This window comes from Anastrepha ludens, chromosome 6, assembly GCF_028408465.1.
Source record: "Anastrepha ludens isolate Willacy chromosome 6, idAnaLude1.1, whole genome shotgun sequence".
Lineage (NCBI taxonomy): Eukaryota > Metazoa > Arthropoda > Insecta > Diptera > Tephritidae > Anastrepha > Anastrepha ludens.
In genome coordinates, this window is record NC_071502.1 from 78,295,210 (window position 1) to 78,367,298 (window position 72,089).

General features: G+C 36.4%; 2 protein-coding genes across 2 annotated transcripts; one reads left to right on the plus strand and one right to left on the minus strand.

The window, feature by feature from the left end:
* Nucleotides 1–364: 364 nt before the first annotated feature.
* LOC128865889 (tubulin beta-3 chain) lies at nt 365–39,137 on the plus strand. Its single transcript, XM_054106281.1, has 4 exons — nt 365–801; nt 35,102–35,210; nt 36,287–36,531; nt 36,596–39,137. The coding sequence occupies exons 1-4, from the start codon at nt 745–747 to the stop codon at nt 37,547–37,549; spliced, it is 1,365 nt and encodes a 454-aa protein (XP_053962256.1). The 5' UTR covers nt 365–744; the 3' UTR covers nt 37,550–39,137.
* Nucleotides 39,138–53,312: 14,175 nt separating this feature from the next.
* On the minus strand, nt 53,313–55,472 carry LOC128865894 (chitinase-like protein Idgf5). The gene is made up of 3 exons (XM_054106288.1): nt 55,332–55,472; nt 54,107–54,664; nt 53,313–54,042 (listed from the first exon to the last, which is right to left on the minus strand). The coding sequence occupies exons 1-3, from the start codon at nt 55,435–55,437 to the stop codon at nt 53,402–53,404; spliced, it is 1,305 nt and encodes a 434-aa protein (XP_053962263.1). The 5' UTR covers nt 55,438–55,472; the 3' UTR covers nt 53,313–53,401.
* Nucleotides 55,473–72,089: the final 16,617 nt, after the last annotated feature.

The following is a 72,089-nucleotide window of genomic DNA, read 5'->3' on the forward strand; positions in this document are numbered from 1 at the left end:
AAATAGTTCTTAAAGCACACACATATTTCTCTCAGTGTTTTCGATCACCTAATGCATTTCGTGCAGTACACTCACTCGTTCGGTTTCTGATTCGCTCGACTTCAATATTTATCTACTGCCTGTGCGGCATATCTCCAACTCTCAACCAAAAACAACACCGCAGTGTGCTCATCTCCACCACCACCCAACCAAAGCATGCATGTAGATAAAAATGTACACACACACACACATTAGTACACACATGCACTCTCGCCCATAATATGACGCATGCGGCGTGCGGCGAACTTCGTCTGCGTGAATGCCGGCAGCCGGCGAATGCTTCTTGCTGGCATAGCGCATTCCCTCCACGATCAGTTCAGTTTCGTTCGCCGAGTTGTCACCAAGTGCTTTGTCCACTTCTGTGCTCTGATCTGTTCCAGCAATTAGCAAAGTATTTCCAATTTTCTGATTTGGGGAAACAAAAAATTCCTTTGTGTGCAGGATATACCCAAGAAACCAAAAAAAAAACAAAAAAGCAACAACAAAAACAATATACACATTATTGAAAATTTTGAATGGTTTTAGTATTTCCTGTGTGATCTTCAAACAAATTCACAACAAAGTTGCACAGAAATTTGCGAATAAAAGCAAAGGATTCTGATTGGCAAACCCTAATTTCAGATTATAACCAAAAAAAAAAAAAACTATTAAGCGCGGATTCGCGAATTTCGTTTAAAAAAATTATATAAAACAACTTATTACAAAATGAGGGAAATCGTGCACTTGCAGGCCGGTCAATGTGGCAATCAAATCGGTGCTAAGGTAAGTGGGAATTTCTTGAAATTCGATCGAGCAACCAATCGATCGACTGATCCAACTTCAACTCAACAATCTCGCAAACGTTTGAGCGAGTTTCCTTTTTTCGCATTGTCAGTGGTGACAAAAACACGAGCAAAAAAATTTAAAAATGCATTGCATTTTAATTTCGGTCAGGCGAAGTTTAGTTATTTCTTTTCGCAAATTTTCGCTGCATTTTAGGCGCATATTGTTACAGCAGTTTTTGCAGCTTGCGATTGTTGTTGCTTTTGATTGTTAATTTATTTTGGTATTGTTTGATTTGCTGCAGGTTTTGTGCGTTTTGTGTTTCTGCAAATGCGAGTTGTAGAATTTTTGAAGCCAACCGCGATTGCGCACATTTTGGTGAATTGGAAAAAATCCAGTTTTGTCAGCGGGTTTCCTTAGCAATTTTCGAAACTGTCAACGAAAAGTGCGTATGGGCATACGTACAAACATATATAGTATAGATGTATATGTAACATACGCGTATAAATGAATGTGTATGTATGTATGTATAGTACGTAAGAAGTTATTCGCTATAAATTTTAACTTTACGCGCGTAGAAACTTGTGCGTAGCAAAACTGATAATGGCGTTGATGATGTCAGGTTCTCTGTTGGAAAATCAATGTCAGGGATCGTCGAACATAATTGAGAAATTAATTTGCAAAATTTTTGAAATATTTAAGCAACTACAGCCCAATTATTAGTAAGTGGAGAACTAATGCTCAATCACGCAGTTACTTGCGAAGCAGCCAAAGAAGGAGTACAAAACACAATACAAAGAGTTGAAGTTTAAAAAGCGGTGGGAAATATTTACATATTTTATATGAGCCTATCCATCTCATATGTTAGGTACACATTTGTAAAGGTTTTCTTGGCTTTTTTTTTATTAGACATAATTCACACTATAACAAAAGCCATGTAATCTAAAGTTTCAAGCTTGGAAAAAATTAAAAAGTCGAAAAATTTTCATAAAAATTTCCTACTCTACTTCTAGTCTGATTAAATAGACTTTTTCGCAAAATTCCAAATTAAATTTTTTTAATTTTATTCTATATTCTGACATTTATATGACTTTTAAATAAAATAATAACGGTTAAAATGTAACCCGGAAATCAAACCGCAGCTTATTTTGTTTCGCTTGTTGAGTGGGAAACACCCACTATATATTTTTGAAATCTAGGATTCAAGATGATTCGATTGGTACCAAATGGGACTGAAAGATGTCTTGTTATTTAGTCGAAAAAATCAAAATTACATTTCAGCATTTATTCTTTGCTCGAGAAAATAATAGTTTATGTTCAGCATTTTTTAAAAGAAGTTAGAAAATTAAGAGTATGCCAGTTTTTTGTTTTTTACAGAGGAGTTCCTGAGGACTTCAACGACATTGACCATTTTTTTCTACAACAATATTTTGTAATTACCATTTTTAATTTTAGAAAAATGTAGGAACTCTACGCTTTCTTATATGGAGCAAATGTTCAAGACCGCCAGCAAAAAAAAAATAGTTGTCAAAAATAAAAGCGATTTTCGGGCCAATTCATACATTTATTGACTAAGAATTTAATAGGCTATGAAACATCATACTCGGAATTTATCTAAAACTGCTGATTAAAAAGCCTGAAATTTTGACTAAAATTGGGTGCATTTATTTCAATTTTATATTTCACGAAGTTTGAGACTTAGAATTTTAATTTTTTTGCAGCATGATCTATATTTTTATAAAAACAAATTGCCAATTCTTTTAGTATGGTGCGTATCTTTTACAATTTAATGCAATATATGTACGTACATACATACTATGTGCAGGGGCATTCCTGAGAGTTTTTTAAAAATAAAAAAATACAAAAATAAAAAATTATAAAAATAAAAATTTTGTTTGAATGTTTTCGGTGTTCTTTTTGGATGTTCTATTGTTTTGAATTCTTTTTTATTTCGTTCTACCTGCTCAAAAGATTTCTGCTGATGGAAACTATTTCCAAGAGGAGATCATATAAAACACTATATGTATGTAGTTGTATATATTTTTTCTTTGGAATATACCCTCTAAATAATTCAAAATACACAATGTGTACAAAATATATAAGATGTCCATATTCATATACATATGTATGTATGCAAGCATGCTTGGTTAATGTTGATCTTCTGCTTAGATCTCACAATTTTAACTTAAGAAATCAAGCAATCACAAAAAAGTAAACAGTTCTTGCCAATTGTAGTATCATATTTACGAGTACGTTGGTCTCAAATTGATTTTAGCTTTTGCATATTTACAATGCGCAACTTCCATAACATCAAATGTATCCGAGACCTTCCATTCAAATACACATCGCATATCGAGAACAAACACAAAAACCGAGCGTTCTTAAATAAAAGAATTGTGTATTTATTTATCCCATATGAGTGAAAGATTTTCGACGTCTGCCTGGAAGTACACACGCTGACACATTTATAAGCATAGCAAGCAACTGCTTATCGCATTACCAAAGTACATATATACATACGTATCTATTTATTTATATATGTATGTATGTATATTATAAATATTTCTTATATGCATGAAAAACATTCTACGAAAACACAAACCACCACCACATGTGCATAATTAATCCACATACATATATAAGTACATACAGATGTATTGAGTATTCATATGCACGTATTTTCCTTTGTATGACTTAATGCGAGTAAACTCTTAATAATCGCTTAATTAAGTAATTACATACCTACATACTCGTACACACACATATTTGTATATTCAGAGTGAGTTCGAAGTGACGAATGTCTGCAAAACTTTTTCTTTGTCAAAGTTTCCTAACTAAATAATTAAAGCAAAAACTATTTACTTAAAAGTGCATTGGGTTAAGTGCACCGACGTCTGATTAGGGGGGCATGAGTCATGTCTTTTGATCTAAGCATACATTTTTTTCAGACTAATTTTTCTGCGAAAATTTAATTTTATTGCATTTATCAAACGAAATAGTTGCTTTAATGACAAAGTCGTGTTGATATCAACTCTTTCTGTGAAATTCAAGTTTTGTTATTGGAGGCTGTTTTTATCTCCAGAGAGAAAGCAGGGAAAAGCAAGAGCTTATCGCATTGATGTGCAAATGTAAGTCATGAATACTTGGAGCAAATCGTATCTCCGCATTCATTTATTATTTTTCTCCTTGAATGATTAGACACATCAGCATATTCTATTTTTTCATTATGTGATTAACACACATGTTCACATTTCTCTATCAAAGAATTGCTATTAAATATGAATATTCCCTGTAGGAATATTCTGTAGTATCTTGTAGTAGTGTTTCTTTATAGCCTGACCTATGTATGTATGCGCTATCAACGTTAATACCATGCCCTCATTTATCGGCTCTGTTTGACGTATTTGTAGACATTTAAATTCACCTTGAATTATTTTGATAAAAATTAACATAAAAATACTAGTATGTATTTGAACATAATGAACAGAATAAAAAGTTATGAGAAATAAAAAATATGAGAAATTAAAATTAAGGAGGTATAGCGTGCCTGCTGATTATTTGTAAATATTCTTACTGTCCCGGCAAATTGAGCATTGCCTGCCGCTATTAGAAAAAACTTATTCTTCTTGTTCTTGGCGTTTCACGGAGACTCGAAACTGCGAACTTCGAATTCCGAATGGTAATCGCGCACCAACCCATTCGTCTAAGGAAGCCGCTAATAAACCTAAAAATTAAAAAAAAATATATGTATATACATATAAAAAGTTGAAAACGAACCGAATATATTTAACTTTAAAAACTTAATACCACATTTTTTATCATTGAATAAGTAAGCATTTTAATGTCATTTAATTTTTTCCAATTAAAGTCGAACCTACAAATAAATCAATATTTAGAAATATGCAGGTTCAGGTTAGCAAGGGACTTCAATGGGGACGTATGGGGCCAAGGCGCAAGCTTCTTCCAGCACCTTTTTCTAACAAAACTCGGGTAGCAGCTTCATCATACCACATACATACGTGCCTCGCTAACAACTAATTTGTTCCCTAGTTCCGATGTTCCCTGCAGAGTATTTATACATATAAATAGCAGTAAACAACTAAATATGTTCTCATATTTTTGTATATTCAAGTGGAATTATTCTAATTTGTTGATAGATTTCCGAAAAACATATTTTGACATTTAGCGACGTAATCGGGAAGGTTTTATGATTAGAGAAACCATATCAAAATGTAAGACTGGCAAAGTGTACGTTCGTATACGGATATATGCATGTAAATATACATATCCATACGAATATTTGTATGCATGTACGTATGTAAATGAGTTTGCTTGGATATCAAATTACTACAGTTTACTACAATGCAGAGCCACTTGAGACTTGAGTTTAGAGTATTTCCAGTTCGAACCTTATCGCCGTATGTTGGTGTAAGTTGTATTTGGGCGTTGAGCGTAGTGAATAAAGAAGAGAAATATCCATATATACAAATAAATATATGTATGTGTATATGTACATGGCTTGTGCAAACTTATATAGCTCCGGCATACACTCATGCCAGCTGGACAGTAGCTTATATGTGTGCGTGTCGGGTGCATGACGCTAATACACTGCTGGACAGCACAAGCATGAGCGTCTGCCGGAGCTAATAGGCAAATGCATACTTATAAAAATGATTCGTATTCGAATGTGCAAAAAATGCAAATTCTTGATGACCTTCTGGAATGACACGCAAAGATAAGAATATTCAGATGGAACAGTAAAAATCAAACAATAATAACAAAAGGCAGTACCTGGGCGTAGAAAGAAATACATACATACGTATGCAAAATGCATCTACTTACTAAACTGCACAAGTAGCAATACTGAGTTGAAGGAACTTATTGAAAAGCCAAAAATGTCAAAATGACTCATCGGCCAAATCGGTGGCATACGGAAGTGCTGCCCACATAGTCAATTGATATTCTTCAATGCACAGGACAAGGAGTAGCGGTAAGGCTCAAATTACAGGAAGTGCATACATACATACATACATAAATTTACGGTCATGTTTATATTTTGATATATACTCGCATATACTTCTTTTTTGCCGCCTACTGAGAAGCATTTGTTAATAGCGGTACGTTTGCTAAACATGAAAACGAATTTCCTTTATTTGTAAAATTGCCTCAAATATGTTTGTATGAGCAAATGATACTTCCACAATTTTCGTTTACGGCGTAGTATTGTTAACCGGAATCTTGTGATCGCATGCATTTTATGGATATCAAACACCAGAAACAGGACGAGGCAGAGTGCAGGAGTTGGCTTAGTTACCAATAGATTTTCAAAATTTAGTTTACTGTACATACCGTGTAAATATCATATTTGTTTTTGATGACATAACACTTCCGACTTTCTTTCGTTTTTTTTTTTAACTAGACGTTTCCAAATCGCTGAAGGAAGCACATTTAATAGAGCAATGAAGTAGTGCATTTTAAATATAAAAGTGTTGTGCCTGTCACTTCCTTTTATCTGAGCTCATTCCCTTATATTATCCGAAGATACAGTATGTTACTGCTGAGGGGTTCTTCTAAAAATTGGTTGCTTTGTAGGCTTGAATACAGGGGTCGTTTGAAAAGTCCGGGCAAAAATAAGAACTACTTAATTGTTTTGGGTAAACTTTTTTTATTTTTCGACATAGTCTCCTTTTTGGCCTTACACTTCGTTCAACGATGTTCTAGTTTGTTGCGCCCTTCCGAATAATAGGTTTGGTTAAGTCTGAAAAATAGACATTCGTTTCTGCAATCACTTCCTCGTTTAAATAAAATCCTTTTCCCGCCAGCCATTTCTTCAAATTCGGGAACAAATAGTAGTGCGAGGGGACCGAGGGAACTAAGTCTGGAGAATAGGAGGGTGTAAAACGAGTTGGAACCCTATTTCCATTAAGTTCATAAAGTAATGCTTAATCACCACACGAAATTCTTTTTCAAATAAATGCCAAACGCAAAGAAATAAACCGATCTGGCTGAAGCTTGGTGTGAGAGATGCTAGTAAACTTAGTAGCTAAATATAACCCCGCAACGCGTCATTAGTGCTATTTCTCTGAATTTTCAGGGGCTTTTCAAAATACCCTCGTATTATAAGAAGAAAACTTTAATAATTTTGGTTAAGAAATTTTTAATATGATTTTTGGTTCTATTATTGTTTTTTTATCTTTTTAACGTTTTTATAATTTTTAGATTAGTCTTTTAGGGTAAAAGATGAATTAAATAAAGTTATAATAACTATATTTTTTATTCCAACTAAAAACAGTTATAATAATTATATTTTTTATTCTAACTTTTTCGGAAATTTTGTTGGTAATTTTTGAACCTATTTGAATATAACTCAAAAAGTTGTGGAGATCCTAATATGCAACTTTGCCGTGATTATGCGTAGCTGTTTAAAAACAAACGACAAAAAATGGGTACCAAAATTTTAAAACAAAAAATTGTTTTCCCAAAAATTTGATTTTACAAAAACGTTTCTTGCATATGAGGACAATAACCTATGGAGTCGATTTTGCAAACGATACGAGAGTGCATATCGCTCATTTGCTGCAAGACGCAAAACAAATATATTTTAGGTATGAATGCAAAAATTACCACCAGCTCTTATTTTATGCAGTTCTATCCTATTTTTGAAGCCGTTTTCTCAATTTATTGTTTACTTTGAGTTCTGACGCTCTTCCAGCAAAAGCCAGTGTTGAGTCAAACACACCTGAAAATGCATACAAATGCCTAAGTAATCTTTTGGATTTGCCGTCATAATCACTCCCAATATCAATCTTATTAAAATACTTCACCCAAAATAAGTTAAAGCTTCGTAAAGCAGTAACTCACTCGACGAATTCGGAAAATATAGAGAGAATACGCCGAAAATTGTATGGAGAACAATTCTCGAAGAAATCAGACCATGCAGTTGTTTTTGTAACATCATAAAATGCTCCCCCCTAATTTTTATGAAATGCTACCGAGTCGTTCCGATAGCGAAGAACCGACTGTCCTGGGAGTCAGGCCATAAGCGACGCTGGTAAAGTTAGATGTGCTACGGCGGTTCAAACTATTGAAAGTAAAAACAGAAGAGTGTGCATTTTTAAATGAAATTATTTATTTATTCAATATAAGTAATCTCCCAGTTGAGGGATGATGTACTTGCACGAAGGTTTTGGTATCAATAAAAGAAAGTGCATGCATTCAGTGGCGGTCAAAATAAAAGCAGCGCGACATATTGAAAGGTTTTGACTATTTTATTCAGTGCATTTTACAACTAAAACCAAATACATAAACCAAAAATTCAAACTTTGCGGAACTTTTTAAAAAATTCGACAAATTTTCATTAAAGTTTTTATTCAGAATTTGTGTATGCAATTTGATAGCCTATTCAGTTTAATAGCCTTAAGTTTAAAGTGACTGAAAATTTTCATTGTTTTTTGATAATTTTTTTGGCAAACGTAGTTGTCCTTTTTTTATATAGGAGAAAATGCGCCCACAAAAAAAAGAAGTAAAATAAAATGCCAAAATGTAGTAGGAATATTTCACCAATTCAATTATAATAAAATTGAATTATTATATTTTTTATTATTATATTATACTTTTATTTAATATTATGATATACATATAATAAGATAATAAAATTGAATTACTATAATTGAATGGGATAGAACATAAGTCTTCTTTAAATTCTGAATAAAAAGTTAAAAATTTGTTAAAAACTAGTTAACTGTTAACACAAACAAAGCCTAACGATTTGAGGGCATGCATCTGGAATGTCCGGTCCCTTAATGGGGAAGGTATCTCTGCCCGGCTGGCTGATGTCGTCGAGAATTTAGGGGCTGACATCACTGCCATTCAAGAGAAGCTATGGACCTTGTGACGTCTACTACAGCTGCTATGTAAAGGAGAGCAAATTCGGTGTTGGATTTATTGTAGGAGAGAGACTTCATCGCCAAGTACTGTCGTTCACTTCGGTGGACGAGCGTCTCGCAACAAACATTGTCATTCCGTTACCCGATCATGTCGAGGTGAGAATAGCGACAACGCGGCTAAAGAACAACAAAGCCGCGGGAGCTGAAGGACTACCGGCTGAGCTATTCAAATATGGGGGTGATACACCTAGGAATTTCACCAGAACGTAATTGAACTAAAAAAAGTTATTCATTTATTTATTTATTTGCCTTTGAATGGATACATTCTTACAAACTATATAACCCTATGAGCTAAGTTTAGTAATTAAAAAAAAAAAATGGCGCGTACACTTCTGTTAGGTGTTTGGCCGAGCTCCTCCTCCTATTTGTGGTGTGCGTCTTGATGTTGTTCCACAAATGGAGGGATCTACAGTTTCAAGCCGACTCCGAACGGCAGATATTTTTATGAGGAGCTTTTTCATAGCAGAAATACACTCGGAGGTTTTCCATTGCCTGCCGATGGGCGACCGCTATTAGAAAAATGTTTTTCTTAATTTTGGTGTTTCACCGAGATTCGAACCTACATATGTTCTTAGTAATTACTGAGAATAAAACGATTTAAGATGGTTGACTAAGATGCCATAAGGTTATGTAAAATCAGCACGGAAAATTGAAAAACAAATTTAAATCTTCAAATGCCCTAGAAATCGGAGCATTTGTCCCGTAATTGGTTCACAAGAAGCCAATGTTCAAGGTTTCGTAAGCTGTATTTCTATGCTGTGATTTGAAATGCTCTTAGAGGAAATGATCAAATGAATTCTTATAATTTAAAAGTGCACGAAGTGCTGATCTTTGAACTTAAATGTGAACCCCTTGTAAACGTTGTTGGCCTGTGCAATGCTTCGGTGATGATCTCTCTGGCTTTTATTGAAGGAAATTTTAACAAAAGCATAAAAAATAAAATAAATAAATGTAATTACAATATTTTAATCTGATTATATGCTATAGGTACTGACAAATGTGTTACATTGTCAATACTATTACCATATCTGATATCAGCGTTATTTAAGTTCTACCTGAGTGAAATAGTTGTAAAAGCAAGACTTCTACACAAAGTCTCCTTATATTTACCTTAGCATGCAAATGTTACAAAAAGGTACATATGTATGTACATCTGTTACGAGTAATAAATATATGCATACCTGGGTTCATCACACGTGTTTAGAGATTATTTTTATTGTCCCTGCCCCAAATCATGTGAATTGTTTCCATTGCAACAGAGTTGAATGGAGTGAATTCGCTGTTGTGCTGAACTTTGCGTGTTTCAAAGGAACTCATTGCCATTGCCGTAAATTACGTCGTTGATGAATGAGAAATGCTTCAATGCATGCCAACAATTATCTGTTAGTGTGTTAATGAATATCTTATTTACTTAAAACATACATACATACAAATCTATATGTATACTCATGCAAATATTTGTGTATGTTCTTAGATACCCTGCTCCATGCTTTCCAATTCTTAATTGCAACAAATTTTATTATATCTCAGCAAAAAAATAGAAAATCCATTAAATTTTTTTATATTTAGGACATGGAATTGGATTTAAGCGCTTTTTAAGCTTTCTTCACCAACAGGGTCGCGTTTCTTCTACGAGCTTAGCATTATTTGGCAGCCTTATTCGTTTATAAATTTGGCGGCCGCTGTAGGCGAATGGGTGGTGCGTGACTACCATTCCGGAATTCACAGAGAGAACGTAGGTACGAATCTCGGTGAAACACCTAAATTAAGAAAAACATTTTTCTAATAGCGGTCGCCCCTCGGTAGGCAATAGCAAACCTCCGAGTGTATTTCTGCCATGAAAAAGCTCCTCATAAAAAATATCTGCCGTTCAGAGTCGGCTTGAAACTGTAGATCCCTCCAATTGTGGAACAACATCAAGACGCACACCACAAATAGGAGGTGGAGCTCGGCCAAGCACCCAAAAAGGGTGTAAGCGCCAATTATATATATACATATATAAACTTCGATCAATAATTTTTTTGCTAAAATTCGTTTTTATTCATCAACATAGTCCCCTTTTAGGGAGATACAATCATTCCAACACTTTTCCAATCTTTCGATACCGCCTTTGTAAAACGATTTTTCTTTGCCTTCAAAATAGGCCTCAGTTTCGGCGATTACTTCATCATTTGAGCCAAATCTCTTACCACGGAGCATCTTTTTGAGGTCTGCGAAGAGCCAGTAGTCGCTGGGGGCCAAATCTGGAGAATACGGTGGATGGGGAAGCAATTCGAAGCCCAATTTGTTCAATTTTGCCATCGTTTTCATTGATTTGTGACACGGTGCATTGTCTTGGTGGAACAACACTTTTTTCTTCGCCATATGAGGCCGTTTCTTTGCGATTTCGTCTTTCAAACACTCCAATAACGCTATATAATGGTCGCTGTTGATGGTCCCCTGGATGCCCCTTCTGGAGATAGTCGATGAATATTATTCCATGCGCATCCCAAAATACAGACGCCATAATCTTGCCAGCCGACTGCTGCGTCTTTGGTCGCTTTGGGCGGCTTTCACCGGTTGCATGCCACTCAGCAGACTGCCGATTTGACTATGGAGTGAAATGGTGGATCCATGTTTCATCCATTGTGATGTACCGGCGCAAAAACTCCGACTTATTGCTGTAAACATGTCCAAACAGCTCTTTGAATCATCGATTCGTTGTTGTTTTTGCTCCGGTGTGAGCAAACGCGGCACCCATTTGGAAAACACCTTTTTCATACCCAAATGTTCGTGTATTATGGTGTGTACACTGCCTGCTGATATCTTTAGAATGTCAGCAATCTCCCTCACTTTCACTTTACGGTCGGACATAATGATTTTCAGTGTTTTTTCAACGTTTTCCGGAATAACAGCGTCATTTGGCCTTCCAGTAGATGGAATGTCATCGGTGTCTGTACGACCACGTTTGAATTCGGCATACCAATAACAAATGCTTCTTTTTGATGGAGCAGAGTCCGAATAATGTTTTTCAAGCCATTCCTGGCATTGAACAGTATTTTTTTTCATTAAAAAACAATGATAAATCAGCACACGGAATTGCTTTGAATTCATATTTTTTTTAACTCAAAAGTAGCGTCACTTAAAGCACTATAACTTGGAAACAAATGGTCGGATTAACATATGATTTTGACAGTAAGCCTAAAAAGGTTGCCAACTTTCGTAAAAAATATTGATTTAGTACTAGTGCCGCCATCTATGTGTCAGTCACACACATTATTGAACGTTCTGGTATGTTCGTTTATAATTCACCCTGAGCAGTGACATACATTTTTAATTCTTATACAAAAATCAAATACGTACTTCTGTGTTCTTATTTACTAAACATGCCTTTGTTCCATGCTTAATATTCTTGAAGTTCCTAAAACAAGATTTGTAACTCGTTTCGCCTAGACTAAAACATAATATTAGGTGAATTAAAAAGATTTGAGCGCTCTCCCTTATTTTGACGAGTATTTTGTTAGTTTTGGTTAGTTTTCTTTTTTTTCTGTAGTGAAATAAGGGAGCCAGCCGTTGATTTTGAAAGTGGTATACTATAAGTCATGCTTTCCTTGTTTCGAGATATTTAGAGCTTTGCATTTTAAAGAATTAGAAATATTTTTGTATAATGGAATATTATTTTTTCGACCGTAAAGTAGTGCCAACAAACAAGTATTTATTATGGTTGTGAAATGTATAACACATTTTAAATGTAAATGTGGTTTTGAAAGGTTGAAATTACTTATAACACTTTCAAAATTAAGTGTAAGCCTTAATAAATGACTTATATCATCAAGGAAACATTTTTATTAGTAATTAAATTTTTATTCAAACTCATTTCATTGTAGCTAAGTAAATTATTTATTAGTATTTAGGGAAATAAAGTGTAAATCCATCGTATCTTTACGTTTTTCTTCTGTTATTGGTCTATGGGTTGTGTATAATGGAAGCAAATCAATATTTTCGTACATTCTAGGTCTTTGTCCTTTAAGTGAGAGGTCTAATACTTTGAATTCGGAATTGTCATCCAAGCAAGTTTTATAAAACATCTTATATGGAGCATATTTTAGAAATCTGATCCATTGTATTTTTAGCCCAGACACAGCTTCTCCATTGGTGTTTTTCTTTCTACTATTTGTTGATTCGTTGTTCCGGCCGCCGTAGCCGAATGGATTGGTGCGTGATTACCGTTCGGAATTCACCAACGACCTCTTGGTTCGAATCTCGGTGAAACAACAAAATTAAGAAAAACATTTTTCTAATAGCTATCGCCCCTCGGCAGGCAATGGCAAACCTCCGAGTGTATTTCTGCCATGAAAAAGCTCCTCATAAAAATATCTGCCGTTCGGAGTCAGCTTGAAACTGTAGGTCCCTCCATTTGTGGAACAACATCAAGACGCACACCACAAATAGGAGTAGGAGCTCGGCCAAACACCTAACAGAAGTGTACGCGCCAATTATTCATTCATTCATTCATTTGTTGATTTTTTTAGTTGTTTTGTCGAAATGAAATCTCTCTGAGCCATTTGTACTACCAAGAATAGGTTTTTCTTTTTACATACTACTTCCATTAAATTATAATAATGCTCAGGTATGAATAAATAATTCGATTTTTTAATTTTCTATCAAACCAAAATCGCGATCATTTGGCAAAAAGAATGGCCGGAAACCATAAATTTATGATCCACTGTTTCAACATTATTATCAGATGACTGAAGAATTTTTAACCAAGTTAAAGATATGTGAACGTTACGATTTTGATCCTCTTGAGGCAATTGTTTTATTCCATGCATACATTTTAGCATTTTCATTGTGGAAATTATGAAACCCTAAATTGGATACATACATATTGCGTTTATAATAAGCTAGCGAAACAGAAAGTTTTGGACAAGAAAGTGCTTTCTGTAGATCAAATGTGAATCCGTAATACTCACTCGGGTTATCTTTTGCTTTTTGTATGGCATCTGTTAAACTTTTTCTAGCCTCTTCGGCACTGTTAAGATGTGAATGATAAATTTCCGTAAGATGCAACTTCTCGTCTTCATTACTAGATGCCTCAATTTTTAGTTTTAGCGAATCACACTTTTGGCATGTGTCTTTACGAGGAGTATGAAAATTTAAGTTGAACTCCGTATTGAATATTTTCCTGTAAGTCCACTCTTTCACACGTCATGTATTATTTTTCTTCATCTGTTTTTCTAGATGATCCAGCCATTTTGCCACGACCAGAAACTTAAAACTACATTTTCTCATATATCCTTCATAATTTTTGGGTCGTCTTTGTTTTGTTGATTGTTTTCGAACCCAACTATACACAAACCAATTTTGTTTTTCGAAACTTGCTAATTTCCAAAAAGTATCAACTTTAGCTTTCCTGTCTTCATATCCGATTTCATTTATAAATTTTGTAGAACAAAAGCAATCTTTACTTTCGAAAAGTTTACCACTCTTCATGCTGCTTTCTTCCATTTATAAGGGTTCCGAATTCATTTTTACGGTATGAACTGATTCATCTGAAGACGATATTAATCTTATTCGGTTCCATTTCTTGGGATCATTACATGTACTTCCTCGCCGTATAATGTCTATAATTAACTGTAAATAGTACGTTTTTACATTAAAAGGATTACTTGATCATACCTGAACCCTTATCTGAAGACATGATAAAATTACTAACTATTTTGCCAAACTTTGTGAACAGACTGACTTATACCACTATCAAAAAAACACTAGCCGTATTTTGTTCACCAACCAAAAAATAAACACATTTTATCAAGTTAATTTTCATGACATACTGCTAAGCTCTTCAGATTATGATATTTTATGAGGATTTGAAATGAAATAGCTGATAAACTAGATTTTTAAAATTTTGGACTTATACCACTTTCAATATTAAGGGCTCAAGTGTTCGTTCACACCTTGATAAGCCTCGATATTTTCTATGATTTCATCGACATTTTTATTTAGTAGCCTTCACAGAAGAGTCTGCTGTTCTTCGACCAGATAGGAATGTTTAGAACCACCGTATTGGGCCTAGAAACAACAGCAATATTTTTGGCCACCTGCTCCATCTTTTCACCTTGGTTCTAGTGTTGATAAAGAATGTGTTCAGCTTTATATTTTCTACCTCTATTTTGGCACAGTATAACTTTTTTTTAAGCGCAGTGGGTAAGGCTCTCTATCAAGAAGAACAACTGTGAAATGCAAAGGTATTTCGAAAATAACGTCAGCCGCGCCACTTTGAATATCAAAGCTGTTTTGTTTTATTAAAGAACTCCGAAACAGTTACACGGATTTTAATAAACATGGCAGACTAATATAGCTTACTATATGTGGACAATTTAAAATACAGTGCACTCGCGATAACTCGAACTAATTAAAACAGGCGCTGTTCGATTTATCGAATTTGTTCGACTTATCAATTGAGTGTGCCATGTTAAAAAAACAGTCATCGATATCGATTTTTCGATCGATTGTTGAAAATGGAAGCCAGTAGAAAATTTCTGTAGTATAGTTTCGTTATACGAATTACATTTTGGTCCATTGGCTGGATCAATGGTGTTACATTCGGCGGCATAAACATAGTTAAAATTAAACCATCTTCGGACTTTAATTCGATTTCGTTGGGATGTGATGGGGCATTATCAATTAGAAGAAGAGCCTTCTCAGGTAGTCCCCCATCTTTCAAATATTTTCTTACCTAAACATTAAAGTCATTTAACTTGGTTAAAAAAATTGTTTTAATGAATCTGGATTTTACCTGCGGCACGAACGAATTATATTATGAAACCAGTCTTTGAAAATCGCCGAAGTCATCCAGGCTGATTTGGAATTTTTGTACTCCACCGGACAGTTAAAATTTTTGAAAACACGAGAATTTCTTGCTTTGTCAATAACGAGAAGTTTAAGCTTATGGTTGCCGGTAGCGTTAGTGCAAGCCATAAATTGCCTTATCTTTCTTTTTTATAAGAGTTATGGTGGACTTGGCTACCCCATATTCCTTCGCTAGAGAAGTAACACTACGTCCACGTTTAATTTTGTTAAGGACTTCAGCCCTCTCTTTTAATGTTAAACACTTCAACCTTTTACGATCCATTACTCACATGCACTGATACACTACAAATGACAAATTTAAAGCAATTTGGTCAATGCAAGATGTTGTTCCCAGAAAACTAACGGGATATTAACGCCGAAATATTCAAATGGACTATACACTAGTATACATATAATTTATATACATATACTATTACATATGTATCTATGTACAAAATGTACATGTTTGAAAAGAATGTGTGTACAAATAAATTTGTTTTTTTGTTCGAGTTATAGCGCTTTTTTATTGTTCGAGTTACAAAGAAGTCAATAGGGGAAAAAATGTGTTCGAGTTAGCACGTCGTTCGACTTAGCGGCTATTCGAGTTACCGCGAGTGCACTGTAATACTAATTCTACTATACTAACTCTAAATTGGCTCAATTTTCATACAATCCATACTTTTTCGAAATTCCAACTGTCAGTACTCGTAAAAACATACCAGACCATTTAAATTAATACCACAATTAAAAAAAAATTTATGGTCCTACAAATGTAAGCTAATTATAGTTGCATTGTCTTTTTAATTTCATCTTAAAAAATTCCTCACTGGCGCGTATTTCCAGCTGAGAGATTTTTGAGGTTAGTTTCAGTCGACTGCGCTACTTCTCCCGTCTGGTATCTGAAATACTCGTGCTTACATACATACATACATACATATATCTTATGCAGCATAAAAGTTGGCAGTATAGAAATTCAAACACACTTATAAATATGTGCAAAAGTGCATTTACGTGTATGAGCGCAATATTTTTGTAAAATACATTGCGCAGTGATTTGGAAATATTTCATGTCGGTGATGGAGGAAAAGAAGGAACTGATACAGATGATAAAGACTGCTTTTGCAATTTTGTAGTGAAAAAGAAGCCGAAGCAGAAGAAGGCTGGAGTAAATAAAAAACTAAAGGGAAAAAATAATAATTAAGACAACTCGCAAGGACTGTGAGGGTATATTCATATGCTGAAGAGAATGCACATACTTGTATGTTAGTAAATACTCAAGTAACTATAGTTTTTATAGATTGGCATCGATTGTATTCATTGCCAGCAGACGGGAACTATCGCCAAAAATAATCTTAAACAAATTCATTAAATAATTCTAGTATTCCTCTTTTGTGGTTTGGCACGTACGTATCTAATCTAATTACGAATTAAGCTTAAATGATAGGGAATATTTACGGGGACTTGTGTTGGCCCATAGCGGTGAGAGCATTGAGCGAGGTGTAATACTTGAAATCAAATACCAGTGAACTCTTTCACCGATGGTTCGGACTCCAAGCTGGATGAAAGGTTTGGAGGGACAATATTTTGCCAAGACCTCAAGAGCCTCAGCTTTGAATTTAGGCCTCCGGAGTATTGAGGTGTATTTTAGGTAGAAAAAACCTTCATTACAAAAGCAAACGATTTATTTTTGACAATTGTGGTACTCCCTAAGGAAAGAAATAATTAGTCTCACAGCCAAGCGGCAATTAAACAAATTTGGTTGACATTGCTCTCAAAGTTAATGAGGAAATGCTTGATTTCCCTTTCATTCGCTTTTAAATGTTTTCTTTTTTACATATTATGAGCTGTAGGTACCAGGTCCATGCGGTGAATTACGGTAGATTCTGCACCCGACGGACTATTAAGGAAGGTCACCTCCGTGCAGATTTCTGCGAGTATAGTGAATTTTAGATTATCTAAGCGACGCGCACTGTTGCTCACCGATGGGAATTCATACTAAAATTGTAAGCCCTTAGAATCGATGGTCTTCGGATAATGGCTGAAGAACATGGCTCTTGGTTTGGTTGGAGCACCCTTGCAGCATGTGGCGATTTGAGAATTTCCTTGGGACTATGTCCTGGTGAAAATTGTGCTTCTATTCGGTGATAATGGCAATAATGATTATGTAGAAGGTAATGTTAATAAGGCTATTAACAGTTGGCATCCCATGCCCATCTCCAAAGAAACGAGAAAGCTCAGATAGGTGATGGTCCACTTTCGATTATTAGTTGTCAGTTGCCGGATACCAATATCAAACATTCAAATTCAAAGTATATTCAAAGTATCGTCACCACGACCGTCGGTTCTACATTACCGCAACGCCCCGGATTTATATCCGGCCAAGGAATAACTCAAGCGGCATTCCCCAAACATGTATGGGGAACGCTTTTACTGCTACAAAAACAACATCAAACAATCATCTTCACCAGGTTTCCTTTCTCCAGCTAAGCTTAAATAATAGCTGTTCATTTTCAGTTTCCTCCTTCCTGTTTCCTGTTTCTTTTCTTCTCCTTTCCCTTTCCTAGTCTGCAGCTGTAAGCATTCAGCGCTTTTCTCGTGACAGCCACCTTAACTTAGCTTATATATATTCGTCGTCCATCTTGAATATTTAAAAAGTGCCACATGACAAATTAAAGTACATGACATAAGCTTTTATTTCGGCATAGGGAAAAAATTTTTTTATAAAAACTGTTCTGGGCAGATGGGGGTGTCCGGTTGGCGAAGAATGCCCCATATATATATATATATAGGTATATATATGATTGGCGCGTACACCCTTTTTGGGTGTTTGGCCGAGCTCCTCCTCCTATTTGTGGTGTGCGTGTTGATGTTGCTCCACAAATGGAGGGACCTACAGTTTCAAGCCTCCTCCTCTAAGTCTCCGAACGGCAGATATTTTTGTGAGGAGCTTTTTCAAGGCAGAAATACACTCGGAGGTTTGCCATTGGCTGCCGAGGGGCGACCGCTATTAGAAAAATGTTGTTCTTAATTTTGGTGTTTCACCGAGATTCGAACCACCGTTCTCTCTGTGAATTCCGAATGGTAGTCAAGCACCAACGCATTCAGCTACGGCGGCCGCCTTAACTTAGCCTAACCCAATTAAAATCGAGCGATTAATCAATCGGGCGTCTCGAATAGATCCAAATTCTCTTAGTACTCAATGTGGCCAGATCAGAGGTGATCTCCTCTGCGTCCAAGAGAAGTGACAGTTTTCAGTGACAGTATAATATAATATGTTTAGAGGAGGTTTAAGTACGCCAAATTGTTTCTTATTTAGATCCCTAGAATATAATTTTAACAGAGCAATGGGCGATTTTTTGCCTCCCCACAAATCGACCCGGCCTAATATATACATATACATATGTATATGTATGTGTATACGTATAACTCCTTGACATTTTCATGGCTGCAACTTACAAACGACGCCACTCAAATTAAAAGAAAACTTTCGAGACGTCTGCCAACGAGTGCTTTCGTTGATTCAAAAAGTGATCTTCATCGAATCAATGTACAATCTGATTACACCCATATATATGTATGTACATATGTATGTGTATATATCAGTCAACTAGTATACATAAATAAGTACGCGTTACAGTTATAAGCATTTATACTGACTAAGCTAAAAATGAAGTGAAACGTTAGTCCTACTTGAATGTTATTTATACTAGTACATAGACTTGTTGCATGCAACACCAGACATTCTTTTTAAACGAGGTATTTAAAAATATATGATAGTAAATGAATGTCTTAATTATTACGCCTAGATTCGCTTCAATAGCACTTCTTGCACTTTCTACTTCTTTCAGTTCCATACACAAATATACGCACATACACATATGATTACTACTAGGGAAGCTACAAAGCTGATATGGCGTCACACTTATCTGTTAACAAATCGTAAACTTTCAGTATTGGCCCGAAAGAATTGATAGAACTGATGCTCTTTCGGTTGTTTCACGTCACTTTCGTGCGATAACGTGCGCCGTTCGCTTTGGGTGGGAAATCACTGCCTTTGCAGTCGCTGTTGTACTGCCAAACAGAACTTGCGCTCTGCGTACGCATTTATACTGCATTCATATCTACACATAAACACAGATATGTATGTATGTATGTATGCTGTTTGTGTACATGTGTGCATATTTTACATTGCACATACATTTTGAGCGAGTATATTGTTTTAGAGCCTTTCTAAAGTACTACGTATGGGCACATTTTCTTCATTTCATGCTTCACTGTTCCCTCTAATTAAAATTAACGCAGCAACTGGTGCTGATAGCGCGGTGGGAGAAGCAACGATTTTGGCGTACGTACACTCACCACATGCAACGGCCAGCAGAAGACGGCCAATGACCGACTGCGGCTAAAAGGTCTTTGTACAATCTATAAGACATACAGTTGCGAATACGAAAATAGCAGTACCAAAAAACTGTTAGATTTTTTCAAAGAAAATGTAATCTACGATGTGATTAGAGAGTTTTTATTATTATTTTGAAATATTATTATATTCTTTAACTGAACACAATTCTATAACAAAGAACAAAATTTTTTATAATAAAACACATAAATTCAGGATTAACATTAAAATGGCGGTGATCATATACATAAGTAACGCATTCTGACTAAGTTTATAAAGAAATTTAATAAAAACGGCATTGCCAAAGTTTGCAGACTAAAATTTAGTTGAATTTCACAATTTTTTTAAGGGGTTACATGGGTTTCGTTGGTTCAAAAAATCGATTTATTTTTATTTTGCTTATTAATTTCGACAATTTCTCAGGAATATTATCCTAAATTTTCAGGTCGATCCGAATAATAAATTCGGAGATACAGCCTTTGGAATGTGTGCGCTCCAAGCCACTTTTATTGTTACTCAAACTTTAAACGCGTTTTTCTCGGAACCGTGTTTTCAAAGTCGGTTGTCAAATGTTCTTGAAAACTACTCAACCAATTTTGATGAAATTTTACACAGGTGTTCGAAATACAATTTACTCGTGCTTGAACGAAGAATTTTTTCTTTTTTTAATTACAACTATTTAAAAAAACAAAATGTCAAGCAAATTTGACCGAAATTTTCATTTTTTTGGAAAAATGTCTGCCAAAATTCCAATTTTTACTTTTTTTCTTTCCTTCGTTCAAGCACGAGTTTATGGTCTTAACTAAAACAATTATTTTAGGTTTTTCATTTTTGATGAGCCTGCCAGGAGTTATGCTGACAGCGCGGACGCACCTTTTTTTCGAGGGATCACCGGAAAGGGCGTCACAATGGAGGAGTTTAAATTTTTTTTTTTTTTTTGAAAATTTCAGAAATGATTCTTTAAATATGTATCTATAAGACAGAAAAAAGTTTGAATTAAATAAATAATTTTTTACATAGAAAAAAAATATTGAAAATAGGCCTTTTTTTACCCGACGAAGCTCATGTACCCCTCAATAAGGCAGCACAACGGTGGGACATCGATTCCATCAATTGCTCACATCGCTGCTTCGGAATTTTTAGCCACGCATCTTTAACAATTTCCCAAAGTTTTTGAGCGTTACTCGAATTGGTATTGTGTTTATAGCTTTTTTTAAGTCCCGACACAGATTTTCTATAGGGCTGAGGTCGGGGAACTGAGCTGGCCATTCCTTATCCTCAATTTTACTTACGCGAAACCAATTATGGGCCTTCCGGTTCGTGAATTTAGAATCACTATCCTGCTGGTAGACCCATTTTATTGGCATTTGCTCTCTGCAATATGGCAACATAGTATTCTGCATTATTTTCACATAATTATTGGTGTCCATAATGCCATCAGTTTTGAGCCCACATGTTTGATGGTTTTCACAGAGTATTGTGGCTGATTTTCGGTGCCAGGTGGACGTCTAGCATATTGCCGTGAACGCGTGAACCCGTGCAGCCCTACAAAGTTATTTTAGACTCTGCTATCCAGCTAACTTATTTTCTTGCAAATTCCAAACGTTTTGCCTTATGTTTTGGTGAAGGAATGGCTTTTTTCCTGGGATGCGAGCTGCTAATCCAGTTCCCCGTAGTCTTCTATGTACGTACAGTCACGTCAGAAACATTTAAGTTCACCTCTCTTTTAATTTGTATGGCTCATGGGATTTTCTTTGGAGTCCCTTACAAATCTGCGATCGTCTGGCGAGGAAGTTTTTCATTTTCTTCCTCTTTTGTCCTGCTTTTCCATAAATTTTAATGTCTTTGAAATCATTTTTGCCAAACATGAGAGAATATTTTGTATTTCTGTGTAAGATCTTCCATCTGCTCTCAATTTCAGAATCTGTGGTGCAGTGTTTCGCTATGTGCAAAATTTTATCAATATTTCTTGTATAACCTTAAAAAACTGTAGGCACTGCTAAAGGCACTAAAAAACGTAACGACGCTAACAAAAACCCGTTATTTACGTAGTTATCGGATTTATTCGTATATTTGGTATTGAAATCTTCTTTTGGGTGATTTATAGGAAAAAAATAAATGACTTCAAATTAATTTTTTAAGGACACTGCTCATTTTATGTTCACAGCTGTACTTCCATCCGTACTTAAAAACACACGTACATGCATGCCCACTTACATGTGAATGTAAATGAAGTAGTGAAAAGCGAAGAAAATCAAAAATTAAAATAAAAACGCTGTAAAAATGTGAGATGAACTAAAAATATAAAACATACTTGCACACATACATACAGAGCGAAGTAATTCTACATACTTGCATATATGTACTTTTCCATACATATACGTACGTATATATTTACATATGTATGTATGTATATTTGTAGGTGTCTTATTTTAGTACCACTGCAAATCTATCGTAAAAATCTCCGCTGTCTGATGGCAAATGGAAATGAGCAAATGCAATCTCTGATTTGCAAAGTGCATTGGTATCTCCCACTAAAGTCAATGAGTGTCTTTGTCGCTGGGAATGCAGAGTAGGTAGTTGAACTTTTCAGCGGACAGTAGACGTCAGAAGCGCATTCGAACTAACAGCCAAAATGCGGCAAATTTCTTTGTATGATATTTGTGAGGTGTCAGGTTTCAAATTATTTGTTTTTACTAAATAGTATTTTTGAGAGGCATAGGATAATAAATATTTATAAAAAAAAGCACAAGTCTTACAATTTTTGGTGATAAGGCTTTCAATGAAAACAGCAAACTCAAATACCGAGCGGCAAACTCGTATATCGACTTAGAAATATCCACCACCCATTGCAGACGACGACGAAGAGCTTCAGCTACCTCGTTCCTACGACAGTCGGTTCTACGTTAGCGGAACGACCCGGATTTATATCCGGCCAAGAACTGTCACTTCAGCAGCGTTTCCCATATATGTATGGGGAATGTTTATGCTGCTACAACAACAGCAACAACAACAGCCTCAGCTACCTCGTTAGACCCACACAACTTTGGCTCAATTACGGCCTGGATCACTTAACAGGTTAAACTCCTACCTATCCAGCCATACTCAATATGCATACACATATTCCCAAACCATATTAAGCCCACTCACCTAACACCCCTCTCTTTCTCTCCGGACCCAACCTGTCGAAACAGAATGCTTTTTGCCTGCCTACCGTTAGATGGGTTAGACGATGACGATAAGGAACTAAACCGAACTGGCAGAGCCCAGTGACCTGCTACAACAACAACAACAACTTGGAAATAGCATAATAACCCGACTAGAAATTTTGGTAAGGCGGTGATTAGGTGCAAATAAGGCAGACCGCATTCCAAATTTGCTCCTCATAAGGCAGCCAAACTAGGCCTAAGTCCAGAAAAGTATCGCCACACATCTGCCTCAGGCGCAGGTTCGAAAAACCAAACTTCGGTAATACTCCGGATGCCCTTCTACAAATCAGTTAGGGATTCCAATTTATGCCTAAGTGAGACATTGCCCCAGATTTTCGTGACCACAACCAAATTTGGTATTGTTCTGGCATGCCAATCTTTGCCTTGCCTAACGTGGGCCTGGTAAGGTAATAGTGAGGCGTGCCTCAGTAAGGCCTGCCTAATTCGGGCCTAACTGTTTCCTCGGCATGCCTCACTGTAATTCTAGTCGGGAATATGCGTGACAAAGATAATAGTTTGGCTATTTTATGAGTTTTTTATAACTTTGTTACGCGATTCCAATTTTTAAATAATTCTTAGTAGTGGGTGTTAACTAATCTCACTTCGCAATTAAAAACTTATATCTCATTATCGAGCATTTCTGATTCTGTAGGAGGCCAATAAGCAAAATACAATTTATAAAATGTCTAAAACTCAATTATTAATAATGAATAATTTAACCCTTAATTAATTTTTATATCCAAGAAAAATTTATTTGGCAAAGAATAAGGTGATTGAGATTTTTAAGTCATAAATAATTTATGAAAGATGTATGATACCCGTGAATTTTTTTGTTTTGCCCATTTTATTTATATAAATACAATATTTTTATTACAGATTTTTTGTTTTAATTATTATGCACTGTTACTTTACATGCATTTACCTCTTATACACGTACATCTGTGGTTGCAACGTTCGCGTAAATTCGCCGGCCACCGATTTTTGTGAGGTTGCTTTTACGAATGCCTTACCATTTGGCGAAAACGCTTATTTTGTTTTTTAAGAAATCGCGTTACCACATATCCACAAATATGGACCAATATCACGTTTTTTGCACATTGCCGTTAAAATGTCTCGCAAACCTGAACTATTCGCGCTTTTATGATCCCGGATTTGATTCAGCACGTCGAAAAGCTTTGGAAAAGTATACTCTGGTAAAATACTTTCGCTTAATTTTGTTGGTCTGTTTACTAATGAATAATATTGGATGTTTGTTCTTATTGTGCTGTAATAGTTTCTTTTAATTACCGTCATAAACACTTTCACTAAAGAAACGCAAAGATAAAAATCTGATAGTCTAAACGTTTTTCATATGATCAGTTAAAACTATATAAATTATTGACTAAATACATAGTCACAAGTTTATGCATTAGCTTTAATGCCACGATGTAAAGAATGCAGAATATTCTATAATTTCAGCTTTAACACGAATTTCACTTCTCCAGCTACACAAAATACACTTATACGTATTTTTATATATGTGTGTGTGTGTACACTATATATATACGCACTTTGTCAGACTTGTGCTTGGGAACAATTTCAACAGCCCAAATACAAAATGCAAGAAAACGTACAAGAAGCAAATAAGGAAAAAAATACCTCTGATTAGTCGTTGAATGGGCGGACGATTGAGTACAAAAATATGCTTTTGGAAGACTGGAAAGCGAATAATAATAATCATATTAATTAAACAGATGAATAAGCTTAAAATTTTTTCGCAATGTTTTTTTCTCAATTACGCGTTTGAATACGTATTCCTAAGAAAGTTGCGAACTCTTTGAATTATCAGAGCCAAGTACACTCCACAATAAAAAAAAACCACACACACCTCGTGATTATAAATTTTGGCATTTTATTTTTAAAATTTAGTTTTGACTGTTTTTCAATAAAAGTACAGCTTATTCTTTAACAAAAGTTATATGTGACCTGGTCTATGAAAAGGTACCTTACGTGTCAGAAAATCATTTTTCACTTTTTTGTTCATTCGAATAGTGTGCGAAAGGCTTTTTTAAATGGTGAAAACCAGAAAGTCATAATTTGTTTAAAAGTTTGTTAAAAGTAAAAAAAAAATGAAAAGTATAAATACGAAAATACAAAAGCTAACTTATTTTTTAAAACGGTTTCTGCGATTTGCATTAACTTTTTCTTATTTATTTATATATATAAAAAATGTTTTTCACTGCTTCTGTGATTTTATTGATACGCGACGTTTTGTAAGAAACGCGACGTTTACCTTCGACACAATGACTGTTATAGGAGGAGGCATTGCGCCGGATGCGTACAAAATAATGGCCATGCCGGTTGACGTGTTCGTCTCTTTTATGACTGTGATCTATGCTGAAGAAAATTGGCCGGATTGAAAAATATTAATATTTAAAAAAGTTACAAGGGTTTTTAGAAGTTTAAACTTTAACTGCTGTTTTCTCGAAAACTTGTTTTCGCACGTAAGGTACCTTTTCGTAGACCAAGTCACATATGAATTAAAGTTCCAAATTTTGTACGAAATTCAGAAAAATTCATTAAATTAACATCGAAATTTTCCAATTTTTAATCAGGATTTTTAGAAAACTTTTTCGTACGCTGTTTAAAGGCTTATTTAATTTTATAGTATAATAAAATGAAGGTTTGAAGTGACTGAAAAATCGTAAAATGAATTTGGTGCAAACTTTGGAATTTTGGTATACTGGGTTTTGTTAAAGAATGAACTATACTTTTATTGAATTTTTCTAAATTTCGTACACAGCTCAGAATTTTAACTTATATGTCGAAGGCCTTGGCTGCTAGCACTCCTGTTAGTTATTAAGTATAATAATTGTATTATTGTACCTAATCATAATAAATAAAATAAAAAAACTTATATGTATATAACTACATATATATATGTATATATGGTATTTTTGTTGAGAATTAAATAAAATTAAATCAAAGAATTTAAATGTCAAAATTTATAATCAGAAGGGGTGTGTGAGTGTTTTGCAGACGGGTGTGCCCAGTTGAACACACATATACATACATATCTTTTTCGGCATATTTGAATAAATACTTTGATATAATTTTGAGAGCCAATTGAGTGGAAAAATACTATTTCCGCAATTAGTATGTGTTTGTACAGATATACAAATTTTCGGGTTTGGCGTCATTCAAAACACAAGAACGATCCCTACATATCCTTATTTGGTATTCAGCGAGGTGCACAAAGGTGTTTCGCAGTTCAAACAAAAACATTTTTTTACAAATCATATCTGGGTTAGGCTAACTTATAAAAGAAATAGTCTGCGATATTTACTATGTGAGTAATCAAACATGATATTTCCTTTCTCAAATTAGTCTTATCTAATTTGTTCTAAAACTAGAACTCATTATCCTCTTGGAATTTTCGCTACCTCGTTCCATTGGAAATCTTTATCATAAATCGGCAATCGTGAATACTTGAATCCCCTAAGCTTTACAAAAAAAAAAAAAAATAACAGAAGTCAGCCAAAAATGTGTAATCAAATCTCAAAAATGTGTAGAATCTCATGCTTTCGAGCAGTTGCAATGCATACAACAACAAAATAACACAAGCATTAGCTGCAAAATCAATCACAATAAATTTATTTTCGAAACTATTAATTGCTGCTTTGTCTATAGTTTTCCAAAAGCAACGGTTCCCTCTTGGGGTGTACAACATTGCTTATCTGTGTGCACATATGCCAGTGTGTATGTATGTAAGTGCGTATCCCACCCAGTTGATAATCTACTGCATTTTACACACTTGCTGCATCATACTTTCTTCAAATTTTTAATTGACACCGGAAATTAACTTGAAAGCGCTATTATCTGCATTAAATGGAGATTTAGATAGAAGAGTCATTTTCCATGATTTTTATTTTCTCTATGTTTCTATAGCTAATTATGTTTTTAAACACCAATTTATGTCTTGAATATTAAAAATAATTGATCTTAATTGGAGAATCGAAATTGGGTCTTGTACGTGTATTGGTCGATTTTTCCACAGTCATGTTCACTAAATCATCTCAACCGAAAGGAGAGTAGTTATGTATATACAGACTACATACGTATGTACATGTATGTATATATATAACAACAAGCATGAATATGTTTGTATGCATTGAAGTGAGAACCATACAACGATTTGGGTAATTAGAACTTTTAGATACTTTTACACAAGTTATGGTAAAAAGCTATAGTAAATTAAATAAAGAATGTGTAACTTCAGTGAATATTTCGGGTAGATGAAAAAAAGCATTTCCAAGGAATTAAAGTTTTATCGATAGATGGCGTGGCTTCGCCTCTTTTATGAATTTTTTCGAGCTTATGCATCCAACAATAGAATAATTCAAGTATACCATAGACAGCCGTATACTTAACCATTAATAAAGATTTTAGCCTATTTTTTCGAGTAATTATTGTTTAATAAACATATTAATCTTATTAGGGTTTGTGAAAGTGAAATAGTTCCAAGTTTTCTGACCCATACACTCTTTGAGCTGCAATTAGTTGTGCCATACCTTAGCCATACCGTAACCATAGGAATCAGCTGATCTGATCAGGCATATGGACATCACTGTAAACGATTATAAGTGCCGAATGGCTGGAATATCATCATAAAACGCACCTTTCATGGCAGTTTTCAATTTAGGGAACAGAAAATAGTCGCATGGTGATAGATCAGGAGAATACGGAGGGTGGTCGATGACACAAATATGTTTTTGCATCAAAAATTCACGAAAAGTTTTGGTTTTGTGACGTGGTGCATTATCATGCAATAGAAACAGCTGTTTCCCCTCGGGATATTCAGGTCTTACACGAACAATTCTTGACCATAAATGTAAAACTTGCAAATAGTATCCTCCAGATGTAAAACTTGTAAATAGTATGCTCCATTAATAGTTTGATCTTCTGTAACAAATTCCTTGTGTACATTACCCTTGGAATCGTAGAACGTGATCAACATTGTTTTGATTCTTGACTTCTGAAAACGCAATTTCTTTGCTTTTGGCTCCCCTTTCGTCTTCCATTCTGCAGATTGACGCTTAGTTTCAGGGTCATATTTGAAGCACCATGTTACGTCACCAGTTATGATCGAATCAAGAAAATCTGGATCGTTTTCAGCTGTTGAAATTAAGTCTTTACAATGCTCTACATGAGCGATTTTTTGATCTTCATTTAATTGGTGTAGAACAAAGCGTGCACAAATTCTTTTACCAAAATCGTCAGTTATAATTTTCCAAATAGTACCAGTAGATGAATTTAATTCTTCAGCCAACATTCTTACAGTGAAATTTCCATCAACAGCAATGATTTCGCGGACTTTTTCCACCAATTCAGCACGATTACTTGCTTCTGGACGACCAGGTTTTTCATCATCATTCAAATCTTCACGACCATTTTTAAATCAGTTAAACCAATTATATACATTTGAGCGAACTAAACAATCATCACCATAAACTTTTTGCATCAATTCGTACGTCACACTAAATGGTTTTCCAAGATTAACACAGAATTTAAAATTTGCTCTTTGCTCCATTGTATTTTTACGACACAAGCACGAAACATGCTGTCAATAAAAGGCGCGTAACTTTTTAACCTGCCAAACGATTTACATGAAGTTGGCTGCGGTTGAAAGCTGACGCTTGTACCTTTTAAATATGATCAAAGTTTAATAGATAGCTCTACGTGTTCCATGAATTAAATAAAAAGTTCTGTTATTTATTGAACATAATGTGTATGTATCTATTCAATTTTGTTTTTCCCCGTAACCATAAGCAGCTGTAAATTTCTGACATTTGATACTTCAATATCAGCTGTTTGTGGTTATGGTATGACTAATCGGCACATTCTGTAATGTGGCGGCTATGGCGTTACGGCTACGGGGCCACTAATTGCAGCTTAAGCCGGCTTTCGTTCATTCCAATTTGGAATATCCTACTTCCCTGTGGCGGCCATAAAAATATAAATAGGATTAAACGGTAACCAAAAAGTTTTCCTTAAATATGTATGTACGCTTTTCGTTCAATGAAAATCTCGCTTGCTCCTGATAAACCTAAAGCCTTTGGAAAAAAGAATACCAGATCTTGCGTTTTATTTTACTTACAATATCCACAGTGTTGACACCGATTGTCCCTTACTTTTGGAAATGTGAACCTTTTTAGTCAGCATCTTTAGACAAATAGGGTAGCCCATTCAATTTTGGTATAATACTGAGTCAACTTAAAATGGTTTGAATTTCGCGTAGATTTTTGACTATATTTTCTTTCATATAACGAATGCTAGATTGTTTTTTTTTTCTTTTGAAACCTCCAGATATTTTGTTAAAATCCTCTTCAAGATAATAAAATTTCATTCTCTCTACGAAGCGTAATTTGGAATTCATTTAGTAATTCGTGGCATCTCCTACTCCTTTTATGACTTCTTCTCATCTTCAATGCATTGAATTAACAAAATTTGCACAAGTGCCGGAGAAGTATGTAGAATGCCAAGGCATTGGAAATTGGTTCCACATTTCTTTTCTATTTTGGTTTTGAAAGCCCTGACTCTCTTCTTTAGTTCTGTCCAAAGATGCTCAATCTGGTTTAACTCAGAAGACTGCACGGCCATACAAAAACGTCAACATTACCTTTTCTAAATCACTCCTTTGCCAACTTTGTTGACTATTCGTTATCCTTCATGAGCTCCTATATTAGTGGTATTTCTTCCCTTGCGCATGTAATAATAATCGTATCCAATATATCCACATATTCCACCGCTAACCTTTTGACTCTTATCGAAAATAATAGGCCTACCGCCACTTTTGTTATTTAGGTCTTCTACAAAGGTTCGCTATACAGTTATTAGCTGAGCTCCTTTAGCAAATGATCCAAAGGCGAATTAAAATATTTCATTCAAAGCAACAGCAACGATTTAAATTTTTATCCCTATACTAATTTTGAGGTTGGCTACACTAACCAATAAATTGTAGACATTAAGTAAAGGCTTTTCAATCAAGGTTTCTAACAGTAAAAGGCATTGAAAAGCATAAAATCACTTAAAAATATTGTCTAAAATATGTACATTAAAGAATGCATAGGTATATATAGATGAACGTGTGCATTTATAATTAAATGACTCATCTGCATCGAATATTAAGAGCAACACAACGTTTCTGAATGTTTCGAAGTTTCTTGTAATCAAATTTTCTAGGCGATGTGTCACTCGCCACACCTTTTCCAATTTCCTTAGCAGCGACTTCTGCTCTTCGTTGCACTCCCAGGCCGCGTTGCATGAGTTGTCTTACAAGAAACGCACTTTTCTTGTGATATTTTTGAAATTATGTATCTACATATCACTTTGCCAGACAAAATTGTTCCCCAGGAGCTTTGTACTCGTATGAGTATTTATTTAGCCTGTTCTATGGATTTCACTCTGTTATAGCAGCATGGCAAACGCTGCTGGTTTAACGATCTAAAGAGGTGACAAATGTACGGATATATGTATGCATTTTACATTTCGAGGTTATTTTTGGAACATATATAATTACACGTATTCATATACATAGGAAAGTTGGCGCGTTCCCGCTTTAACTATATTGGGGAAAGGCGCCGTGTTTAAGTGGCAGGTTGTGGATACTCTACTCGATGCCAACCGGAAAGAATTTTTAGTTGGCAAACGTATACATATACTCCGGTGCGTGTGTATGCATTTACTTTAAATTTAGCTATAAATCAGGGCAGCGCAGAGTTGAGAACATTAATAGAATATGTGGGGTGGAGACTTAGGTGAGCCACACGCACTGGTGTTATGAAAACATGCATGCATACACACATAACACATAGGCATGGTATGCAACCAAATTCTAGAAGTCATTAATCACTGAAAGTTTTGATTTTAGACATTTGATATTTTTATTTAGTTGAGTATATTACGTTTCTTGTTATTGATTCAGCTTCAGCAATTTGTCGCAAACGAGAATTAAAATGTCAAAGATGAGCTAACATATATGTATGTATATATATAGTATGTATATATATATACATACATATATAGTTATAATACATACTATGATTACGATTTTAGAGTGATGTTTGTTTCATTTTAAGACACTTTTGTATTATATTTAACCACGCGAAATACAGCCGAAAGTTGTATTAAAAATTAAGTTAGAGAACAGGCTTGGGAATTTACTACGTAATATCTCCTCGCCATCTAAAGATTTTGAGTTGTTTTGAGGCTCTAAATATACTTATTTAAGTATTTATGAAATCAGAAGCAAAAATGAGCAAAGGAAAGTTATTTAAACTATCTCAAGTGCATCTTAAGGTTGAGCGTAAGTGCCTGAAAATGAGGTCAGCATGTTTAGCTTCATAAAGTGTATATACATATGTACGCATTAGGATAGTCGAAACTCCTAGATTTGTTTTACCAAAAACATGAAACATTTTTTTTTATTATTTATCCAAAGCGCTGGCGGATAGAGATTTAAAAATATTAAAATATAGGTGAGTAGTTATTTTTGTCATAGAAGAAAATCACGGCAAACATCAAGAAAAGGAAACATATTTTTTTGGGGCATCCTAATAATACATATCGATGGTTTTCGAGAAAAGTGACATAATTAAAAAATTCAAAATACTCAGTTGGGTCAGTTTTCTAGATAAGTGACGCGCCAATTCGATCACCTGACAAAACGACACTAACGCCATCTCTCAGAACTACTTCAAGATTCGCTTATGACGCTTTTCCAGATAAAAATATATAAACTATGTAGTTGATTTTTGCTTTTAACGGCAAAACTCCGAATTTGAGTTAATTTTGAGTTGTGTCGCTTTTCTCGAAAACCATCGATATGTATATTTTAAAATTTCTATATCAGTCCAGCGTGTTGTTGTTGTTGTTGTAGCATTTTTCTAAGCCCTGCCAGTGCATTTTAGTCACCGATCGTCATCATCTAACTCATCTAACGGTAGTCCCAGGAAACGTTCTGTTTCGACTGGTTGGGTCTAGTTTGGTTAGTTTCGTGCGGTGTGCCATCGCATACTGGGCATATGTATATAGTACTGAGTGGGTTCGAGAGGATTCTGGATAAATAGGAGTAATTGAACCAAAGTTACGTGGGTATCGCAAGGCAGCTGATGCTTTTTGTTGTTGTTGTTGCTATTGCAGTAGTATAATGTTGCTCTACATTCCCCATACATGTACGGGAAATGTTGCTGGAGTGACAGTCCTTGGCCGCATATAAATCCGGGTCGTTCCAATAACATAGAACCGATAGTCTAGCATCCTCTTGATATTTAAAATTTATCTCACAATTAATCTCAATGTTAATTCTATTCTTATCGAGACTTGTAGTACACAAGTACATTTGCAATACTACTATCTATTTTTTATGAATATCCAATTGTGAGTAAGCAAAAGTAATAAGAATTAAAATAATATTCAAGGAGTCACATACTACGTATGCATTTATTCAATTGAGCGACCACTTATCAATCTTAATTAAATTTTGCTGTTCTGTATTTTTTCGTTTTCTTTTATATCGTACCAAAACAAACAAACCCACTGCACTTTCAAGTGTAGCAACACACAAGGAGTCATTCAGTCTTAGATTTGTCGTATTGGTGCGCCGAATCGGCGAATGTATGTAATTTGTGTCCAAATATGGCTGCAACCTAAAATGCACAACTCCAGGTCGCACAGACAGTAGTGGCAACGAAAATCACTGGCAAACACACATGCATTCATACTTCTGTATGTATTTAAATCAAGCCGCATGCGCACGCGCTGTACCACGACAGCTGCAATCAAAGTAGTCCGGCGAACTGCTGCTTCATTTACTTGTATTTCAAATAAAAACCTAAATATCTATTTTTTTTTTATTCCATCGCTGCTAATTGCGACAATCTCGGCGACATACCAAAATTACAAATTATTTTTATTTGTGAGATGCAAGCTGAGATGCTTAATTCTTTAAAAAGTTGCTACTAAGTAATTTTCTATAGATTTTTTTAGATTTGAATTAAATATTGTTATCTTAAGATTAGATTTTCGAAGCGTCAGGTTTGCCACAAATTTCTTATCAATTAATTCGCCATATACTTTGACATTGGCAAGTTGGTACTTCTGTGAAACTTCTCTTGAAGATCAGGTTTCGAGAATACCACTTACACCTCGATCGATTCGAAACCGTAAGTTGCGAGTGCAAAGGTTTTCAAGTCTATTTGCTTAATTGCCCGTGGCTATTTTTTATAGCCTATTTGTAGTTGTATATGGTAACCAAAGTGCTATTCGCATGTTTAAAAGAATTTTGCTTGAACAAAAATGTGCAAGTGTAAAATCTGTTCCAATTATCATAGGGAATCTTCTTCTTCTATTTCTTCTATTTCGGAATGCATTTAAAATTACTGGAAGTTTAAAGATTTCTTTGACGCTCTTGGTTTTCATTATTTTATTGTTTGGGCTGTTCAGATTTTAGTGTTGGTGGCTGAGTTCCTTTTCTGATTTTGTTGTGTACTTTTTTGCCGCCATTTAAAAACAGGCATAAAAGTCAGAGTAACGCCTCAAGGGGAGAGAGGACGGGCGACGGGGCAGATATAAAGGCAGGACGTAGTTTCGTTCCTCCTACGTTACTGGAACGACCCGGATTTGCTATAGATCCGGCCAAGGACTGTCATTCCTGTAGCACTCTTCGTACATATGTATATAGGGAATAGTTTTGCTACTACAACAACAAAAACAGGGCGTCGTGAACTTATTCACAGATAAGTCGAAGTTGTCGAAGTTGAACGGAAAGGTTGGTGAAGAAATATTTTGCGAGAAGCTCTCTATCAAGCAAAAGTTCAAGCCACTGAGGATGTAAGCATTTATGGGCGCAATTACGACTCTGGACTCGCTGATGGTGCGCGCGAAATAAGTCGAAGAATACCAAACTTCACTTTCAATCTTATCTGCATACTTTGAAATTAAGCTCAAATGGAAACTCGGTCAAAAGAACATTGCAGGATACTGTTGGGTTGATGACGTACCTAGCTAGGTGACTCCTGAAGATGTTTCCCCCCAAATTAAAGAAAGGAAACACCAATCTTTGAATACCTGTGATCTCATCCTAGAAAGGTGGGCCTTAAGTGATCTTAGCGATGACAAGTACACCAACTTGCGAGATACTTCTAGCCATTGATGAATCAGACGCGCTAATGAGAATTTCTTAGGCTAGCATAACACCAGTTCTCGAATTTTGTGGGTGTTATTTTCGTCCGCCGTAGCCGAATGGGTTGGTGCGTGATTACCATTCGGAATTCACAGAGAGGTCGTTGGTTCGAATCTCGGTGAAAGCAAAATTAATAAAAATATTTTTCTAATAGCGGTCGCCCCTCGGCAGGCAATGGCAAACCTCCGAGTGTATTTCTGCCATGAAAAACCTCCTCATAAAAATATCTGCCGTTCGGAGTCGGCTTGAAACTGTAGGTCCCTCCATTTGTGGAACAACATCAAGACGCACACCACAAATAGGAGGGGGAGCTCGGCCAAACACCTAACAGAAGTGTACGCGCCAATTATTTATTTATTTGTTTTTTATTTATTTTCGTAAAAGAACGATTTTGCGGTAACAATCCATTAACGGTTCGGGCGTTTGAGGCGAATACCGAGCAAGCTACTCTCTAGATAAAGCCAAGAACCCTTGAAATACTGTCAGCTTAGGCCATCATGAATGAAATAGTGTTCCAAAAATAATGAAAAATTTTCCCTCTTGAATACTGAAAAATTATTTTTTGCTCATTTCTTTCAATTTGAAGAAAGAATCCACCCTGTATGTTCGTTAATACTTATATATGTAGTACACACAAACATACAAAAAATAACGGCACTCTTATTAACTTTTATCTTATCGCAATTTTCCATTCCAGTTTTGGGAGATCATCTCAGAGGAGCACGGAATCGACAGCAATGGTATTTATATTGGCGACAGTGATCTACAATTGGAGCGTGTCAGTGTTTACTACAATGAAGCTTCTGGTAAGAAAAACGAAATAACGCAAAACTGTAAGCTAACTGTGCAAAAATATAAAATAATATAGACAGAAAGGAAAAAAAAAAAAACGAAATGCGTTGGAATAGCATTTTCTGCACTTCGTAAAGAAATTACTGCAATCTGAAATTGCAACAAAGAGTAGCGGCTGATGTTGCTAGCGTTATTTGTGGCGCAGGTCTATCAGTTGCATTCCCACACGACTGCTTGTACTGAATTTAACGCTAACGTAAATAAACCAATTTCCAATTTTCAACTCATTATCTCACAATTGCCCGGAGGTTTTGCAAAAATAAATTCTAAAACAAATAAAATAAAAATTATTAATGATTGCAAAGTGTAGACGTTACAGCAAAGGCATCTTGAGGATGCATTTAGGCACAAATAGTAGGGTCGGCAAGTTGTTGTTGTTGTTGTAGCAGTAATACTAATAGGGTCGGCATCATCTTTTGTAGTGCAAATGCGCACTGGCCTTTATTTCGACTTGCATTGGCCGAGCTCATTGACTCCTGCCTATCGCGATACTCAAAATGAATGTATCCATATACTGGGTACTTGCCATTGTGAGTGAGAGACATGTAAATTCCGTCGCCGTGCTACCACTCATTCGTCTGATTTGGGCAGCGCTGCGTGCTTATGCTTCCTACTGTTTTAGTGCATGGCACGCATGCGTTGAAAAATGAGATAGTGCGCGTGCCGCGCATTTCGAACACTTCATAATTCTGTCATTGCGGTGATATATCAGGTGTGGGGATATTTATAGCTATAGAAGTAGGCTTGACCAAAAGAGACAAGGAGAGGAAAACCAAATTGTGTTTGCTGGTTTCCATTACATTTGCGATGTTTGTGGGCTCTTTCGAATCTCTGGATATGCGACTTCAGTATGAGTCTATTTAAATGAAAGTTCTTGTCTAAGCGGCTTTCACTTTCTATAAAAATGGTTTGTTTTATCTGTTATTTATTTGTGGCATAAATAATTAACATTCCTCTGTCTTCTTATTCATATCTATCTGTTACTATCTCGACTTGTTTCTAATGCTTTTTCAACGATTTTATTTTGTAGCGGTGACGCGTTCCTCTGGTGGAAAATATGTGCCTCGTGCCATTCTTCTTGATCTCGAGCCCGGTACCATGGAGTCGGTGCGTTCTGGTCCGTACGGACAGCTTTTCCGCCCTGACAATTTCGTATTTGGTCAGTCGGGAGCTGGTAATAATTGGGCTAAGGGCCATTATACCGAAGGTGCCGAATTGGTGGACAATGTTCTGGATGTGGTGCGTAAGGAGTGCGAGAACTGCGACTGCTTGCAGGTAAGTGAATATCTCTATAAAAGGCTGATTATTATTTTTTATGTACAATCCATATCTCCTTCAGGGCTTTCAATTGACGCACTCGCTGGGTGGTGGCACGGGCTCTGGCATGGGCACGTTGCTTATCTCAAAGATACGCGAAGAGTATCCTGATCGCATAATGAACACCTACTCTGTGGTGCCTTCGCCAAAGGTTTCCGACACAGTCGTCGAGCCATATAATGCGACTCTCTCGATCCATCAATTGGTGGAAAACACTGATGAGACATATTGCATTGACAACGAGGCTCTATACGATATTTGTTTCCGTACTTTGAAAGTATCCAATCCCAGTTATGGTGACTTGAATCATCTCGTATCGCTTACCATGTCCGGTGTCACCACTTGCCTGCGCTTTCCTGGCCAACTAAATGCCGATCTACGTAAACTAGCCGTCAACATGGTACCCTTCCCCCGCCTTCACTTCTTTATGCCTGGTTTTGCGCCACTAACATCGCGTGGCTCTCAACAATACCGCGCTCTGACTGTACCCGAGTTAACGCAACAAATGTTTGACGCTAAGAACATGATGGCTGCCTGCGATCCCCGACATGGCCGTTACTTGACCGTCGCTGCCGTTTTTCGTGGCCGTATGTCGATGAAGGAGGTGGACGAACAAATGTTAGCTGTGCAGAATAAGAACAGCTCATACTTCGTGGAATGGATACCGAATAATGTGAAGACAGCGGTATGTGACATCCCACCTAAGGGATTAAAGATGTCCTCGACTTTCATTGGCAATACCACCGCCATTCAAGAACTATTCAAACGTATTTCGGAACAATTCTCGGCGATGTTTAGACGCAAGGCCTTCTTGCATTGGTACACTGGCGAGGGCATGGATGAGATGGAGTTCACCGAGGCGGAGAGCAATATGAACGATCTGGTGTCGGAATATCAGCAATATCAGGAGGCTACCGCAGACGATGAATTCGATCAGGAGGTGAATCAAGAGGAGGTGGAGGGCGATTGTATTTAATGTAGAGACCAGAGGAATGGGGAGCGTGCGTGGTGCGGTGGGAAGGAGAAGAACAACAAATTTTGCGTTAGGAGAACGTTTGTGGCTATCGGGTATGCGTTTTGATTGGAGGGAGAGGTACGACAGCTGTGGCATACTTTAGCGCACCTACGCATAGCAACAACAACCCGACTGTACTGCTTTCCGCCGCATTCATGTTCATAGCTGGAAGCGAGACATTTACTATACAAGACAAAAAGCAAAACAACAAAAAAATTAAATTTAATTTAGTATTTCGCACGTAAAAAGAAATGTTCCATTCTTAATCGAGTTTATTGTATAACGCGTATGTAGTTGAAAATATCGGCACACACATACTCAGGCATGCACACAAATTCATATATTCAAGCATACATTCATACGAGTCATATTCACACACCTGTGTGTGTGTGTTTATAGTCAAAAGTTTCAAATCGTATTCGAACACATTTTTTATACACTTTAAGGGCACGTCTATCGCATTTCTCTGCTAGTTCTATTGAAACTTTTTATGAAAACATTAAAAAGAACTTGTCATTACTTTTCATAAACTCACATCTTTCAACCTAAAACACTATTCATTTTTGATAATAGTTTAACGTTACACTCATACATACATATCATTAAATTCTCCATAATTGTCATCCATAAAAACTTTCCACTATTTCCACTTTCTCTTCGCATTTTCATTCAATTTGAACATCGATTTTAGTAGTTTTAACATTTGATATTTGCATAAATAAAGCCTTAATAAAAACTTCCTTAGATTTAGCATCTTAAGTATTAACTGAATTTTAATACGAATAGTTTGATATTTATTTGTGACATCTAACTCTAAATTTATCATTCAGTTCGTTTCAGAGAGTCACCCCAGTTTTTCTATAAATTGCGTAAAGGCGAGTTTTCATGCAGTTCCACGAGCTGGTCAAATCGAAACGAATTGTTGTTGCTTTCAATACAGATATGATAAAATTGTAAGGTGGAATGATTTAGCTGTCTACGCCGACACGGCGTCTACGTCTACTGAATTAAATCAGACATGCTTCACACGTTGAAAGATTATTTAAACTTCTGCATAAACTGCCAAGCATCACTGAACGGCTATGCAAACTCGCCTTAACCAAAGTAAAATCTTCAACAGCAAATTTAATTTTACTTGTCTCTTTATAAAATATTTAAAATTAAGTTATTGTGGCAATATCCGTACCCAGAGGTATGAAACGAATATTTTGGCTAAATTTTATGAAGTGGAAAAATCAAAGAAAATTCAGAAAAGAAAAAACTATATCAGGAATTAATTTCATAAATAATAATTTCACATGGTATTTTGATTAATATATAAGAATTTTCTTATTTTTAATAAAACTGTGTCTTATTTTTACTGTTCGTAATAAAATCAAAATTTTAAATTTGTTATTTAAATAAAAATTAACGGAAATACCATTGCCTTGCTTTGTTTCTTCGCCCACGATAAAATCGGCAAGTATTTTGTATTGTCTTCCTTGCGGTATATTTAAATATTTTGACCCAAAATGTGGTGGTTTGCTACTAAAATAAAATACCATGTACTCATCAAACGCTAAAAATAAAGGTGTATTGAAAATAAATAAATTATTTCTGCATAATATTGAAGGCGTTTTTAGCATGGTAAGCTAGGTTGCGGTGGCTGCCACTCTCAGTCAGAATGCAGAAGGGTCCATATAAGCCTAGGGGCCCCCCATTGTGATGCCACCTCTTTGCGCACAAATCTGCCCCTCTTAATTCCCGATGAGGTGCAACCATTTTGTCTCTCTGATAAACGATGAAAAAATTTGGTTGGTTTCTATTCCAAGTCTATCAGAGGGTATGTTCAACAATGCATTATAATGCGCAACATACCATTTCAGAGTGAGCAGTGCGTTCAAAAATGCAAATATGGCAGTACTGCAAATGCAACGCGTTCTTAAACGTCATTTTTGTATCAAAAGTCGTTTTTGTATGCCAAAGTCGCGAAGCGCATGGCGATAAGGATTCCAAGATCTGGAAGCACGTTTTATTTGCAGATGCAAGCAAGTTTAACAGATTTAGGTCAGATGGGCAATTATATGTGTGGAGAAGACACATGTGTAGGTCGGTAATGGTATGGAGTTGTATGTCCGCTGCTGGTACTAGAAATTTATGCTTTATTAACGTCAATATGAACTACAAACAATACCTAACAGTTATGAAAAATTCGGTCCAAAGAGCTGAAAATTTGGGAAGTAAGGACAATTTCCAGTACTATCGAGACAACGATAACAAGCATAAGGCACTTGATGCCCGTATGCGGGTTATGCACCTCCACCCTCTCCAGACATCAATGTAATGTGGGCTCATTTGGAAAACCAACTGAAAAAGCATGTTATTAGAAACAAGAAAGACCTAGAAAATGCTATTACAGAAGAGTGGGTGAAAATAGATCCTTTAATATGCAAAAGCGCTGGTCGAATCCATGCCAAGAAGACTGAATGCTGTGAAAATAACGACTATTATTTTTTCTTAAATATTTTTTGCTTAACTGTACTTTATTAGTCCAAGTTCTTTTTTGTCACGCATTTTTTAAGTTTTCTATGAACGAATGAGTTGAAGTTTATTTATGTTTTTTGTAGTTTCGAAAAATACACTTGAAGAAGGAAATTAAATGTGACTATAAACGCATTAGATTTGTATTTTAATATATATTTTTTTATTTAAAACTATATCACTTGGGTTTCCGAGTTCATTGTTGAGCCACTGTATCCTCCGAAGAGTTCCGAAAACTTTTGAGTACCCAGTATTGCCAAGGTGGACAAGCACTAAATCGGATTGCATTGTAATTGACCCGAAATTTGGCATAGATGGGGAGAAGGCCCAGTAGAGTCTATACTGTAATAAGCATGAATGTCATCCTTTGTCCCCTTTCAAATTTGCTCTTTGATGCCATATTTTCCAATGTTAGCCATATTTTCCAGGATAGACCTCACAACCATAGTGTACGGCCTAGAATAATCCCGAGGTACTTTGCCTACATAGACTATTAGTTTCTAAATAGTGCCAATCTTTGCTAAATTCCAGGGAGCACTGGATTTGGCGAATGATTTCGATGGTTTTTTTCTGATTGATCGAAATGTTTACACTGAACACGAATAAGAAAATGATAAAAATCTTTAAAGGTAAAATCTTTGGGTGAGAGATTTGTGGTGCATTCATTTTTGATGTGGAGTTTTCGTTCTTGGTGTGGTGAATTCTAAACAGAGGGTGCTATTATAACTCTACAAATTCTACGTATAGAAATTCAATTTGAGGAGCAAAACGATATAAATGTAATGAAGAACTAAAGAGACGCTTGAAAAAATTTGCAAAAATGACTTAGTAGCTTTTGAACACAGCAGAAACGTCGAGAGTCAGTTTCAAAACTGGCATTGAAAATGAGTAGTCAAATATTCCTTTCACGGTGTCAAATATTTTTTTGTCTCAAATTTTTTATATATTCGCTGATGATTTCTAAAATAAGAAAACGATAAAAATTGTAGGAGGTAAAATCTTGTGGTGAGAGATTTGTGGCGTAGAATCTTCATTCATGGTGTGGTGAATTCACAAAACTTAGTGTGGTTTCTCTGCTGCTACCTGTAAAATCTTGAGGTGAGAGATTTGTGGCATTCATTTTTGGTGTAGAGTGGGGAATTCACAAAACATAGTGTAGTTTCTCTGCTCTACCTATTTGTGAATTATAACAGCGCCCTCTGTTCGGAATCTACAATTGTTTGTAGAATACGAAAGTAAATTTAGCTATGACACAGCATAGCGAACGCAAGCTAGCCGTCAGAGGGCGCTCATGTAAGTAAATTCACACCATGCAGGAAAAACTGTAGCAAGCAAAGACACATATTTAACCAATAATACCACAGAATGACACAGCTTCAAGTCCTGTACACACTTTTATTTGTTTGATATTTTTATTTAATTTTTTGTATTTGGTTTAATTACAATTGATTTAAAATAGTGTATACAGGATTTTCTAATACCTGTTATTTAGAAATTTATTTTCTATATAAAATTATTCATACTGCTTTTGAACTGATTTATATGAAAACATCCATAAAGCCAATGCATATGAATATGCATTCATATATTTAATCTCTTCAGTCAAATCTGAACTACTCACATACACATATTGATGAAAAAATATTCTAATATCCATCCAGAAAGCCAAACGCGCATACACGCATATGTATATATATAAAAAAGGAATATAAACCTTCATCGAACGCAAAATGTATGCATATAAAAAACAACAACTGTGACCGTCTTCTTGTCCGTCAGGGAAAAGATGGGATATGTATACCCTATGAGAAAAAAGTACCGGGAAGCTCATGTTGACAGTTTTATTCGATTGCCAAGGCATAGTGCACCATGAGTACCTTCCATCGGGCCAGACAGTCAATAAAGAATATTATCAGAGAATTTTAACGGAATGAGAAGGAGCAAATTTTACTGTTAACTTTTTTTAATAAAATTGAGATTTGAAAGATTTGTAGTAAGGGATTTTAGAACATCGACTATATAGACACCAGACTGAGTTTTGCCCACACAAAAATTGAAAACACCACACATCTTTCACCTCAACACACAACACATTTCTCACCTCGACATTAAACCAATTAAATTTTTACTATTTTCGTATTTTTGAAATAATAAGCGAATACGTAAAATTTATTATAGGACTATGAATAAGTTCGTGCGGGTTTTTTCGAAATTTGAAACTTTATTGACGTAAAATGGTTACAAATTTAATATTCAAAATATTGTCCATCGCTTACTACTACTTTTTCCCATCTTTCTGGCAATTCACGGATTCCCTTTGTGAAAAATTCGGTCGGTTTTGCCGCAATCCACGAATCGATCCATTTTTTGACTTCATCGTAATTACGGAAGTGCTGGTCAGCCAGGCCATGTTGCATCGATCGGAAGAGATAGTAATCGGATGGCGCAAGGTCTGGACTATACGGCGGGTGGGGTAGGACATCCCATTTGAGCGTTTCTAAGTATGTTTTGACCACTTGTGCAACATGTGGCCGAGCATTGTCATGTTGCAAAATAACTTTGTCGTGTCTATCGGCGTATTGCGGCCGTTTTTCTCGCAGTGCTCGGCTCAAACGCATCAATTGTCGTCGGTAGACATCCCCCGTAATCGTTTCATTCGGTTTCAGTAGCTCATAATACACAACACCCAGCTGGTCCCACCAGATACACAGCATAACCTTCAGGCCATGAATATTCTGCGCCGACGTCGATGTTGAAGCATGGCCAGGGTATCCATACGTTGCCCGACGTTTTGGATTGTCGTAATGGACCCACTTTTCATCGCCAGTCACAATTCGATGCAAAAAACCCTTTCTTTTGTGCCGTTGAAGCAGTTGTTCGCATGCCATAAAACGGCGTTCAACGTCTCTTGGCTTCAATTCATACGGCACCCAATGGCCTACCTTTCGGATCATTCCCATGGCTTTTAAACGTTTGGAAATTGTTGATTGATCAACTCCCAAAGTTTTTGCAACCTCTTCTTGCGTTTGAGCCGGATCTTGATCGAGCAATTCCTCCAATTCGGTATCCATGAACTTTGGCGGCGCACCCTCGCGTTCTTCGTCTTCCAAGCCAAAATCACCACTTTTAAAGCGTGCAAACCACTTCTGGCACGTTCGCTCAAATAGAGCATGCTCACCATAAACTTCCACCAAGATACGATGACTTTCGGCTGCTTTTTTCTTCATATTAAAATAATGAAGAAGAATTCCCCGCAAAAACACATTATTTGGCACGAAATTCGACATTTTCAAGTGTGGTAAAAATATTGTTGTTTACGCTTCAAATAAAAAACTTATACTGACGTTTGTGCCTTACGACAGTAGCTCTCCAATGAATGTTTGGAAATGTGGATCGATGGAATAATAATCAAGTTACGCCATCTGTTGTAAAACCGCACGAACATTAAAAAAACGAATTGAAAAAAAAGAAGTTGCTCAAGCTATACTGGCGTTACAGGCATTAAAAGGGGGGAATTCCATACAATTTTCAGGCGTGAAATTTACTCACTTGCGTTTTATCTGCTTTCGCCACATTGGATACTTGAAAGGTTTCTTGATTTTGTGCAACTCAATACATTTATTTTAAATAAATTAAATTCTACATTAATTCCGGTAATGTTTATAGCCGAGGATTTCAATATAAGTAACGGGTGATTTTTTAGATATTATCTTTATAAACAGTTGGTTTAAACAGCTGACGCGCGTTTCGTGGTTTGTTTTCCTGTCAAACATCTTCAGTTTGGTATATAATTTAACCATGAATCGCCTTACAAACGAACAACGCTTGCAAATCATTGAATTTTATTGTAAAAATGCGTGTTCTGTTAAGAAAGTTTAAGGTCCACTTTTTTATCGAAAAATTGTGTTCAGCGACGAAGCTCATTTTTGGATCAATGGGTACGTAAATAAGCAGAATTGTCGATTTTGGAGTGAAGATCAGCCAGAAGAATTGCAAAAGCTACCAATGTATCCAGAAAAGGTCACAGTTTGGTGCGGTTTATGGGCTGGAGGTATCACTGGACCGCACTTCTTCAAAGATGCTGAAAGATGCCCAAATGCAAGAGCTTGACATGCATGACATGTGGTTTCGGCAAGACGGTGCCACATGCCACACAGCACGCGTAACAATGGACTTGCTGAGAGGCGAGATCGGTGAACATTTTATTTCTCGCTCGGGACCTGTCAATTGGCCACCCAGATCGTGCGATATAACGCCTTTAGATTATTTTTTGTGGGGCTATGTTAAAGCTCATGTATATTCAGACAAGCCTGCTTCAATTAATGCATTGGAAGACAACATTAAAGCATTTATATGTGAGATACCGGCCGAAACATTGGAAAGAGTATACCAAAATTGTACTAAGCGGATGGACCATTTGAAGCGGAGACGCGGTCAACATTTGCATAAAATAATCCCCAAACATTAAATTATATGGACTGTACTATCGATTTAAATAAAAAATTTCAAGCATTTTTCCGAATTTTTCGTGTGTTCTTTGAAAACCTTTCCTATAGACCTTAAAAAATCACCCTTTACCTCCCGCTTATAATCATCGAATATCGTGCATTTTTGATGGTGCTTATATCCGAGAAATACTGATCCCAATAACTGTTCCGGGCATATTTTAAAATTTATGTTTTTCTATCGATAGAAAGGAGCTTTTGACATGCTTTGAAGCACGCAAAACCAACCTTAGTTTTAGGTCCTGTTTTATTAGATTATTCTTGATTTAAACAAGTGACAATAGTCGCCCAAACAAAACATTTTTCCTATTAAAAATAATATTTTATTATTATAAAACCCATAGGTACTTCCAGTTTCCTTTGAACGCTTTTACAATAAAAAAATATCTGTCGGCAATGCTTATTTGGCTACTATCTTCATCATTGTCTACAAAAACCTCAATAAGGTCCTTACTTTTACTACAAAAAAAGGTCCTTTTTGATCTTTCATCAAAAATTATTTCGCAAATACGTTGAACCCCAGACATCTCGCTAACAAATTCTTTTCAAGTTTCTACCAGCTTTCATCAATTTCTGATCTAAAATCAGACAAAAGATTGAAGAAGAAAGATTGATGTGAGAAAAAAAGAGTGTCGAAATAGCGAAAAACAAATAAAAAAAGGTTGTTTGTAAGGGAAACTCTACAATTACGTCAGTTCAACAGCTGATAATGCAGATATATTTTACGTGCAACCTTCTGTATTCTTTCATCCATTTACTTGTACACATACTTATATAATATATATTTTAATATGCCATATACGTTTTGGAATGCGTTATGTGTAACCTATTGATTTAAACAAAGGATTTCTTCACTCCACCTTAACATTAAAATTGTGCGAACCTATATGTCGCTCCATTTGAGGAACAACATCAAGACGCACTCCAAAAATTCCAAAGAAGCTCCAAGCCAAATTTGAAAAATTAATTAAAGTGTTTCCTTCTTTCCTTCATGTTCTTCTTACTCTGACCCATCTATTTCTGAAATGAAATTATACATATAAAACTTGAATATCTTGACTGAAAAATTTAAAAAGAATGCCTCTTACCTCCAAATCACAAAATCTTCACATATAATATTTTGTTAATGAAAAATGCGTAGAATTTGGATTGTTGAAACTTTTTTCTTAAAACAGTACCTCGGGCATATTATTTAGATCAAATACGCACAATCCAAAATCTGGATGGCAGAAATTTGAGCAGCACTGCTCGTGATGTTCGCAATCCTCCAATGATATATTGGGAATACAAGCGGAAGCTTTCTGAAATTAAAATTATTTTAAATTCAAGAAGAAAAATCAGTTATGTTGCAATCATACATACATATGTAAGTATATATGAATGTATGTACATATAATAACAGCTCAACGGCATAGCGTCTAATATTTACGTATCTTATGATTAGCGTACTACGAAAAACTTCTCATGATTCTAGGGTTAAAAAGTATAAAATATAAGTTAACGTAATTGTAAGATTTTAGTCGTTCCGAAAGAGCGTAAAAAGTAGTTTTCGTTAAGAAACATCATAGATAACGGTTTTGGGCTACAGGAAAATGGTAGAATAATGAAAATGTTTAATAGCTTGGAGAATACATAATGGATCAAAATTAAATTTTTTAGTATTTGTTTGTACTCCATTTTTCATTAAAATGTTCCATTGGACCCTTAATCCCAAGTCCTGAGAGGATTGAATGGAAAACAAACCCGAAATGGATGAATGATGATTCACAAAAATGGTACACTGATGGATCAAAAACACCTTATGGTGTAGGAATGTGGGGCCCAGAAACCACAAATCATACACTCTCACCAGGGACACCACCATCTTCCAAGCGGAACTATACGCAATAATGGAAGCAGCAAACATCATTCAACGTAGAAACCACAAGAGAGTAAAGATCAAAATACTCTTGGGCAGCCAATCAGTTCTAAAAGCTTTAGGTAGCTATACCTACAACTCAAAAACCCTCTTAGAATGCCACAAGGCACTCAATAACCTGGCATCCAAAAACAATGTTTTATTAATTTGGGTACCGGGACATGAGGGATATGACGGCAACGAAAAGGCAGACTTTCAAGCCAAAAGAGGGGCAGATGAAAACTTCATCGGACCTAGTCCCATGTTCGGATTCAAAAAAAAACAGCCTGAAACAAAAAGTAAAACACTGGGCCAAAACTTTATTAAATCAGCATTGGAACAACGTAGAGGGTCTTAGACACTCCAAAAAGTTCCTAAGTTTCAACGCTAAAAGAGCTAACATGGCCCTCACGTTAAACAAAAAGAGCATTCGCACTCTCACAGGCGCCCTCACGGGTCACTTCACCTGCAACAAACACTTACATAAATTAGGCATAACTAACACTAGCACCTGCAGATTTTGCTGCGAAGATGAGGAGTCTATAGAACATCTCATTATCGAATGTCCGGGGTTGACGCATAGAAGGAAAAGGTTTTTAAATAAGTTCATGCTTACAGATGAAGACCTTCAATCACTCCCTCAGAAGGAGCTGGTACAATTCATAAGCATACTTAACAGTCAATCGACAGTATAGGGTGCACAATAGATCAATATGGTCGCAGTGCTAAAGGGCCCTACCTTAACCCTTTACAACCATTAACCATTAACCATTAATCCCAAGTCGATGGGTCGGCGCTTATTTCTACTATATAACGCCAACAGAAAATTTTAAAAAATTCACAAGGTATCTTCTAAGCTTTAACTAAACATATCCGAAGAGATTTTTTTAAAAGCATTTATTTTAATAATATTTTATCATAAACAAATAGTACGAAACATGCACTGTGCAGTAGTTTCATAAAAAATGGGTCGGACACGAACGACCATCGGCATGGGATTCGATATTTACAAAGGTTAGAAATTAACAATTAAAAAACCAAACCCATTTTTATTGTAAGAAAACAACTTTTTAAATTGTTTTTACTCATTTCTGAAAATCTTTTTATCGAAATAAACTTTAAGAATATATGTATGATCTCAAATAAATACAAATATTATTCGCATGAGAATAAAAACCCTAATTTTTGCTTTGACCATACCTACTTAAGTAAAGCTTAACAAGTGGAAAATTTAATACTAATAATAATAAATTGTGTTGATATCTCAAAAACCGAATGACAGAGAAAAAAATAATGTAGATTTTCGAACTCAGAGATCGATTTTAAATCGGAATTGTCTGGCCTGGTTGTTAGGTAAGAAAATCATTAATCATTTGTAAACCTGTGTAATCAGGGCATAGAGCTATAAGTTTTTCGAAAAAAAGTGGTACGAACTCCTGATGCACTACGTCATGGTAATCGAAGAAAACAGTGAGCAAACCTTGACATTTGATCGAACTTGCCGTGCTTGTTTGGTCTTGGCTCTCCTGGACTCTTCCATTAGGACGATTTGGGCTTTGGTTTCGATGTCATGATCATATACCCATGCTTTGTCACGAGTTATGACCCTTTTAAGCAATTTATGCTCAAAATTTCCGAAAAGATTGCACGGCATGAGCCAACCTATATACCGACATCCTTAGCAATTTCTCTACTTGTGATTCGACGATTCTTCATAACTAGTTTCTTCACGACTCTCGGAGCGAGCGTCGTCATTCACATCTGTTCGACCTTCCGTGAAAAGCTTGTACCACTTGTAAACATTTTTTTGACTCAGAGTACTCTCACCGTATGCCACTGTCACCATTTCAAGTGTTTTTGAGCACTTAAATCTATTTTTTACACAATATTTGATACAACTCCTTTGATCATTCTTTTCGATAGCAGAAAATCGCCGTACACGCAAAACACTTGTCTTATTTATGCCTCGCACAAACAAATTAAACATTGCTGAAACCCTGAACATACATATCTTCGAAACGACTGTACTAACATAAAAAATAATAATAATCGAAAGTCGAATGTACGTAGCCCGCGAAATTTGAAAATTCACCATATTTTTTGAAAACACGTCTTATACTTATAGTATACATATGCTCGTAAGTATTTTATCATATGTTACATATACATTCTGTCAATTGTTCAATAAAACTCAAAATAATTGTTTAATCATCAAAACTTATTTTGTCGCCTTCAAAATAGGCTCCATTCGAAGCAAAACACATATACCAACGATTATTCCAGTCATCAAAGCACCTTTTACACGCGTTTCAAAAGATCTTTTTCAGCTCCTTCAGCGAATTCTCCTTAATGGCCTCTATCGACTCAAAGCGGCGTCCGCGGTGCGTTATCACGGTGCAATTAATTTTCATTAATTTTCTTTCCACAAATTCGACCGTTTGCTACGCACATTCTCTCTCATAACCTCCAAATAATATTCTTTATTTACCATAGAACCATTTGGAACGAATTCCGAGTGCACAACACCATGATAATCGAAGCAGACGAGTAGCATGACTTTTACTTTTGATCGACTTTGAAGTGGTTTTTTCGGGTTTCGGTTTTGCCATTCAGCCGCCGGTTGATTGGTTTGCATGTCAAACTCATATATCCCCGTCTCATCACCTGTTATGATGCGCTGGATAAACGTTGGGCCCGTATTCACTTGCTCAAGAATGTCTTCAGCCACCTTCTTCCGATGAATTTTTTGAAAGAAATTCAACTCTCTTGGAACGAGTCGAGCAGCCACGCGTCTCATGCCCAGTTGATGGTGTAAAATGTTGCGAATTGATTCGTGAGACACGCTAAGGTTACGAGCTACCTCCCTCAGACTTAAATGATGGTTTCCCAACACCATTTCCTTGACTTTGTCGGTGTTTTTATCCGTTGAAGACGTTAATGGGCAACCAGATCGTGGCCACCAGATCGTGGCAACCAGATCGTGGCAAACCTTCCACAACTTCTCGGCCCTCTGCAAAAGTTTTATACCACCCGTAGACCCGTGTTTTTGATAAAGCACACTCGCCAAAGGCTTTCTGCTACATTTTCATCTATTCGGTACACGAAATCCCGTCCAAAACACAAACTTTAAGACAAATTCTTTGTTCGATAGTTTTTATCCATAGTGAAAATCGCAAAACGCACCTGCGATTGACTGATATATTTACATGTGTATGTATGTAATTAAATGTCAAAAACAAGGTAATTGGCAGATCACGCCCAAACTTTGCAACATTATAGAGGACAATCGTACCAACAATCCTGCAAAAAAATTGAGACATATGTGTAACGCGGGGGTTTTTAAAATGAAGAATTGCCGATATTTTTTTGACAGAATGTATGTATATCCTTTTGTTGGTTGTTTGGCTGAGCTTCTCCTTCAATTTGCCTGCATCTGTGTTTTGATTCGAAGGCCGGATGGATTTTCATGAGCAGCTTTGCCATGCAGAGATATATTCGGAGGTTTGTCTTTACCTGCCGAGGGGCAACCGCCATCAGCAAAAATATAATAATATATGAAATTTTTTTATTGCGAAATTTGGAAAAATATTCGGTCTGTATTATTAACAGGTTTTTTTGGTACCTGGAAATAATAATAATTTTCTCTTGCGCCACAAGGGAGCAAGATTATTGCTCAGAGAACAAATTTATTGCTCTGGTTTTTAATTATGATTTGCAAAGAATGAAACTTAGAATGAAACACCTCAGAGGGACGGATGTAAATTTAATTTTACCACGTGAAGAGTGGGCGTGGTTTTTATTTGAACCCAATAATGTTTGCATATATCGAATCTAAATGAGATGTGCAGTAATAAATTTACCAAGTGTTGGCGAGTTTTATTGACTCTGCTGTGCTGTGTTGTGCTACTAAAAGTGCGATGACTTGAAAATTACGGTTATATGAGAGATGGTTATCGATAAATTTCACAATAACCTTGTTTTAAAAGACGTGTTTTTGAAGAGTTCTGCAAAAATATCTAAACTTTTTCTTGAGTTTTAGCTGGCATTATGAGAAGGAGATAGATATAGACATATATATAAAGGGTGATTTTTTAAGAGCTATAGGAAAGTTTGTCAAAAAACACACGTAAAATTCAGAAAAATGCATGCAGTTTTTATTTAAATCGATAGTACAATCCCTATAATTTAATGTTTGAAGGTTATTTCATGCAAATGTTGACCGCGACTGCGCTTCAAATGGTCCATCCGCATTGTCCAATTTTGGCATACTCTTTCCAATGTTTCGGCCGGTATCTCACATATAAATGCTTTAATGTTGTCTTCCAATGCATTAATTGAAGCAGGCTTGTCTGAATAGACATGAGCTTTAACATAGCCCCACAAAAAATAATCTAAAGGCGTTATATCGCACGATCTGGGTGGCCAATTGACAGGTCCCGAGCGAGAAATAAAATGTTCACGGAACTCGCCTCTCAACAAGTCCATTGGTACGCGTGCTGTGTGGCATGTGGCACCGTCTTGCTGAAACCACATGTCATGCAAGTCAAGCTCTTGCACTTTGGGCAAAAAAAAGTTGGATATCATTTCACGGTAGCGCTCACCATTCACAGTTACGTTACGATTCGCAGCATATTTGAAGAAGTACGGTCCAATGATACCTCCAGCCCATAAACCGCACCAAACTGTGACTTTTTCTGGATACATTGGTAGCTCTTGCAATTCTTCTGGCTGATCTTCACTCCAAAATCAACAATTCTGCTTATTTACGTACCCATTCATGAAAAAATGAGTTTCGTCGCTGATAAAAAAATGGATATTCGGCCAACTTTCCAAGAGCCCATTCACCAAAAATTCTGCGTTGCGGTAGGTCGATCGGCTTCAATTCGTGCACCAGCTGTGTTTTGAAAGGCTTCACACCTAAATCCTTTCGCAAAATTGTCCACGTTGTTGAGTAACAGAGGCCCAATTGCTGCGAACGGCGACGAATCGATAATTGATGGTCATCATTAACACTGGCCGATATAGCTGCGATATTTTCTTCAGTTCGCGCTCTACGTAAGCTTGTTGGTGGTTTGATGTCCAATAATGTAAATGTGGTTCTAAATTTAGTCAGAATAGCTCGAATAGCCGCTTCAGTGGGTCGATTAAACTGATCATAAAATGGAAGAAGCGCGCGATAAACTTTCTTAACAGAACACGCATTTTTATAATAAAATTCAATGATTAGCAAGCATTGTTCGTTTGCAAGACGATTAATGGTTAAATTATAGACCAAACTGAAGATGTTTGGCAGTAAAACAAAATACGAAAAGTACGTCAGCTGTTTAAACCAACTGTTTGAAAAGATAATAGCTAAAAAATCACTCGTTACATACCAAAATGATTAAAATTAGACATGACTGTCCGTCCGCACGATTCAATGAAACTTGAGATACATATTGTTTGAGGTAGTGTCCGAAATTATTCAAATTTGGCACAAATATTGAACTCAAGAAAGTAAACACTACGCAAGTATATTAAAATTTTGAAAATTTGTGTATATCAAACGACGACTTAATAAAATAGGCCAAATTTCGGTACATGTATTGCATGTATATTTGTATGTATTTATATATACAAGGTGGCACATAATTAATCATCGATTTTTGCTTTTGAATAAATTTTTCACTAAATAAAAAAAAAATTATGTTGAGTGATAGAAATATTTATTTTAACCTGTACGCGCTCGATTGCTTGTCTCTTTGTATACTGCAGCTAGCTCACAAGTGTCAAATATGATTCAGGTACATCGTCATTTGCAAAAATTATAAACCTTTCGACGTGGTGATTAAGTGTGCGTCGCCTTTTACAAATATAATTGGACCTTGCACCCTTTTTGGGTCTTTGGCGGAGTTTCTCCTCCAATTCGTGGTATGCGTCTTGATGTTTTTCGACAAATGGAGGGACCTACAGCTTACAGATGGTTTGTTATGAACAGTATAAAGGAGAGAAAAACTTCCCCCCGTGTTTCATAAATAATAAATGATAGTCACGTACCAACTCATTCGGCTGTGGCTCTCGCTACCTCATTTAAATTCCACACAAATAAACCGCGCCCACTTTTTTATTTGTTAAGGCTAAATTTCCGTACGTCTGTCTGCTGGTACAAGCTATAACTCTCATTGTCTATGAGTTTGTTTGGTTCCAAAAATTAACAAATTAACAGCAAGCCAGGGTATATAAAGTTCGGTCCAGACCTTCCTCGCTTGCTTTAATTAGTTTTTTTTTTTTTTTGTTTACAATTTCTGGCAACCCATATACCTGCTTACCTCCTTAAAAACAATTAAAGACTTTGAGCCAAAATTTTTAATGTTTTTGCTAATCTATAAATTTTTAAGTTTTTGGCTGGATCTTGGTGCATTTTGACATAGATATGAACATAAGCATATCTGAGTATCATAATAAGAGGAACTTACCGTTGTTTGCCGCGCACAAGAATTTATTACCATATTGCAAACAATGAAATACATGAATACTAGAATAAATTTGAGTTTGATAAAAATTTGCATTTTGCTGCTAATTTTCGTACATATTTACTGAATGACAACACCAAGAATACTGAATAGTTTGTCACTATTTTTTACTAAATCCAGTATCAAAGAAAGCAATCCTGGCAGTGGGCATAACACATCCTCATAATGGTTTTAGCATGTTTCAGATATGTATGTTTGTGCATGTAATTGCATATGGATTCCACTATCTGGTGCCCATCTGCCTAGTTGGCATGCAATGCACGCTAATTACTGCACAAAAGGCATTTAACTATGTATTTTAGTGAAATGTTTAATTATTGTATTTTTTCTCTCACTGCCGTGCATGAAATCCTTAAACAACATGATTTTTTTATTTCGTTTACAATTTGAACTTAATGCTCCTTAATATTGGATATTTCTCGCCTGCGCATTGGCCGCGGAAATCGTCCAGTGATAAATCGAACAGAGCCACACCACCCAAACCCTTAGCATACACATAACCCGCTTTAGTAGCTGCCGTGCTGGGCTCCTCATATCCCACCCACAAGCCATAAAGCCCCTCGTCGTCGGCCGAACGGTATGCATAGCTTCCATAACGCTGGCGCGGATCGCCCACTTTGCGTAATGGGGCGTCATCGCCTTCCAACTCCTTGTCACGCTGCAATTTCTCACAGATTTCTGGCCAACTCAGTAAGCCAGGAATACGAATTTGTTTACCAGCAGGTCCTGGGCCTTCCGTGCGCTCAATCGGTGGATAGCCGGTAATACCTGAATCGCTTGACATCACCCACGACCGCCCGTACGCCGGTACACCAATATTAATTTTATTACTAGGTGCTGAGTTATTGAGCCAGTACTGCACTTGGTAGTCGATGTTGTGAGTGGGATCGCGTTCAAACATTTCGTATATGGGTGCGGTATGGTCCGCCACCTTCGGATCACGTTCCGGTGTTTGAAAGTCAAAGCTACCAAGATTGACGAAATCAACCAAAGGAATCACGCTGGGAATATCGATGAAAACTGCGTAAACCATGCGTATAGTGTAAATTTACATACATTTGGAAAATAGATTTACGCAACTTACGATTGGCATTCACATGCGGGAGCATCGTTAGAGTCAAAATATGTCCATCACTGCGAAAGGCGTCCTTCAATTCACGCACCAGAGTTGCGAACTGTGTTTTGTGCTCTTCTGCTTTCTCATCAACAACTTTGCTACCTGAGAACCAACTTTTGAAGGTTTTCCAAGCCTTTTTCAATTTGTTTTCCACCACTACTGGATGATTTTTAGGGAACTGCCAAGCCAAATCGAGACCATCGAAGTCAAAACTTTTTAAAAGCGTCAAAGCGCTATTGACAAATGTGTTGCGATGCGCCTGATTCTCTAGCACTCTGAGATATGGATTTTCAAGTGTCTGGTCAAAGTGATCGCGATCACCGCCCACAGACAGTAAAATTAGCAATTGGGGATGATTGCGGCGCAAGTTGGTGACTGTGCGATAGTGATTTCGTGCTACATCTAATTCCATATTAGCAGGGCGTAACTGGTAGTTCTCGGGATCGATACCGACATAACCGTAAACCAGATATTGACAAAACTGCAAGGCTGGCTCTAAGTCTTGCGGGGCTACTTGAGCCGGACCTGCAATTAAGCAGATTTTTATAAAATGTATATGGATACAACTATTGTTTATTTGAAATAACTACTCCTTCCAAGCTTTTATGAGACATGACTTAATAAACATTTACATATTTGCGTATATTGTTTACTGTGAGTACTGTCGGTTTAGTGATTAGTGTGTCATACCGCTGATAACCTAATGGCGCCATAAAACATAAACCGATTATTTTTCGAATAAAAAATAAAATACATACATGCATACATGTAAGTACAAATAGATATAATAGTATATAAATGTAGATTTAAATAAAATGCACTGCTACTTATGCATTGAAATTTATGTAGGTATATCAGTCAATATATTTCAATTCTAATTTTGCCAAAAGACAATTCAATAACAAAGCAATATATAAAATATACAATATATACTACAAATTTGTACAAATATGGTTTTATTTTTTATTTTTTTAAACTTTTTTTAATTTTTTTAAATTTATTTTGTTTTCTAAGCATTAACATAGACACATATTTGGAGAGTTTACTAATGTCTATTTCTATTTAGTATACTGTATATGTAGGTATATATGTTTGTTTTTATTTTTATGTTTTTTATTGCTATTTTACGAGTAAAAAAACACTTCCAAACATATGTATGTATTCATACACTTATAAGTCCCACAATTCTAACCTTCTCTAATATGACTCGCTGAGTCATAATAACAAACCATCCTGGCGGCTTGTATGCCCACTACGAATATGAGCAAATTTATTAGAAAAAATATTACTTTCAACATTTTGCGCTTATTGAAATGATCTACACAGTTCAAGTTTAAAATGCAAACTAAAATTGTTTGCAATTCGCGGAATAAAGAATTAAATAAACACTTAAATAAGATGAACTTATCAGCAAATTTAATTAATTAGTCCACGCATACAAATACATATTTCTATGCGAGCGATACAGTACGCCCCAGATATAATTGTTCTAAATAACAACTTGCATGTTGTTGAGTAGAAGACCCGGCGAACTTCGCCCCCCTCAAAATTAATATAAAATGAATGAATCCTGTAGCATTAAATGGTGCTAAATTACGTTCTTCGTTTATTTGTCCAGAGCGTAAATAAAAAAAATATCGGCTTTACAATACGCTAACAAGCCACATATTTATACAAATATTCCGACACCATCTAGTTTTTCAAAATAAACACCATTCAAAGTAATTTCCTCAAATTTCGTTGAATTCTGATGAAAATAAAATTTCTCATGCAAACGACGGCATATGCCTTATGACGCACACATTTACCGACATTTTGAAAGGACTAATGCTAGTAAATGAAACAGCATCGAACATTTAAACTCGATCTGTACACACAATTTTAAAATTGACGGTACTGAGCTGGAAGAAATTAGACCATTTAGCTACTTAGTCAGCATTATATCTTAAAGCGGAGGCTGAGAAAAAAATATTACCAATCGCATAAATAAAGCGCAACAGGCTTTGGCTCTCTTAAAGTTGTCTGGAAATCCTCTGTGATCAGTCGTAACACTAAAATAAAAATATTGAACTCTAATGTCAAGTCCACCCTATTGTACGGCGGCGAAACTTGGAATCCTTTAGCCACAGACTTGCAGCGCTTACAAGTATTTGTGCACCATTGCCTCCGTACAGTACTTTGCATCTTCTGGTCCAACACCATATCCAATCAAATCTTATGGGCTATGACGAACCAAACTCCAATGCGAATGGAAATACTCAAAAGAAAGTGGGGGTGGCTTCGACACATTTTAAGAAGAGATCCGAACGGTAGCACTCGTAATGCGATTGATTCCAACACAATATAAAAGCGACAATATTAGCTAAAATAGATTATGGTCTTCCAATATTCTCCCTAACTTCAAAAAGAAATTTATCAAAATGATCATCAATCTACCATACAGCAGCAAGATTGGCCATTGGAGCATTTCGTACCACCCACAGAAGCTGGACTCCCAACACTAAAGGGTCGGATAGTTTACATCAATACAGGTACGATTTTTAAGTTGGCATATAACGAAGGATCCCCAGTTCAAGCTGTTTTGAAAAAAAGATTAAAAAGAAAACGTAAAACGAGGAGAACTTCAACCCTGCAGAAACTTATAGAATTGGTAAAAGAGGAAGATGTATCAATAACTCCATTACCAACACTCCCACTTCGTGCACCTCCTTGGACTCTGGAAAAACTCTATCAAAAAAGAAACTACACCTATATCAGTATATTTACAATGCTTCCTAAATATACACAACTCACATGTAAACTGGAGAGCCCTACATACAGACGGATCAAAAAACAGTAATATAATTGGGTGTAGCGTAGTGGACGATACCTCAACAATTCTATCTGCCTACCTCAACAATTCTACCATGGTACTCATCAGTCTTTTCAGCAGAAGCAACAGCAATCCTCTTTGCCTGCCGACATGCCGCAAAACATAAACATCGATACCTTATAAGCAGCAATTCCCTAGGAGCAATCCAAGCAATCTTAAATGCTAATTTTGCCCACCCAACAATATCACAGTTAAGAGACATTCTTATTGAATACACCGAAAAAATCAAGCTATTATGGATACCACATCGGAATACAACGCAATACACTTGCCGACTCTGCTGCCAAATTAGGCACTAAATCCCCGGTTAAACTCATCAATACCATCAACAAAAAGAACATTAAAAAACTAGCTTACAAAAACTGCCTAAGATATGAAATTACCCAATGGTCTGAATATACTCATTACTGCAAAGAGATAAACCCAACTCGTCAGCCAACAACACTACCAACAAAAATAACAAGAAGGCAACAGATTATATACGCCCGCTTCCATCTAGGACACACCAGGCTAACCCAACAACATCTCTTCCAAAACGTCCAACCACCACTCTACTATTTTTGCAACGATACGAACCTACATATAATATAATCGAAGGCCTTAGTTGCTTTTGTTGTTTTTCATAGTAATGTCACGTAGAAAAATTAGCAATCTATCTGAGAAAGAGGTTTTGACGATGATGATTGAAATTCCAACCGATGACGAATATACAGCAAGCGAAGAACAATGTAATTCCGATGCTCTTTGGTCTCACTCAAGCAAACGCCGACGAGAACCTCCTCCTGAGCTTGGATTTGAGGTTGGCGGACCTGCTGTTAAAGAGTATTTAGAAAGAAAGAATATTTCTTGGCAGATGAGTTTCTACATGTACGGGTAGTTTAGTAATCCCCCACTTGTTTGAAAACTTCATATATAGTATGTTTAGTCCTTGGCCGAGCAAATGACTATTATTTATTATTATATGCTCGTCAAAAAGATGTCGAAACATGGTTCGTAACAGATAAAGCTGACAAACTTTTCTCTATATGCGATTCGAACGGATTCTCCTATGCTTTCGAAATTTACTCAGGGGCTGGCGATAACATTGATGTAAAATTTTGGATCGATCGGGAAAAATAGCTGCAAAATGGGCGTTTGCAAGTCTGAAACTCAGGCATTTCGTTCAAAATGTAACATTCATTTATACAATTCAAGTACAAAATGTTGTTATTTTTGAGTACCACAACCAAAAATAAAGAATAAAATGAGTATTAATATCCAATAACAAAAAATTATTCATTTGAAAAATTGCAGCGTAAATGCCCAAAGGCGGGGTAGGTATGTTTACTTGTACAAGGAAAAGTAAGAGTCTAATTAAATAAACGGAATTCAAATTCCTTAATTCTGACCAAAACTCCTTAATTTTGACCAAAACCCAATCTGAAATGATTTTTGAGCAAAATAGAACTATCAGGCATTTGAGGGCTAAATATGGTTTGCTACGACCAATAGGACATCTCATGGACTGACCAACAGAAATCGCGGAGGTGGATTAATAACTGTTGAGCGCTGCTTTTCGTGGAACAGTATTGGATTACAGTAGGTTCTGTTTTTATGCGGTTTTGAAATAGTGCGGTTTTTTTTTTAAATTACAAAATGCATGTCGACCTATCGGGAATTATACATATAAACAAGATTCTAAGCCAGCTAAGCAAAACTCATCACAGATTACATCAGAAATGCTAACCCTACAAGTATGGAACCGCCTGCATAACTATCTAGATCAGACTATCAAGTGACGAAAGTGATTTTACGCCAAATCCTAAACGAACGCGCAACTTGTGGGTATTGTCTGATTCTATTTCTGACTTAAATTTATTTTTCGATTCTGACGTTTCTTAAATAAAGATATAATTTTCAAAAATACAATATTTTGTTTATGCGATTTTATTACATTATTTCAGATTTATGCGGTTTTAGCACTTTTGAAACGTATCTATAGTTTTACTATAGAACTAGTAGCTTTTTTTATGCTGTTTCTTGCGGAACGTATCTACCGCATAAAAACAGAACCTACTGTATATAATTACATTTAAGGTAAAATGAATCTGGCTATTATTTTACCCTCAAGAATAATGTTTTTTTACTCTAAAAACATGTAAGATCTATAACACCTTGATTTGGTCCCTGTATAAACTTCAGTGTTCTTAAATTCCTTGTGAATGAAGCCTGGACCAAAAAATAAAAGGTGAGCAAGTTCAGGCGAAATCGACCCTTTCTATTTTGGATTTTCTAGTTCATTCTTTGTTTACGAAGTTATTTGTTGCATTATGAAACGTATAGGCATGGTATACATTTATTGGAGGATCATTGAAAAAAGTGCATTGAACTGGTTTCATTTAAAAATTCAAATTCTTTTATTTTTCTTGTCTTACTTTTCAGCCGATCTGCATATAAAATTTACGTTCTATTGGCCGTGATTAATATTTAAATCAGGAGTACATAAACGGATGTCGTGCGGCTACCAACTTTAATTTCATAAAGTGGGTTTTGGGAAGCGAACACCACATTTACATTCACAAAGTTTTTAAAAATTGTTCTGCATATATTGTAAAAAACTATGTTTATTAGTTCTTTCCTTCGCCACTTCTCTGCTCGCTTATAGGAAAAACTCGTATGTAAAAACAATAACTAATCAAGTGAGCTGAGTGCTCACTCCTTCAGCGCTTCCTAGTATACAGAGTATTAAAAAAATTAATCGAGACCCATTGCGCTCATGAAACATCAAACGATAGAAAAGGTTTTCCCTAATAGTGGCCACTTCACGCCAGACAATGGCAAAGCTCCGAGAGTATTTCTGCTATGGAAAAGCTCCCATCCCGGGGCCTAGACGGACTTCGAGAACAAATGAAAATATTGAACTAGTCGCTACAAGTTTTTTTTTTCATTTAAATGGAAGTGTTAAATAAAAAATAAATAATTTATGCCTACACTTGAGATAGGTGTTTGGCCTAGCTCCTTGTCCTATTTGTAGCGTGTGTCTTGATGTTGTTCCACAAATGGAGGGACCTACAGTTTTAAGCCCACTCTTGCTATTTCATACACGGAGATGCGAACCTACGCACTCCCCAATGATATTCACGCACCAACCATTCGGCTACGGCGTTCGAAGTGTAAATAAGTGAAGTCTCCGTTATTGGTCATTTGAAGGACATAACCGACTATTAAAATATTAGCAGCAACTTTACAGTAGCGATCCCAAAGAGAAGGCTTGGTGTGCATTGTCAAGCAGTGGAATAATTGGACCATATTTTGTTGAAAATCGTCGAAGGCAAGCACGTTCTGTGGACTGTGCCTCTTATCGGTACATGTTAAACGATTATTTTCTGCTAATATTGAGAGAACAACCTTCATCCAATCCTCACACATAGCTTTCAGCAAGATGGCGCCACGCCGCAGACGGCCAAACAGTCCATGATGATGCACGTGATCTTTTCCCTAACAAACTAATAGCCTCTTCGGGAAATATTCTGGCCACTCAAGTTTCCCGATCTTACCCTTTTGGAGTTTTTTCTGTGAGGTGCCTCAACAGTAAAGTTTATAAAAAGGTTAATGACATCCAGATATCACCTCTTCATCTAGTGACACGTACTGCGGAGGCCAGATTCAAAGAGTGTAGCGGACGTAACGATCAATATTTAGTGAAAATAATATTTAAACAATAACATTCGCAGTTGTCTTTTTTGTAATAGATATTGATATAAAATTCGACCGTCATAGCCGAATGTGTTGGTGCGTGACTGGAAACATAGGTTCGAATCTCCGTGAAACACCAAAATAAATGTATCTACATTAGTCAACATAATTACATTTTTGCTTCTAATGAGTTTTTCTATGATGGAAATATCCTAAGTTTAGTTTGTAAACAATTATAAAACATAAATAAGTTTGTAAATACAAAACAACAAGCAGAGTTGAAAAAATCACAACAGACAGACAGCAGACAACGACTTCTTTGAGTTTTGGTAACACCAAAACAAAAAAAGCTATGATTTGAATTGATATGCTATGAAACAAGCGTTAATAACAGCTACAGCACCAACACTGAATTCAGCCAAAGCAATCGCAACAAAAACAAGAAAAACACAACAACATTTTTGTATTATGTATGCGAATTTGCGCGCGAATCGCGGTGGAAAGGAAAAGGAATGGGAAAATGTGGGTCAGTGCGATGAAGTGCAGATTTTATAATCGCAAAGAAAAAAAAGCACAAAAAACAGTTACTATGTGGATGCATTTGAGGTAGTAACTATAAAAACAAACGCTTACTGCATTAACTGCACAATAGCAATAACAACAAACGTTCATATATATGCACATACATACATATATTTTTATATTAACGTGTAAGTACAGGTAAACCTCGTTAAATATGACGGTGCTTTGTGAAAACTGTCTTGCGAACAAAACAACAGAGGTTTTGTTACTGTTTAAAAGTTTCTATGGGTTGCCCGCCAAACTAAGAAAATATTTTTCCCTAAGGAGATGCCAGCTGTCACACCAGATGGTAAGATTAGATAGCATTTAGATATAAATTTCAACAATAAAATATAATATTGTAATAACTCCAAAAAAGTAATAATCGCACTGGTTTACAAATTTAGATTTTTTTTGCGCACCGGATGCTACTAAATTCCGTATTTATTTAAATTTTTTTTCGTTTAAATTTGTTATTATTATATTAAATAATTTATAGGTACTCAGGAGATTGGTGAGTAGAGGTACACCGCAAGGTGGAGTCCTCTCACCGTTTTTAGGGAACGCAGTCGTAAATAAACTTCTGTTATTGGTGGAATCGGTGGGTTGTAAGGTGAAAGCTTACGCCGATGATGCTGTTATTGCTGTCTCTGGTAAATTGGTATCCATTACATTATACATTAAGAGACCTAACACAAAATGCTCTATATACACTTTCTAGGTGGGCAGAAAAGTGTAGTCTAGGAGTCAACCCACGCGAAACATAGTTCGTATTGTTTATAAGGAAACATATAATCCCTCGGCTAAGTCTAATTATGCTCAAGGGGGAAGCTCTTGTGATTTCGTAAGAAACCAAGTACTTGGGACTTAAGATAGATAGGAAATTGATTTCGAAGTCAAACATCTTAGAAAGAGTTAGGAAAGCGAACCTAGCTTTTTATGCCTGTAAGAGCGCTTTAGGTAAGACCTGGAAATTAAATCTAAGGTTGCTCATTGCTTTATACTGCTGTCATCAAACCCATTCTTCTATATGGAAATGTTGTCTGGTGGTGTGCTATGCAGAAAAAAACCTATTCTAATCGATTGAATAAGGTGCAGATATCAGCGGAATTAGCAATATGTGGCGTCAAGGAAACCATGCCATCCATGGCTTTAGGTATCATATTACATCTGCTACTCCTAGATCTCTTCTGCAAATACTTAGCGGCCTGCTCCGCTTTAGGGCTCAAAACGAGCTCACAATGGAATACTGTCACACATGGAGATTCAACCATCTTAGACTCCTATACGGATATACTCAGGGATTGTGATTAGCGCCATCCCATTCTCTGCTTCGAAAGAATTTCTCAATGAAATTCCCTTCTTGACTGGAATTTCTTGAAGAAGATCCATCACACCCGTTAAGATATCCACGGACGCATCTTAAATGGATACCGGTGTAGGATCAGGGTTATATTGCGAAGAGCTGTTTATCAGTGAACTTCAAACCTTTAAACTACCGGTCACTGTAGTGTTTTTCAGGCGGAAATAAACGCTATTTATGAAGCCTTAAGATGGTTAGAGATTAACAGAATATCCTCACCAGATATCTGCATTCTATCAGACAGCCAAGCTTCCGTACGAGCCGTGGATGCATTCCAAGCAACATCAAGGAGTATCTTACGTTGTCGCCAATCTCTAAATGAGATGGCCAAGCAATATCGTATAACATTATGCTGGGTTCCAGGCTAGGGATCTCCAGGAGATATACCAGGGAACTGTAGGACAGACCAACTTGCAACAAAAGGTACTTGTATGTCAAACATAAGTAATTTTATGGAGATACCTCTTGCAAGTTGTAAGCTTCCTATAGGGACGCACTAATCAGTTCTGCAAATCAAAGATGGATTAGCCAAGGCCAAGGCTAAATCTATGTCTGTCCAAGACTATTATAAAATTGAGTAGACTTCAAATTAAAACCTTAGTAGGGGCCCTCACAGGACATTGTCTCATAGGAAATCACGCAAGGAGATTAGGCGTTTACATGCATGATTTCTGTCGTAGCTGCAGGAATGAGGAGGAGTTGGAAACAATTCAACACTTTTTACTACTTAATGAATATAGATAATCTATACATTTTAGGTATCAAGAACCTTTTACGCTTTGTCAACAACTCAGGATAGTTCAATATGGAAGGGTAAATGTAGCGCAGCCCCTGCGGCATCGCTGTCTCTATGTGCGATGCGGCTGCCAAACCTAACCTACCCTAACCTAAATAATTTATAACATACTATGGATGTTTTCTGTTTATGAGGAATTTTATTATCTTTCTTTCAGGGGAAGCAAGAAGTGGCTGATTAAAGGTAAATTGCAAACATCTTGTTAAGCGCCGTATTTCGAATAAAAATAGTAAACACTAGAAGGATTTAAATTTTTACATGTTTTCCTTTAAAACAACAACTTTAAACAACGTCTTTTGAAAGACCAATTATTATGGACGAAGTACCGTTATTAGATAATCAATTCCATGCTGTAAAAGAAACTTTCCTATACACCTATGCACCTCTTTGCTATCCCTATAACGCTCCATTATTCAAAGCAGTGCTAGATTCCTCTTGACACTTTCGATTCTTCATGCCACTATTTCTTTCATAATTTCATCTTAGCAAACTGATTCGTGATCGTGAGAATTAAGAGGATAGTCTAACGCTAGAATGCTATGCCTTGCTAGAAACCTTTTGAAAGACAAGACGGAATGAGCCAGTGTATTGTCTTAACGAAGATACTATAAGTAGTCAATTCACAATTTGGGTTTTTTTCTTTTTCTTTTATGAAGTTCTCGGCAGCAAAACTGTGCTAATTGGTGAAACTATACTTTTAGTAATAAAATACAACTTCTCTTCAATTTTTAAAAAGCGCGGAGACATACGAGAGCTTCGAAATGGTGCTATAATAACTTCTTTTCACTTAAAAAAATGCAGAAATTGATGTTAATTTCCAATCATCGATAAAGTTTCCAGAAGACAATGATTTATTGAAAATCCATTTTAAGGAAGATAAAATCTCTAGACAATCTTTTTAAGAAAAATTTAAGAGAGTCCATCCGCATCAGTTAGCATATAAACTTTTAGCCTAGGTTAGGTTAGGTAGTGATGGTTACCCAGAGAGTGGACTCACTTGGACGAAAGAGTTTGGTTCATCCTTTGTGATACCATTGCAAGAGGGCGAAGGGAAAGGGTTGGGGAGGGTTGAGTGTTTGTGGATTATGAACGGTGGCTGGTCTGAGGTTGTGTTAACCTCTCTATGCTGCTGATGAAGTTCATCAGTTTTTTATTATCAAGACCCGCACAGAAAAGAAGTGAGAACCAAGATGCTGATTTGAGATGAGATTTCGTCATCCTCAGAATATCCCTCGAACGCCTCCTATCCAAACGTGGCCAGAAGGACTTCGCGACCCTACACTTTCGTGTACTTGCCCAGCGTTCGCTGAGTTGGTGCAAAGCCCATCCTTCCAGGAGTAGAGCGCAGGTTGTCAAGGGGATCCCGATCCTCTCCTTTCGCGGGCACACCGCCTCACAGGTCCCTTGCCTGGCCAGCTCGACGGGTTCGCAGTTTCCAGCAATGTCACTGTGGCCAGGTACCCAATTTATTTTGATATCGAAGAATTCTGATGCCATCGAGAGAGAGACCAGGCATTCCCTGACCAGTTTCGAGTGCACCATAATAGTGCCTAGGGCCCTAATTGCCGCTTGGCTATCGGAGTAAATATTTACCTTCTTAACAGTTATTCCGCTAGTAAGTAGTCAGTCAGCTGCTTCTTTAATTGCGGCCACCTCTGCTTGGAACACACTGCAGTGATCCGGTAGCCTGGATTTGAGTATGATGGGGAGCTCTTTGCAGAATACTCCTCCTCCAACCCTATCGTACAGCTTCGAGCCATCCGTGAACAGGTTAACGAGGCCCTGTCCCCAAGTGCTGCCCCCGGTCCACCCCTCCCTTGATGGATTATGGGTGGAGAAAGTTCCGCTTGGACTAAGCGAAGGCACGCACTGATCCGTCGACGAGGGGATGAACTCAAAGTTTCTGAGGATGCTTGAGTGCCCATATGTGAGTTTCTGAAACATCAAAATTAACATCACCTTGGACAAAATTCAATTTGAAAAACTCAGCAAGCAAATTAGGTACTTTGGTAGATGTTTTCAGAAATGTTGTACCAAGGCTTACTGCAGATGGCACCCCGGGAAAGATTTTTATATTTAACGCAATGCCAAAGGAATAAGCAATAAGGCGTTAAATTTAATATTCGACTTGATTCTAAGCATATAATTACTGAAAAGAAATTCATTTAAACACTTAAGTTGTCTCTAATAGTGCGGAAATTTAGAAAAGAAAATGTAATTATTACTTTTTCTAGGCATTTTATAAAAGTTATTTTATAAACCTACCAGTTAAATTACCTTAACTTAAATTACTTAGTTAAGTTAATCAAAGAAGCTTACATGGCCTCTTTTTATTCAAGGAAATTAAAAACAATTTTCACCAAACGAGACGTAAAATTTGAGGAAGGAGGAAAAAATATACACAATTCGTTTTACTTTAAGCCCTAATGAGACATGGTGTCTAGGGGAAAGTGAAAAATGATTGATAAATATTTATAGTGAGATTGTCATTAACAAAAACAGGATCAAGAAATCTTCCAAGCTTGTTTACTAAATTGTTAGTTTGAACTAAACCAGGGCTTAAAGAAGTTTGCTAAATGAGCAGATTCATACGTTGTAAAAAAGTGGAAGAAACTTCGTTGTGGAAGAAACTCCGATAATGAAAGAACAACGAATCACCTGTGCATAAAAAAGCTAGATATGTATAGAATTATTTGCAAAATACTAAATTAATATTGGGTAGTCGAAAAAGTCTTTTCGTATTTTGTCAATAGATGTCGTTGGAGTCATCTATCTCCAGTGCTACCAATCAAATTATGTCATATCATATGGTGTTAGAAAGGTGACATTTTAGGGTTCATTTAACCAAAAAAAAAATTTCATTTGGAGAAGTTGAAAAAAAGTTATAGCTGTTCAAAAATGATTGAAAATAATGAAGAAATTTGCAATATTTTGAAATTTTTGTATAAAAAAGGGAAGAGTGCCACGCAAGCCACCAATGAAATTTGTGAAGTTTACGGAGACGATGCTGTATCAGTTCGTGTAGCACAACAATGGTTCGGCAGGGAAGTTTAGATGCATCCACCATATAGCCCTGACCTGGCACCATCGGACTACCATTTGTTTCGGTCAATGCAGAACTCCCTTAATGGAGTAAAGTTGGCTTCAAGAGAAAATTACTTGCCGCAGTTTTTCGCCGAGAAACCACAAAAGTTTTACACCGATGGAATAATGGCTCTAGAAGAAAAATGGCAAAAGGTGGTCGACCAAAATGGTTTGGTATTTGGTTTAATAAAGTTCATTATAAATATAAAAAAATGAGTTGAAGTTTGATTAAAAATACGAAAAGACTTTTTCGACTACCCAATATATTTCCTTCCTGTTCAGTACTTTTTATTGCAATGCAAGGTGCCCATATTTTTATACCATGCTTTCCATTCTCTGATGGAATGTTTTATTGAAAGCCACGAAGTGACACTAACTGCTCATCAACTGTGACGTTCTTGTGTACGAGTAGATGATATACAAATTTTCACTGGTTAATCCATTTTTTTTAAATGGGTGTTAATTTGTCGTTTAGCGTTTGGAAATGTTCATAAAACACTGCAAACTCATCAAGAGTCGCAAAATTGGTTGCTCTTACTTTCGTCAGATGACACTTGCACCCTACGATTTATATGCCCCAGCTATTATTTGTAAACCGATGCATGTGTTCAGCTTCATCGTATCTATGCTATCCAATTTTGGTCAATTACCTGCAGTCATTGTATGTTCGCATTATATTAATAACAAATCGAAATATATCTATTTAATATCCGCTACAACAAATGTGGAGGATATCAGTTTGATCGATAAAATTTGATTTCGAGCGGTTCACACTGCTACAACCACAACAAAAATAGTTTACTAGGCTTCTTTTGTCACAATCATTCTTACTTTTTGACAAGCAAGCAGATTGATTTCTAAAGTGTACTATCTGCTACTTACAAATTTTAAATAATTTTGGTTGAAGGTGACCGTACCCAGACTCCCTTTTTCATCTCCATTCCTTACATCAAATATGTCATCATCTTCACCATCTGTTACTTGACAAAACTCAAAATCGCTAAGAAACTGATCAAAATAAACAGAAAAACCAATAGAAACACATGAGAATTAAAATATGAAGTTGAACTTTACTCTTCTTTGTGCTATTACTCCAAATTATCTGTTTGTTAAAAAAAGATGAGTTTTGAAGAGTCGGTCGAAATATTCCCATTTATGTATTTCTGCAGCCCGCGCTAATTTTATTTGGATTACTCTTTCAGTTGAGTACACCACAGAATTGATGATTTGGTCTTACAACCAAAACTTAGGAAAGCTCTAAACCCCTTTAATCCATTAGTAGTAATAAAATCTGGCTAATAAATACGTCAAAGTTATCTAGGGCAAACTTCTCCACCAATTTCTATGTACTTTAAATATTGCCCTACAAATAACATTTTCATGGCCGAAAGGCAATTGGAGGCCTACTTCCCGACTAGAAATTTTGGGAAGGCGGTGATTAGGCGCAAATAAGGCAGACCGCATTCCAAATTTGCGCCTCATAAGCCAGCCAAACTAGGCCCAAGTCCCGAAAGGTATCGCCACACATCTGCCTCATTGGGCGCAGGTTCGAAAAACCGAACTTCGGTAATACTCCGGATGCCCTTCTACAAATCAGTTAGGGATTCCAATTTATGCCTAAGTGAGACACTGCCACAGATTTTCGTGACCACAACCAAAATTGGTATTGTTCTGGCATGCCAATCTTTGCCTTGCATAACGTGGGCCTGGTAAGGTAATAGTGAGGCGTGCTTCAGGAGGCCTGCCTAATTCGGGCCTAACTGATTCTTCGGCATGCCTCACTGTAATTCTAGTCGGGTTATTGCTGTTGGAAACATACGAGTATATACGAGTGAACTTAATTTGCCCACGATAATTAAATATAAGAATTCTTTATAAAGTAGGCAATCATTTACCTTAGTGGCTTTATGTAATTTTCTTGTAAAATACTTATTGCAAGCTTCTACAGGAAAGGAAAGGAATTTCCTTTGTAAGCATAGAGAATATCAACAACTTTCATTAAAGAAACGAGTAGAATGTATGGTACTCAAAACCTTTGCAAAGTTGTGGTTCAAAACAATGACGTCAGGATTAAAAGCTGATATTTTCACCAAATGGCTCTTGTATTAATATTAGTGAGTTCATCAAACTTATATTAATGTTTAAATGTGGGAGCATGGAGATTGGAATGCGGTAACACCAAGAGAATAAAACCAGAACTGTACATGCATACGTACGCATATTTCACTGATTCTTCTCCCAACTCTTTATTGGCGTCTATTTACTACTCTACTTTTATGTAAGTTAGATCTAAATCGTTTTAAAGCAGGTATACCTGTACAAGACTGTGTGTTCGTCTAAACAAGTCTGCAGCAGAAAATGGTAAGAAATATGGTAAAAGAGCTTAGGAGCCACAACATACATACAAATACTACACTTGAGTAGTCAACGCCAGCTTGACTAGCAAACGCAAATTAACCACTGGCAGCCAATCATTGAATGTATGCATACCCACATTTGCACATATGTATGTATGTATTTACATGCATACGATGTAGCTATGTGCATATCACAAATATACATACATATGTACTATCGATCAACAGTTGAACGACCTGAGTGGTACACCGGCAGTAAAATTGTCTGCCATCGTCAGTGATTCAACGTTAATATTTAATAGTCTACTTTAACATCTGAAATTCAATAGAATAACAATAAAATAATACAATAATACAAAATTTTATGCAACTAAACTGAGCGAAATTGTATCAAAGTTGACGGGTAAATATCTTTTCAAACAGATTCGTCAGAATCATGGGGTCGAACTTGTTCTTTGGTGCAATATGTTACAACAAGTAGTTGATACTGTTGTTTGCTGGGATTTCAGCGGGATGGCGTTCCATTCAACGTATAAGTACGAGTATAATTAAATAACTCAGGTAACCAACAACGTATTGTGGAGGAAGATCGGTCAACTCACTCACCAATCGGTAGTAATATTTGCTCACTTTCGCCTCTGTGTATTGGGACTTCAGTCATTGTTCTAGGACACAGATTTGAAGAGCTTAGTGAAATTTCCACAACTCTCAACTTGTGCGCAATTGTGGTCGAAAGTTGGTTTGACGAATCGACTTTGGCCAGCGGATCAGCGCATGAGCGAATTCAGATATAGCTTTTATAGGGGAAGAATAGAAAAAGCTTATGAAAAATTATTAAAATTAAAATTATTATTAATTCAAATACTAAATATTAATTAAAACTATTTACATATGTAACTTCTTCTTCTTCTTAATTGGCGCTATAACCGCTTACGCGATTTTGGCCGAGTTTAACAAAGCGCGCCAGTCGTTTCTTTCTCGTGCTAACCGGCGCCAGTTGGACACACCAAGTGAAGCCAAGTCCTTCTCCACCTGATCTTTCCAACGCAGAGGAGGCCGCCCCCTTCCTCTGCTACCACCAGCTGGTACCGCATCGAATACTTTCAAAGCCGAAGCGTTTGTATCCATTCGGACGACATGACCCAACCAACGTAGCCGCTGGATCTTTATTCGCTGCGCTATGTCTATGTCGCCGTAAAGCTCATACAGCTCATCGTTCCATCGCCTGCGATATTCGCCGTTGCCAACGTGCAAAGGTCCAAAAATCTTACGCAGAATCTTTCTCTCGAACACTCCAAGCGTCGCTTCATCGGATGTTGTCATCGTCCAAGCTTCTGCGCCATACGTTAGCAAACTTGTTCAGCAAACTCGACGGAAGGGTGTCCTACACAGCTTCTTTACCTTCGTACGGATAGACGTTTCGATCTGTTAGTTTAACTCAAAAGCACGTCCTAGTTTTTGATCCATTTCATTTTCTGCAGTTATATCTCATTGACCTTATCGGTCATAAACGACGACATACCCAATACATGGCGTAACAGTCACTCAAAATAATTTACCAAAAATAAGGGTGATATCAGACAATGCAACAACTAAAACTAATGCCTCATACCATGAAAATCTGGGAAAGAGTTATTTACGTTCGCATCAAGGAAGCGACGCAAGTCAGTGAAAATCAGTTTGGCTTTGTAGCGACAGTTCTACGGCAGTTGCAACTCATATCTTGCGACATCAGGTGCAACAATCTCGGGCGCAACGTAAGCACCTACAGGCAGCGTTTATAGACCTTGAGGGGGCGTTCGATCGAGTTACAAGACATCTAGTGCGAGGTACGGAAAAAAGCATGTCCCGTAAAACATTCCAAAGGTGATTAACACGCAACATCGCAAGTCCAACATGAGAAGTCTTCCTCAAAGGTAGGGGTACATCAGTGCACGGTCCTCAACCCTCTTAATTTCAATCTAGTTATAGATACGCTAACACATCAACTGCAAAATGCGCTATCTTGGACGCTGCTATACGCCGTTGAAGTCGCGCTGTTATCTGGATACTTTACAAAATAAAATGTCACGTGAGCTGGAGTATTAGAATCAAATGGCTTACGTATAAGCAGAAAGAAAACAGAGCACGTTACATTCGCATTTCATATTGGTATCAAAGAGGTAGCCACGGCTGAGATCTTCAAATATCTTGGCTCCATTGTAACCAATGATTGTCCACTAGACCGCGAAGTGACGAACCGCATACAAGTCAGCTGATAAAGCTGGCTGGCAATGTCAGGAGTTCTGTGTGATAAAAAAATGCGATGAAACTAAAAGACAAAATGTATAAAACGGTGGCCTAACGACAATGACGTATGCCTCTGAATGCTTGTCGCTGTCCGCTAAGCGGAAGCAAAGAATCCATGTGGCAGAGATGAGAATGCTGCGTTGGGCATCGGGCGTAACAAAATCGGACTAGGGAAAATCGCTTGCGCTGTATGGGCACATCCTGAGAAGTTCAGATCAGCATGCAACAAAGGAATTGGTAACTCAGCCGCTTCCATAAATGCAAGGTCGCAGTTCTTTTAAATCCTGAAAAATGATATGAGAATGCGGTCAACGCAGGGACAACCCAGGACCATGTTACCTGGGGACTGCGTAAGGGGAGGGCCGACCTAACCAGGGGACCATGGCGAAGAAGAAGAGGATATATCATTGACCTTATCATGGAGAGTACCACAAGCCTCTGCATGACAAATAATCAGCTCAGCAAAATAAGTGTTCCATATCGTCAAATTTTGCAAAATAATTGTTTTCGATATTATAAAGGGTTTTCCAATAGCAGGTGTTTTGAATGAATGGATTGCACTATCGAGAGATGATTTTTCATGGCCGAAATTGGATGTTATTGATCTGGACAATGTTTATTTTCAACAAGATGGCACTACGTGTCCCACAAGCAACGAAACCATTGATATTTTACGGGAAAAGTTTCCGGACCGTGTTATCTCCTGAAGAGGTGATCACAATTGGCCACCGAGATCTTGTGATTTAACACCTTGTGACTTTTTTCTTTGGGGCCACGTGAAAGAGAAGGACTACGCCAACAGCCCAGGGTCCATTGAAGGCCTCAAAGATGGAATTCGTGAGGCTATCGAGGATATAGGGCAGCCACTTTGCAGTTCGGTTATGGAAATTTTCATGAAGAGGATACCTTCCTCTTTATAATGAAAGAAATGTCCGATCATTTATATTAAAAAA

Coding starts and splice junctions, on each gene's coding strand:
- LOC128865889 (XM_054106281.1), top strand. CDS start 745: ATGAGGGAAATCGTGCACTTGCAGGCCGGTCAATGTGGCAATCAAATC. Junction 802..35,101: donor GCAATCAAATCGGTGCTAAG/GTAAGTGGGAAT, acceptor TTTCCATTCCAG/TTTTGGGAGATCATCTCAGA. Junction 35,211..36,286: donor TTACTACAATGAAGCTTCTG/GTAAGAAAAACG, acceptor TTTATTTTGTAG/CGGTGACGCGTTCCTCTGGT.
- LOC128865894 (XM_054106288.1), bottom strand. CDS start 55,437: ATGTTGAAAGTAATATTTTTTCTAATAAATTTGCTCATATTCGTAGTG. Junction 54,665..55,331: donor AGCGAGTCATATTAGAGAAG/GTTAGAATTGTG, acceptor GCTTAATTGCAG/GTCCGGCTCAAGTAGCCCCG. Junction 54,043..54,106: donor CCCGCATGTGAATGCCAATC/GTAAGTTGCGTA, acceptor TGGTTTACGCAG/TTTTCATCGATATTCCCAGC.